General features: G+C 39.6%; 9 protein-coding genes across 36 annotated transcripts in view; 2 read left to right on the top strand and 7 right to left on the bottom strand.

Annotated features, from left to right (window-relative positions):
- Positions 1-351: 351 nt before the first annotated feature.
- LOC112287843 (auxin-repressed 12.5 kDa protein) lies at positions 352-2,734 on the bottom strand. Its single transcript, XM_024531363.3, has 4 exons — positions 2,231-2,734; positions 1,767-1,985; positions 1,488-1,611; positions 352-1,285 (listed from the first exon to the last, which is right to left on the bottom strand). Exons 1-4 carry the CDS (start codon positions 2,346-2,348, stop codon positions 1,258-1,260), a joined length of 489 nt encoding a protein of 162 aa, XP_024387131.1. The 5' UTR covers positions 2,349-2,734; the 3' UTR covers positions 352-1,257.
- Positions 2,735-18,115: 15,381 nt separating this feature from the next.
- On the bottom strand, positions 18,116-22,111 carry LOC112287896 (uncharacterized). The gene is made up of 11 exons (XM_090253919.1): positions 21,984-22,111; positions 21,688-21,812; positions 21,365-21,512; positions 20,984-21,126; positions 20,697-20,787; positions 20,326-20,402; positions 19,800-19,937; positions 19,281-19,562; positions 19,016-19,166; positions 18,580-18,755; positions 18,116-18,343 (listed from the first exon to the last, which is right to left on the bottom strand). Exons 2-11 carry the CDS (start codon positions 21,739-21,741, stop codon positions 18,245-18,247), a joined length of 1,359 nt encoding a protein of 452 aa, XP_090110045.1. The 5' UTR covers positions 21,742-21,812; positions 21,984-22,111; the 3' UTR covers positions 18,116-18,244.
- Positions 22,112-22,476: 365 nt separating this feature from the next.
- LOC112287897 (uncharacterized) lies at positions 22,477-24,282 on the bottom strand. Its single transcript, XM_024531501.3, has one exon. It carries the CDS (start codon positions 23,858-23,860, stop codon positions 22,868-22,870), a length of 993 nt encoding a protein of 330 aa, XP_024387269.1. The 5' UTR covers positions 23,861-24,282; the 3' UTR covers positions 22,477-22,867.
- Positions 24,283-25,059: 777 nt separating this feature from the next.
- Positions 25,060-29,405, bottom strand: LOC112287895 (putative membrane protein At1g75140). Of its 4 annotated transcripts, none has more exons than XM_090253918.1 (4): positions 29,296-29,405; positions 25,913-28,170; positions 25,505-25,568; positions 25,060-25,372 (listed from the first exon to the last, which is right to left on the bottom strand). In XM_090253918.1, the coding sequence occupies exon 2, from the start codon at positions 27,951-27,953 to the stop codon at positions 25,926-25,928; it is 2,028 nt and encodes a 675-aa protein (XP_090110044.1). In that variant the 5' UTR covers positions 27,954-28,170; positions 29,296-29,405; the 3' UTR covers positions 25,060-25,372; positions 25,505-25,568; positions 25,913-25,925. The 4 variants fall into 4 exon arrangements, with proteins under 4 accessions (XP_090110044.1, XP_090110042.1, XP_090110043.1 ...); XM_090253916.1 differs by having other exon boundaries at positions 29,028-29,382; XM_090253917.1 differs by lacking the exon at positions 29,296-29,405 and adding an exon at positions 28,408-28,997.
- Positions 29,406-47,086: 17,681 nt separating this feature from the next.
- LOC112287830 (uncharacterized) lies at positions 47,087-48,431 on the top strand. Of its 2 annotated transcripts, none has more exons than XM_024531328.3 (3): positions 47,087-47,612; positions 47,749-47,863; positions 48,068-48,431. In XM_024531328.3, exons 1-3 carry the CDS (start codon positions 47,215-47,217, stop codon positions 48,155-48,157), a joined length of 603 nt encoding a protein of 200 aa, XP_024387096.1. In that variant the 5' UTR covers positions 47,087-47,214; the 3' UTR covers positions 48,158-48,431. The 2 variants fall into 2 exon arrangements, with proteins under 2 accessions (XP_024387096.1, XP_024387095.1); XM_024531327.3 differs by having other exon boundaries at positions 47,091-47,612; positions 47,981-48,431.
- On the bottom strand, positions 48,422-51,403 carry LOC112287827 (uncharacterized). Of its 3 annotated transcripts, none has more exons than XM_024531323.3 (2): positions 50,801-51,403; positions 48,422-50,655 (listed from the first exon to the last, which is right to left on the bottom strand). In XM_024531323.3, exon 2 carries the CDS (start codon positions 50,263-50,265, stop codon positions 48,673-48,675), a length of 1,593 nt encoding a protein of 530 aa, XP_024387091.1. In that variant the 5' UTR covers positions 50,266-50,655; positions 50,801-51,403; the 3' UTR covers positions 48,422-48,672. The 3 variants fall into 3 exon arrangements, with proteins under 3 accessions (XP_024387091.1, XP_090110040.1, XP_090110041.1); XM_090253914.1 differs by having other exon boundaries at positions 50,869-51,403; XM_090253915.1 differs by having other exon boundaries at positions 50,942-51,403.
- Positions 51,404-57,187: 5,784 nt separating this feature from the next.
- LOC112287829 (uncharacterized) lies at positions 57,188-58,876 on the bottom strand. The gene is made up of 2 exons (XM_024531326.3): positions 58,532-58,876; positions 57,188-58,241 (listed from the first exon to the last, which is right to left on the bottom strand). The coding sequence occupies exons 1-2, from the start codon at positions 58,580-58,582 to the stop codon at positions 57,567-57,569; spliced, it is 726 nt and encodes a 241-aa protein (XP_024387094.1). The 5' UTR covers positions 58,583-58,876; the 3' UTR covers positions 57,188-57,566.
- Positions 58,877-59,265: 389 nt separating this feature from the next.
- LOC112287828 (uncharacterized) lies at positions 59,266-62,806 on the top strand. 2 transcript variants are annotated; one of them, XM_024531325.3, is made up of 5 exons: positions 59,282-61,171; positions 61,308-61,677; positions 61,845-61,957; positions 62,115-62,211; positions 62,381-62,806. In XM_024531325.3, exons 1-5 carry the CDS (start codon positions 60,380-60,382, stop codon positions 62,491-62,493), a joined length of 1,485 nt encoding a protein of 494 aa, XP_024387093.1. In that variant the 5' UTR covers positions 59,282-60,379; the 3' UTR covers positions 62,494-62,806. The 2 variants fall into 2 exon arrangements, 1 of the variants encoding a protein (XP_024387093.1); XR_002971419.3 differs by lacking the exon at positions 61,845-61,957 and having other exon boundaries at positions 59,266-61,171.
- Positions 62,767-69,329, bottom strand: part of LOC112287823 (exocyst complex component 5) — an 8,585-nt gene continuing 2,022 nt past the window's right edge. For 3 of the 21 annotated variants that reach the window (XM_073537020.2, XM_024531288.3, XM_090253897.1), the window contains 23 exons: positions 69,031-69,225; positions 68,666-68,740; positions 68,356-68,457; positions 68,145-68,195; positions 67,811-67,916; positions 67,547-67,660; positions 67,342-67,433; positions 67,042-67,210; positions 66,853-66,929; positions 66,561-66,659; positions 66,266-66,356; positions 65,864-65,991; positions 65,307-65,507; positions 65,086-65,145; positions 64,850-64,978; positions 64,607-64,699; positions 64,337-64,483; positions 64,101-64,192; positions 63,888-63,972; positions 63,710-63,768; positions 63,455-63,553; positions 63,258-63,344; positions 62,767-63,163 (listed from right to left, as the gene is read on the bottom strand). In XM_073537020.2, coding sequence (XP_073393121.1) covers positions 63,094-63,163; positions 63,258-63,344; positions 63,455-63,553; positions 63,710-63,768; positions 63,888-63,972; positions 64,101-64,192; positions 64,337-64,483; positions 64,607-64,699; positions 64,850-64,978; positions 65,086-65,145; positions 65,307-65,507; positions 65,864-65,991; positions 66,266-66,356; positions 66,561-66,659; positions 66,853-66,929; positions 67,042-67,210; positions 67,342-67,433; positions 67,547-67,660; positions 67,811-67,916; positions 68,145-68,195; positions 68,356-68,457; positions 68,666-68,740; positions 69,031-69,225 — 2,421 coding nt within the window. In that variant the 3' untranslated portion in view covers positions 62,767-63,093. Of the gene's footprint in view, positions 63,164-63,257; positions 63,345-63,452; positions 63,769-63,887; positions 63,973-64,100; positions 64,193-64,336; positions 64,484-64,606; positions 64,700-64,849; positions 64,979-65,085; positions 65,146-65,306; positions 65,508-65,863; positions 65,992-66,265; positions 66,357-66,560; positions 66,660-66,852; positions 66,930-67,041; positions 67,211-67,341; positions 67,434-67,546; positions 67,680-67,810; positions 67,917-68,140; positions 68,196-68,355; positions 68,458-68,665; positions 68,741-69,030; positions 69,226-69,329 lie in introns of those variants that run through there. The other 18 variants (XM_090253898.1, XM_090253901.1, XM_090253900.1 and 15 more) reach the window with 18 other exon arrangements.

Raw genomic sequence — 69,329 nt, 5'->3', positions numbered from 1 at the left:
ATATATGTGACGATGCAGCACGATATGCTCTACACAATAACCGACATCCCCGTCTGCCGACAATATATGGCTTCCACGCCCAGACTAGAAATTGTATCAGTAGTGGTACTTTGTGTGCAATAAAAACATTTTACAAACAGAGATGCTCGAGAAATATTCTATTTCATTGGAAATGAAGAAATACTTCGGAAGTATGTAAGAGGGTTCTTGGATTCAAACAAAATCTTTATTCGGGACCCAACAATCATGTACTATGCTTTCAACAGTATTAGAACGATGCGTCAAACGCGCAGACATGCGAATATAAAGACAAACACTCAGAGAGTACACTGCAAACCATAGATTCCAGTATTACATGGTAACGAACACAAATCGTATATTTATAAACCTACATACAAGATCCTGGCCCCTCTTCAATCACCACCTTCAGTCAAAGCTGGGCCAATATAGATCGTTCTCTGCGACGTCAGCTGCAAACTGTATTACTTTGGAAAAGCCTTCTACAAATAAATATACAAAAAGCGTCGCGATGCCTATCTCCTGCAAAAACAAGTTGGACTGCAGAAGTCGCAGCCAACGTTCAGCACTGAAGGACCTCGTCCAGCACTGTACAGTGCATACTCCCAAACCCTCAACACACACCCCTGGCTCAGGCTGCTGCAGGCTGTAAACTGCATCAGCATCTTCGCTGTATAATCCATGCACATGAACCATGGATCTGAATGTCCATCTCTACTCTACATTTTTCATCATCATCTAAAGTTTCACGTTCCTCTGTCCCAAAAGACGACATAGAACGGATGTCAAGATCCCAGCAGGATCTGGAAGCCATAGTCATCTAGATTTACTCTATACATCCTTGTAAGTTTGGAACAGTCGTCAAAATATGTAATACGCTATTGCTAATTCTCTGTGACTGCTTGCATTAGAGAATTCACGGGTGAAGGACAGGCCCATTTCTTTTAGCACCATTGTCCCAACAAGCGTCGAGTACGAAGCTTGCACCTCGCTCCTGTTAATGCAAACGTCATGTTTACATTCTACTTCCCAGCTCACAGCCGACGACGCTGATCACAAACCTTCACTGTAGAAATACCAGTCCTAAGTACACAGTTTAACATTTCCTCCGACACATCCCAAGTATGACTACTACCCGAACTCAGAAAGTCATAAAAAGCGACTTTCATGAATGACAAGGTAGGAGTGGAAGCCAATTAATCCTGCACCAGGGCCAACCTGCCGCAAATCGATAGATCCCTAGCGATCGAGAGCAGAAATCACCACCCTGCACACGTTGAACACGTCTTCCATCAGAAAAATGGACATTGTTACTGGGACAGCGGAGATCTATGTACACGCGTCGTAAGCAACAACGTACTGTCCTTGCTTAGGATACTTCTCACTGAACGTTGCATAAATCTAAACACGAGGACAACAAAAAAATAAAATAAATAAATAAATAAATTGTATGAATATTTAACACTTACCAGTCATACACTGTGGGTGAGGTTGGAGGGGGAACGTGCTCGTGCTTGCCGGAGCAGCTTCGTGACATCTCCCTGGCGTCCGGATGAAAGACGCTACGCCACCTTCGATCCTTGTCCCTAGACACTGCACAACAAAGAGAATTCGAATGAGCGGAGGATGCACCTCTAAAAACAAGATGCAATGTAGGTGATCAAGCGCCCGTGATGAACATCATATCGCGTATGGATGCACATAACCAAGGACATGAACAACATTCAAACACGTGCTAGAGATATTACTTCTTGGAGAAGGCGAGGCCAGAGAAGGCGAAGCAGGTGGACTGGAGAACTCCCCATAGCTTCCTAGGGAATTCGCAGCAGAGTCGGTATCCAATGGACGAAGCATAGGTGGCTTCTTGATTGAAATGCTTTGAGTCACATGACGGGCCTCAGCCTGAGAACGCTGAAATTCAGCGCTCCTCCGCCGATCCATTATCCGCTGCGCGTAATCATCGTTTTCTGTTGCACCACATGGAACATGTCATCACATTAACCTCCACAAACTCCAAAATCGTCGATTCAGACCACTTGGAGGCAAAATTAAGCCTAACCATACGTCAACCACTGCCGTCACCGCCACCATTCCCAGATCTCTAGAGTACACCAAGCTGAATACCAAAAGCCATGTTCAAAGCCTGTCGGTTAGGCCAGTAACAATGTTTAAGAAACCAACTAGATGTGAGAGTGGCAGATATAAGACATACCATCTTGAAACACATCTGACAAGCCCGCAGCCAACCGCTCCTTGCGCAGCTTCTTCAACCCCTGGTCTGGTTGAGGTCCAGCAACGACATCGTCCCAGAGTTTGTCCAAGAGCCCCATTGTGGAAATTAGAACGAAAGGCGACCAAGACTTCTCTCTCCACTCAAGAGATGCCTTCTGCACACCTTAAAGCTCAATATGGTCGTGATTTAAGCGGCTTCAAACACCACTTCAAAGACGTGAGACTCTCACAACAAGTGAGTAATCTTGAGATTTTGAACTGCTTCACAAACTCTCCTACTTCGCTAATTAATTCACACACCGACGAGATCTTCAACACGATCTGCAATCAAAACTGAACCAAAATTGGACAAAACTTCGTTGCTTCAAAGACTTCCTGGAGGTGTAGACGCGGAGAGGAGGGGGGGAAATCCGCGAAACGAGTGCGGTACGGCGTCACACGGCGTCACAGCAGCTTCAGAGACAGGCTGGATGACTCTCTGCGAGAAGCTGTGGAAAAGGTTCAGAGTCTGAGGGGACGATCCCTTCTTAAACTCTATCCGCGGCAAGATCATACGTCTATATGTACAGAAGAATCGTCTTATGATAGCCGATGTACGCTACATCCTAGACAGGTATCTGAGCCGGGGTATCAACCCCTTGCCGGATAAATTTCCCCGGTATCGTCTGGTGACGGCGCTATCTGAGCACGTATGCAGGAGGCATTACCTTGGACCCACCAGATATTATGTCTTGATGGTGTTCTGCCCTCTACTCTGTTGGAGATGCAAGGACACCATAGAGAATTAAACCCCCTCATTCCTCTCTCATTTTATTTAAATATTTTCCCCTTCAACCCACTGCAAGAAAAATCCATGTAGTCCAATATGAGTAAACCACAAGATCGGTATTGTGAACAATGCTGGGGCCACAGTATGACTAATAATATTTAGTGTGCGATGTGGTTTGTCGCCCATCCCTGGTGGATAAACCCAAAAATTGTCAGAGAATGAGGTTTCCAGCACTCAATCTCTGACCAGTCAAGTATGCCGTCTAAAACGGATGCCTTTGCTGTGGCGACAGAACAGATGGATGAAACCCACGAGCAGGAATCCATGCACAGAAGAAGAAGAAAAAGGGTAAAAAGAGGAAGACCAAATCGTGTCTAAATCCACCAGTTCCGTGTTCCCCCACCACACTGTTAGAGTCACAGACTTTGTCAGGGTCCAAGGTGGCACCATCCCTAATGTATTCTAAATTCATATAATATTTTATCTATTTGTATTTTGTGACCTTAGATGTCTTCAAGCATATATTTTTTGCATGGCATTTATTATATCTCTCTAGTATGCAAAAAGTCATATTTTACATTTGTACCAAGGAGTTAGATATCATGCATGAATTGTTGTATTGGTTTTCATTATCCTGTGTGTGTATATATGTAAACAATTGCTTTCTTCACAATATTTTAATGCACATAATTGCCTCAACTGTTATCTGAAAACCCTAAAAAAATTACAATGTTTAGTTATTACTGAGTTTGAATCAACTAGTACAACTTCTCCCCTGACTGAGACCAGTGCAACCCATTGGTTGGTCATGAAGGAAACATTCATTCTTTCTTAATATGTGTATATGCACACATTACAATCTATAATAATGAAAAAAACAGGGTTGATTCAACATTGGCCATGGAAAAAGCCCAAACTTAGCTTCATCCTAAGTTTGGCATGTGAGGGCCAGAGTACCAACATGTGGGTTTAGTCTGACGAAGCTCTGACAGCCCTGTGAACACAGTGTTCATGAAGTCTTCCTTGGTACCTGACAAAGGCTGAGTTTTTTAAATTTGGACAAAGCTGTGGGCCTCATACTCCCATTTGCAAGTAGCTCTTCTTCATTCGCATGCTTTGCCTAGCTTGGGTTTTGACCATTCACATGCATGAACTTGTTTACAGTCAAACCTCAGGACGTTTTTTTTTCTTCTCAGAGTCCACGTGGATCAACAATTCTGTCCACAATGAGGGTCCCAAACCCTAAAAACCTACTCGTTTGGCACTACCAGTTTGTTCCTGAGAAAGCAAGAGGATATTCAAAAGGAAGATTGTATTTTATTCTACAGTGATTATCTTTACTCTTTTGGAATAATTATAATACAAATTTAGAGGTATATTTGTGTGAAAGTGTGCATGCATGTGTGGATGGTGGAGGGTACGGGGTCCAGTAGCACCAATAACATGAACTGATTTCGAATGATGTGAACAGCAGAACAGATTAAGGTTTCTTGTTGAGCCTTGATAAAGATGTTTAATGTCTCTTCTTTTGCAATCATTTGTCAAGTTCAAATGTTGTGTGACTTATCTAAAAACAAGAGATTAATGTATTCTTTCACTGACTCATGACTTTAACATTCTTTACATTTGTCCTATTTAAGGATACCTAAACATGGATGAGAATAGTAAATATGCGTCTTTTGGAGATCAGATGAGATGAAAGAAGGATTAGATTATGGATTAACCATTGGGGTTACTAATTTAAATTGAATTGAGTGTAACAACTGAAACAGCTCTGCTGATTCCCATTTTAGTAACTTTTTCAGGTTTGGTCCTAACCAGATTCTATGTATGCCCATACACCTAACATGAACCTCTTGTCTCATTGTGATCTCTCCATGAGCCAAAATGCCACTTTTATATAATGCTAAACTCAATTTAGACAATTCTTGTGTTGGTGGTTACCCATATATGAACCACCCTCCTAAGACGTAGGAGAGAGGAGACATTCTTTATCATCCATAGTGTTTTGAAAAGCATGCACAACAGTGGTTTGAAAACATGAAAATGAGGTCCCAATCACTGTAAAGAAGTTTCGTTTTTGCAAAGCCATGAATGAATGAAAAAAAACATTGTGAATGTGAACTCTCTACGTTATTTTTATCTATTGTACATGCATTTTGGGAAACATTTTGCAGGCTGTGGCAGTCACATCTGATGAAATTTTGGAGTCTTCAGGGTTCATTTCCACTCAGAATGTGTGTGATTAGTTTGAATGAGAACTAAACGGATAAAAGCAAGTGAAAAAAGAACACGTTACATCGATGAGGTCACATTTACAATGGAGGAAGTTCACTATCATCCGTGCAGAAAGAAAGACGGAACCGATTCCGGGATGCCGGCCGTGCCTCGGATACCGGGACAGGATGGAGAGTCCACACGACATTGACAGAACGCCACAGACCCCAGCTGCAGATTCCACATTAAAATCTGCTTGGGTCTCGCGTTCTTCAATGCAAGAATTTGGGCTCCTCTGCATCATTTGTCCACGTGGAGGGTGGTGGACAGTAGGGCAGAGGTATTTTCGAAGCATGTGACCGCCAATGGTACGGAAAACATACAAACAAAGACCTTCATCAAAGAAATTCATCAAAGAAACACAAATTTGATCCCCGAGAAGTCAAAACCAATGTGAAAGAATTAAATAAAGACAACCAAATTTACTCTTGTATCTCCACAAAGATGTGATGCTATCTCTCATACTATTTGTTGAAATGCAAATAGAAAACATCTCAGGCCCATGTAGTTGGCGATTCCAACTTGAATATAGTCCCATAATTCATATTTGCACGAAAAATCACAAATGCTCTACAATTTTCTCGGCTGTTGGATCTAATTGTGAGGATTAGGTCATGTCATTTCTCTGTGAATTGACCATTTGAGATACACTTAGTCACCTCTAAAGCCCAAATCACAAATGAAGCAGAATTAGTATCTGAAAGCGTAGCTATTCATTGGATAAAACAACCAAAATCAGAATCACCTTGTTTCAAATCAAACGCTGATTTCGGATTAGCGCAGTTCTCAGCTAATATTAGAGTAACATAGGAATTTGGAATAATCAGAAGGTTCGAATAGTTACAGTGAAGCTGCTGTCAAGCCACTAGCAACAGAAGCCAAATTCAAAAGTAAATTTATCCACAAATCAAGATGTTTCTAGAATTAGGTTTTGGCCTTGAAGGCGCGACTCACGATGCACGCACCCTTTTATTTGGGGTCGAATTAAGGCAGAGAAGTGAGAATTTTAAGGGATGGGTAGCCGGGCAGACGGGCAGCCCTCTACGTCGAACAGTAGGGTGCTGCCCCTAAAAGGCCATGGCCATGTGCCCCTCTGTAAAGGGCGGTAGATAAAAAATAAAAATAAAAAAAAGAAAAAAAGGCAGAAAAGTTGAACTGGGTTGATAATATCTCTTGCGACTATCAAATCGAGGCTCGCCAATTGGACTGTCCAGCTCAGCATCGTGCCCATTAGGATTATGAGTATGTTTGAATGCATTGGATGTCTTAATACGTTCAAATTGGGCCATGACCTCTGAAGTGACTCATGTGGACAAAACTTGCAGTCTGATTTATTTTCATGTTCTAACCGACTTTTGAGAACATTCTCATACTTTCAATAGTTTCTGGTATGAAAGAAGAAAAGTAAATAAAAAGATAAAGAGCAAGGGTTTTGTTGGAATTAGAAACAATGTGGGTACTCACAAGTATTTTCATATCCAAGGGTAAGAAAAAGAGCAAGGGTTTTTTTTCATGTGTAATTGATAAAAACTAACATTATAAATAATTGAAGAAGAGATCAGTATATAATCACTAGATTGTCATAAATTTGTCATTTGACAAGTTTTTACGATTTCATCCACCAGCTTTTACTAATTATTATAATTACTCTTTTGTATGCATATGTATGTGTATGTATATGTCAGTAGTAGCTTAAATTATTATAGTCTGTTCCTATTATAATCTGTATTTTCTAGGTACATGATTATCTAAATCTGAACACACAAACGATTCAAATTGAAGTGTTTATTTATTTATTTAAAATAAAATATTAGGCTTCACAAAGATATCTTAGTATTAAATATTCAACAATAAATTTATGGTTTGTTAATTTTTATGAACAAAATTAATACCTGAGATGTAAAATTTCTTCTAAACAAAGTGTATTTTTAACATTGACTTTTGACAAGGATAGTAGGTTCTAGTATGAAATTTTACTTTCTTATAATTATTACTTCTTATATTATTATTGTATTTTAAAATTGGTTAATATTTGTATGCAATGCTTTTTCAACAATATGATGTTGATAAATCATATTAATGATAAGTAGCAATATCTAATGGCCAACAACAACTCAAAAGTGCTGTGGCCTTATTGGCCATTTGTATTGCCTGCTACATGTCCTCATACAATCTTTACTGATTTTTATTCCATTGTTGTATGCTTCTTCCAATGTGATACTTCCATCTTAATTGAGGGTCCCATATTTTATATCAAAAGACGTATTACAATCAGGTTCCAAATCTTCATTCTCGACTTTTACTTTACTTTAAAAACAAAGGATCTGAAGTCATTTTCCTGCAATCAATCTTTATAAATATATATGACGTTACTCAAAATGTGGATTTAAAGGTCTACTGCTTACATTGGTATCTAACGCCAAATTCGAAGATTCAAAGTTTGCTTGTAGATCGAGGGCCAAGGTCATGAAATATCGAGGGCTAGTGACCCCCGAGATCCAGCTGTACAAAGCAGGGGTCAATTGCTCTCGTGGCATTGCCACGAGGATAGGGACGTGCCACATCATATGAGGCATTGCTGACGAGGCAGACCCATGCCTCTCATGATGGGAGTGGCCCCGCCACTGAGATTTGCTCCGTTGTACAGATCATTTCATCGGGACCGCACGAACGCACGGTCGAGATGGCAAGACAGAGAGACCCTTGTCCGACCTGGAAAATGAATGGATGTGGAAGGATGGAACAGATTTATGGTGCCTCGTTGGATGATATGTACCATTCGTCCACCATTCGCTTGCCTACTGTTTTTCGTGGATGAAGCGATGGATGAATCGATGGATGAATCGATGGATGTACATATCACTACAAAGGACATTTAGGTGAGAGAAAAATATATCTTGGGCTTTGGAAATTGATGTTCTTCGATTCATATTTTATGGGTTTTCCATATCATGATACATTCCACAAATTGTGTTGGTTGCCATTCCACTAGTTTATTATTTCTAATATGGGAATTGATTGAGATTCTAGTGGATTCAAGGCATGGTTTTTCAATTGACAAGGAGCTAGAGATCAAGTTCAATTCCCGAATTTAAGAAGACTATCTTTATTATTGTTTGTAGAAAGCAATAGAAGCAACATTTTATCTTTGGTTTTCTTCACCAATTAAAAAAGAAAATTTGATTTTTTTCAAACAAAAGCCAAAGATTTTGTTTTGTTTCAAAACCAATCTGTCAAAAAGAAATAGATCAATAAGATATATATATATATATATATATATATATATATATTACTCAACAAAAAAAATTATTTATTTTTGACAATTGCAATAAACATGTGCTAAAACAAAAGCTTTTTATTGTTTGTAAAAACATAGATCATTATCTAACATTCAGAGAAATTTACTACTCTAAATTTTCTTTGAGAGTGTAATGAGGATATGCCCAACTATTCCACAAGTATAAAATATTATTTTATTTATTTATTTATTTATATGGAAGTGGCTTCACAGACCACATGAAAATATTTTTTATTTTTATTTATTTATTTATTTTTTGTAGGGATTTGTTAACATGCATGTATTAGATAAAATGGAAGTTTTAAGTGGAAGTTAATAATTGCATTTGACATGTGACCTGGATTCTAAATAGATTGAACTTCTTATTATTTTTGCTTCAACGCTAAACTCATGAACTTGCAAAATGTACCTTTCATATTTTGACTGAGAAAAAAACAAAAGAAAGTGTTGAGAATATTTAGAAAGACACAAGAGTAATAGTAAGTCATACACACACACAAGAGTAGTAGTAAGTCATATACACAAGAGGGTATCTAAGGAGAAAGAACTTCTTACATAAAATTCTATTGATCTGGTTGTGTCTCGTATAGAAGAAGAGAAAAGGGGAGAGGATAAACAATACTTCTCCACTAGACTCTAAATATTGTAGCTATGGTATTTACTGTAGTCTATAGTAAATATTATGGAGAGCGACAACTACATTTAATGATCTCAACATTCTTCCTTGCTCATCATAATATTTACATAATATAAAATTTGTATAGAATTATGATCTATACTTTTTTGTGATCTTATAAGATCAACAATTGCTGCCTCATTAAAACCTTATCTAAGAAAATCTTATTGTATTTAAGAACAAAACCATAGATGAAGGAAAAAGAGTACAACATCATTTTCTTTAATTATTTTAAGAGCTCATTAACTTTCTTATTCAAGAAAAGGAAGTTGCCACATATCAATGCCATAAGTAAATCAACGATGGTTGCACAATGGGAGAGCTTTGGTAAAGAGATCAACAAGGTTATTTATAGATTCAATTTTCTTAATTATAAGTGCTTAATCAGTAATCAAATCATGGGTATAACTAAAATAATTTGGATCAATATGCTTTGTCTTGTCACCTTTAATGAAACCAACTTGCATCTGTGCAATACAAGCACTATTATCTTCATGCAAGATAGTTAGAGAATCATCATATGAAAATCCATAGGTTGTTTGAATGAATTTATCAATTGATCGCAACCAAATACATTCTCGAGATGCTTCATGTAAGGCAATAATTTCTGCATGGTTGGATGAAGTTGCAGTTATTGTTGATTTCATTGATTTCCATGATATTGCAGCTCCATGTCTTAAAAATACATATCCTGTTTGAGATTTAGTTGTTGCACTATCAGATTTATATCCTGCATCACAATATCCAAGCAATTTTGAATTTGCGGATTGTATGTAGTATAATCTCAAGTCTTCAGTACCTTTTAAATAATATAATAAGTGTTTGATGCCATTTCAATGTTATAGTGTTGGATGTATACTATATCTTGTAAGAACACTAACTGCAAATATAGTGTCTGGTCTTGTAGATGTAGCTAAATACAGAAGTGCTCCAACGGCTCTGAGGTATGGATATTGATCTCCCAATATTTCTTCTTCTTTCTCACATGGATAGTATGGATCATGACCATCACAACCACGTCCAACCATTGGTGTAGACAATGGATAAGCATTAGTCATATTAAATCTTCGTAAGATTCGTCTAATATACGTTAGTTGGTAGAGAAAAATGCTACCATCTGTTAGATGCATAATTTGAAGACCAATGCAGGAAGTTATTTTTTTTAGTATTTTCATCTCAAATTCACGTTGTCGTATTACGTGTTGTCTTGTTCGGGAATATACTAGGTATCTGGCTGTGGAAGGTATAGTTGTTTTTGCAAATAACAAAGAAACCCTAATAGATTTTATCCATGTATGAAGAATATAATTGAAATATCAATTTCCAAGTATTTAAAAACACTCCTCATAGTCATTTTAACCATACAATATTCCAATTGCTTTATTTCTTTTATAATTAAGTTGTTTTTGTTTTTCTTAACAAGCCCTAACCCTAACCAGTGAGCTTTGACAAGCTGTAACTTTTGATCCAACCGTCTACTTAGTGTGAAATTTTGCACCCAAATACCAGTATAAGCCTTCTATATGCTCCGAAAATTTCAGCCCAACCCAACTTACAGATTGCAAGAAAACGCCCAAAAACCGCACTGATGACACTCGGCCGCAACCTTGAAATTTGATGTAGAACTCCAGAAGTGATTTCTCCTTTGTCAACCATTAACTCCAGCTCAAAATTGAATAGCCGCTTGATCTCCAAATCTTCTATTACCAAGCCAAAAATTACATCGATCCAATTGGTAGATCTTCAGATATCACAGAAATCCTATCCAACTCTAGACTGCCAACTTCCGACAACCCTTTGTACTAAAACCCAGATATCTCTTGATTGCATCGTTAGATTAACACAAATTTTTGTATACACTTAGCACACCCAACTATCCAGACAATACCAAATTTTGACCCATGGATGCTACACGACTTGCACAAACCAATTGAGAATACAAACCATCAATGTTTTATATAAAATCCGAAACACCAAAATAAACACTGACTTTGAGCAGCGATTGCTCTCCCCTCACAAACCCTAATGAAACCAAACTAGTGACCTTGAAAAGAACTTGAAGCTAGCTCTTCGATCCAAAAACCCTGATCTGAAAAAAAACCCCCTTCATTTTTTAACCTTCCTCCCATTTAACCCTAATTCTCCCCTCTTTCAAACCCTAGCCTCTGAATTTCTTCAATCTTCCGTCTTGGATCCGGAATTGGCTCCTTCCGTCTTGGATCCGAAATTAGCTCCTTCCGTCTTGGATCCGGAATTGGCTCTCGCCGTCAGAGCTTTCTCCTCTATTTTTACCTTTAAGAGATCCTTTTACCGAAAACAACGTTCCCTGAAATGGCACAGAGAACAGGACAGCCTGAAACAGAATCAAAACCCCGTAATCGGGACCACATTAAGTCGCCCGACCAATTCAGGTCTCATATTTCATAAGAGTCCAGTAGTAAGACCCGGATGTTCTCGTAATTGGATCAAATTGGTCCTTCACGTCAGATTGGCTGAGGTCCGTACTAAGACCTGGATTTTTTCGTAATTAGACTGCATTGGATTGCCTAACCAATTCAGGTCTCATATTGGGTAAGAGGACCCGGATTAGATTCTTGAAATTGGATCCAATTGGCTCTTCGAACCAGGCTCATGAGTCGTGTGAATTGGTCTTTTCCCTTCCTGCTGACTCCCGTTATTGGAATCGAACGGAGCATTTCAGTATGCCCCGGCTGACTGTAACGGGGTGACTGAACCTAGCCTCTCAGTATTTGCACTGGAATTGGTCGTTGCTCCCAATATTCGAGGTAACTGAACATTAATAAAAGTCCTCTTTCTTTATATTTTCACAGTATACTCGTGTTACAACACGACAACGTATAAGTAGGTTAATAGCTGTAACACATGTAGATGTAGTGCCCACTAGGTTAAGATCATCAACATATATAACAATGATCACAAAACCAGTTTTATCTCGTTTGATAAACCAACAAGGGATTAGTGGATCACTTATAAAATTATTTGTAATTAAATAATCTCAAAGACATTGATACCACATGCATTTGGATTATTTTAAATCATGTAAGGCATTATATAATTTAATACTACGATATTATCTTAGAGGGGGTCTATTTGGAATTCCTGTTTTTAAGCCAGGTGGAACTTTCATATAAATATTTGCATCGAGAGAAACATATAAATATGTAGTTACTACATCCAACAAATGCATCTCAAGGGTGGCATGAACTGTCATTCCAATAATATATCAAAATGTAATTGAATCCATGACTGAAGAATATGCCGATTCATAATCAATGCCAAATCATTGAGTAAATCCTTGAGCACTAAGACGAGCTTTATAGCAAGTTATTTGGCCTTGAGCATCTTTCTTGCATATTAATACCATCTTATATCCCTCAAGGTAAGATGTAAGAGTGTCTACAATTAGACCAAAGACTTTCCTCTTATGCAAAGAGACATACTCTTTCTCAATAGTAGTTTTCTATTTTGACGAATTAGAATAATACATTGCTTCCTAGATGGTTTGAGGTTCAAGATCGTCTCTCTTGCAAGAAAGGGCTTTTATAATCATATATGCAAATGATTCATCTACTGTAATAGATGGTCTGTCCCAAATATCATTTGTAACACAATACATAATAGATAATTCTTTACTCAACTTGTTCTTATTCCTTCCAATTCCAAGATTATTTTTTATAGGAATTGAAGGTACATTATGCATGGATATATCATCATGAATTCGTAGTCCCGAAGATGAGTGGTAATTTCTTGAGAAATAATACTAGGATTAGTCAATTTTATAGCTTTTTTTTTATGTGGTTGGTTATCAAGTCCACAAGTTCTTATAATTGTTGTTGTTATAACTTGAGGTATTATAGTCAATGGCACTGCAATCTGAATAGGTGTATTTTGAGCCTCATTAATAAGAACTCTTGTAATTCTAGATGCATCATTGAAGCCACCAAGTATTTCATCTGTGATCCGTTTTAGATACAAAATCTTAGCAACTTCAGTTTCTGCCAAAGATGTCATAGGATTGGGATTCATTGTAAATATTTTTGGTGCTTCAAATATGAGTACTTTATTTCTTTGTTGATTGAATACTCCTCCTTGAAGAGATGGGAATACATTTTCTTCAAAACGGTAATTTTGCAAACGTGTACGTAATAATGTGCTAGTTGATGGATCAATAATACGAATAATGCTTGGTGAATCAAAACCAACATATATGCGTTCTAGTTGATGAGCTCCAATGGTACGTCATTGAGGTTCTGGTACTGGAATCCATGCACGGCAACCAAATACTTGTAAGTGAGATACATTTGGAACACGATCCAAAATGAGCTCATGTGGTGAATCAATTTCAAAAAAAGAAGGGCGGAGGTATATTAATGCTGCAGCATGTAAAACTGCATGACTCCACACAGATGTAGGTAAATTTGCGTGAAGGAGGAGTGGCCGGGTTATGAATTGTATATGCTTTATAAATAACTCTACAAGTTCATTTTTAGCATGTTCATATGGAACACAATATATCAACTCAATTCCTATTGCAGTACAATATTCTTCAAAAGACTTTGATGCAAATTCTTTTACATTATCTATATACAATGTTTTTATAGGATAATCAGGAAAATGTGCCTAAAAATGAATAAGCATAGATATAAGATTGGCAAACACCATGTTTCGAGTTAATAATAAAGAAACATGTGATTGTTTACTTGATGCATCAACAAAGACAAAAAATAAAAAAATAGTCTTGATATTGGATTAATAGGACTACAAATATCACCATGCAATCTTTCAAGCATTGGTGGTAATTCTTGTGGAAGTTTCCAAATTGAAGGCCAAGTAATCATTTTACCTTGCACGCATGCATGATATAATTCCATAGAGTCTACATCTATAGGCTTTAAATTGTGCCCAGTTATACATAAAATAATCTTTCTAAATAATGTGGATCTTGGATGTTCCAATCGTCCATGCCAGAGAGAAACACAACTCTCTGTGATAGATGATGCAAAATTAAATATAATGGGAGGCTGAATCACAATTTGGTATGAACCATTTTCTATAGCAACAGCTTTTTCAACAACTTTATGGTTCTTTGCAAGAATCAAAACCTCTTTTCTATTTAAAATGGCAGTCGAGAGGTGATAACCATTAATACGCACATCTCGGTAGCTGATGAGACTCCAAAGTGCTGAGGGTGCAAACATTGCATGTTTACATTTTATGATGGAATCCGCAGGTAATTTTACCATCGCTGTGCCCTCTTAGAAACAAAATGCAGTTGTTCGAGCCATGGACATCATATTTTTAGTTTGCCAAGTTGAAGATTTTTCAATAAAAAATCATCTATCTTGCAAGATAGTATGTGTTGTTGCAGAATCAATGAGCACATCATTTGATTCATCACTAGAGGTTTTGTCATTCATATAAGCCTCTAAGACATTCATACCAATTGAATCCATCGATGCATCCATGGTATGAACTTCACAAGCCTCAGCTTATAGTTTCTTATTTTCTTAGAACATTTTAATAAAATATTCTAAAGTATGGCACACATATGCTAAATGTCCAATCATTCCACACTTATGGCAAGAACAGATCTCTGTTTTTTTTTTTTTTTTTTTTTTTTTTTTTTCTACTATAGTTAATAGTAGAACATTTATTCTTTCCATCTAAATAGAAATAGTCATGACTATGACTACCCTGATACTTATAAGCTTGTTTTCGATGTTTATACAATTTTTTCTTAGATTTTGAAATATTAAGTGCATGAAATTCTGGAACTATAGTTCCAATAGGACGAACTTCCGCATTGCGTAAGAGTAGTTCATTTTGCTTCTCCACAAGAAGTAGATAGGACATGAGATCAAAATGACTCTGAAATTTCATGTTCCTATATTGTTGTACAAGCACAGCAGATACAAGAGGAAATGTACAGAGAGTTTTTTCAATCATTTCTTCTTTAGAGATGCTTTGTCCACATAATCGTAATTGTGAGACAATACTATAAATTTCACTATTGAAAGCATTTAAATTTGGAAAATCCAAGACTTGTAAATGTGTCTAATTATGACGTGCATGTGGAAGGAAAATGGTCTTTTGATGATCAAACTTGGATTTAAGATTCTTTCAAAGTTCTGTAGGATCTTCCATTTCCAAATATTGATGTTGTAATGTAGGTACAAGATGACAATGAAGGAGAAGAAGTACATTCCAAGAAATAGTAGGAAGAATAGAAATACTTATTGTATGAGATTCTTCAAATATAATGGCATCCGAGAGTTGTTCTGCAAATAAATTTGTTTTTGCCATTTTTGCCCATAATAGATAATTGTTTTCATCCACAGTCAGTGGTGGAAATAAAAGAGCTTGAAAAAAGTTGGAATGCATTGGTAATAATTGGAACCATAATAGAAGTAGTTGAAGATGTTGAAGCATTCATTATAAATAAATATACAAAGAAAATATAAAATCAAGTAGAAAAGTTGAGTAAAACGTACCTTAAAATATAAAGTCAAATAAAATGTTAAACTTAAATTAAAAAACAAAAATATTATTATTATTATTATTATTATTATTTATTTTTTTTATAGAGAAATTATGGATTAAGGCAACAGAACAATAGTAGGATGACGGCAGCAGGCAGCAGTAGGCGGCAGGGTAGCAATGGCAGCGTCAACGGTGGTAGGATGGGCGACAGGGTGGTGGCAGCAGTAGGTTTGGTGGTAACTCGGTGGCTGTTTGGCGGCAAGCGCGGGATGCAGCAAGAGCAAGGTGAAGCTCGGTTGGATCAAATATTCTAAATAAGTATTCTAAGTAAGCAGGATAGAGAGTAGAACAATTGCTCTAAGCAAGCAAATGTGTGAGGGGCCAGCAAGAAGAGCAACAAGATCATGAGGCAGACATTGAGGAAGTGTAGCAAGAATAGTCAAGACTAGAAGAAAAAATAATTGTGATAGTATGTAGAAGAGAATCGTGTTGATAACGAGTTGAGAATGTTTAGAAAGACACAAGAGTAATAATAAGTCATACACACACACACAAGAGTAGTAGTAAGTCATATACACACACAAGAGTAGTAGTAAGTTATACATACAAGAGGGTTTTTAAGGAGAGAGAGTTTCACACATAAAATTCTATTGATTTGGTTGTGTCTCATATACAAGAAGTGAAAAGGGGAGAGGATAAACAATACTTCTCGACTAGACTCTAAATATTATAGCTATAGTATTTATTGTAGTCTACAGTAAATATTATGGAGAGCGCTGGCTACATTTAATGATCTGAACCGAGAGCATGGGTTTTGTGGGTGCATGTCACTTGCAATAATTGTGCAGGAAAATAAGTAACACTTTATTAATAAATTAGTTTAGAACTACAATCACAAGAAAATTTTGGTCAAAACACTCTCAAGTGTGTTTTAAATTGTACAAATATCAAAATATTTACTTAAAGATCCATTTAGAATTCAGGGCACGTGACAAATGCATTTTAAGATTCTTTTAGAAGGCAAGCTGAAATGATTTTATGGACCTTCTTAAGATCCATTCAGAATCCAGGCCACATATCAAAAGGATAAAAGCTTTAGATTGAAGAAAAACTTGATTTCATGTAGAATTTTAATGTTGCAATATTTCAAAATATAGGTCCAAAGTTCAAATTTGTGGTGTTGGTATTGAACTTTTTTTGATAATGAAAATACCTACAGATTTAATATCTAAGCACAAAGGACTCTCATGAGTTTATTATTTAAAATAAGCCACAACTTAAAGTTTTTACAGCACAAACTTGTTGTTTAATGAATAAGACCTTTCTAGTGGATATAAATAGCCCATTCCCCATGATCCAGTTCATAAAGCATATCATGAACACATTCATTTCAAATCAAATTTTTGGTTCATCTTTAACAAGAATTGAGTTAAGAGACTGTTCAAGTCATAGATTAGATCATAATCACAACTTTTCTGGAATCTGGACATTACAAATTTCACACTTGTCCAGTCATTGGGACAATGACTTCAAGGGATCTATTGGTGAGAGGCAGCTTTTTAGTAACTAAAGTTTGATTATAAAAAGAGGGTGGAATGCACTTTCTTTTCAAATTCTGCGAAGTGGACAATGATATACTCTTGCCCACATGACACCATTTTGTCACCACCATCAGGGTTGGTGGAAGGTGATGATGCACACCTACTGTTTAATCACAGCAAACCAAAGTGAAAATTCACCTACTGCAGTTTGAAGGAGACACTCTGAAGTTCATGGTTGCCAACAAGACATGGAAGCCATGGATTGCTGTGGAGTGAGAAAGACAATGTTTTTCGATGATAATATGACTGGCCCTTTTTGTCCTCTTTTCACATCACCACTCTCAAATTAACCTATCATTTATGCTTCTGACATGGACATTGAAAGGCTGCTTTTTCAAACCTCTGTAGAAAAGCACATACAGAACTACATCCATCACATCTGGTTCTGGACAGTAGTATGTTGGGTCAACACCAACTGGTCCCCCTTTTGGAGAGGTACTAATTTGCACTGCTAGATGCATGTACCAAAGTTGGTGCTGAATATTTGGGCAGACAGAATGGACCTAGAGAACTGGCACTTGTTTGATCATCCAAGCAGGAATTATGGCTTCAGAACAATCATCCACTTGTTACCTGTGAATTAATATGCACTATGGCAGTGATATACTAAATGCAGAGGAAGCTGTGCTGGCCATCCAGTGAAAGATTTGGTAAGAATGGATAGGATGCTACCATGTATGCAGCTTGAAGCCCATTCCAATTATTAGACGTCTTAATCTATGCATACTAATTGGAGGAAATCGTATTTTTGAAGAAATCAGTGCCTCACTCCATCGTACATACACGAATATTATTTCTGACTGAAAAGCCAGTGAAATACACAACAAAAAACTTTCCCATATTTGATGATAAACCTCTGAAAATTATTGCTTTCATGTATGTTGCACAAGGTTTGGTATCGGCCCCAGTTGGTGCTCCAGTAACGTACAGATTTTCAAAAGTTCCTCATCTTGCTGTCGTCGACCTACAACCTGCACGGCACAACCCAACGCCAGTTACCAAGTCATCTAATCGGAAAACTTTATAGAAAGAAACTCTCAAATGCAGTACAGCAGAATTTGATCAGGAGGGTTTGTGTCGCATGAGGTAACCCTAAGGCACCTACATCCAAAAACCATACGTACTGAAGGCTAAATAAATGATAGAATCCAGCCTATACATGTTGCGAGTGTCGCTGACAACCATACGAGGAGCCCGAAATGGGTACCTGAATGCCGAGGGGCTTGCCATCTATGACACCAAGAGGCATGGTTACAACTGGGTTGCCTGTAACCGAAAATGGTGTAACGTAACCTGTAAGGGCTCTCCAGTAGGGAACTTCCTTTCCGTTAACAAGGTAAGGACGGTGATCGAAGTTATGCTCATGCGGTAAAATGGCACAAACTGCAACAAGTTTTACACTCTGTTTAGCAGAAAGCATCTTTAGCTGATCTCCGTGTTATCTGTACATTGATCCACTTGATTTTTCCTCCCACACACTCAGTCTACAGAATAAGGTATTCCACTTATGGTCAGTTATCCTGGGCTTCTGTTCCTCTTCTAATATTTACATAAAAATGGAACACAAACTGGTGGAATGCATACATTTAGTTTGATGGTATCCGCGTACAAGAAATCGGCAGTTGTTGAACAAGGGGTGTCACCTGGAGTAATAAGAGCAGCAAATCTGGTCTCTGAAAAGAATGCATCGACGATGTCTTCTTCTTCCCTCTGTGTGTTTGTTGCCTCGTCGAATGTTTGCTTTAGCTTGCTAGTCATTTTCTTATCTCCAAAGTTCAAACCTTCAGTGAATGCCTGCAGCAAGTTATGGTGCCACATCAACACTACTTACGAATTCTAGAGAGGAGCTTTGCTGAGATACTAACCAACATGCAGAGCAGGTGTCCAGCACGAAGGCCTAAACCTTACTCGCAACGCTTTGTTGAGTCGAACCATGCCTAATGAGGGTCCCGACGTTAAACATGCAACCAATCTGGGTACGTTGTCAGAAATTTGAGTAGATTCAAGCAGCCTAGGAATGGCCTCCATAGCATTTCTTATTCTGTCATCAAGAGGAACACCGGAGAAAGATGTCCACACACCAACAGTGTTAGAATCTGTTGATGAGGTGAGTCTTTTATCCTGCAGTTCTTCGCCTTGTATCAATGGAAAGACAGCATCCATTACAAACTTCAGATCAGTAACCGTTTTCTGCGCACGCACATACACACACATTTAGACACTACCTTTGAATCCAGATTTCACGTCCTAACTTCTGGCGGCTAGCCTCTCTAAATGACATTAAAATAATATATATATATATATATATATACATATATATATATATACTAGATGCAAAGTTTGCTGGTCTTAAAAGTGTCGTCAATATCTTTATAACAAATCATAATCCAAGGCGTTGCTCCAATATCGTAGTGTGAGCGCACTTACTGCTAAGATACCTGTGACCAGCACTCCACCAGTAAGGCTTTTCACATGACCCGGAAAAGGAGGAATTATGCCATCATCTTCTTCATACCCCATCCTTCCTCTTGATGCTCGTAACGAGCTCACACCACAGAAAGCTGCCTACACAGATTGACCTAGACATGAGCTCGGCGTAAAATTACAAAGTCTGCATTACAACATGAAAATAGAAAAACAACAATTTCCAAGCTGTGAAACCTAGACTTGCTAAGCAAGCACCTCATTGCTTCATCCCTGTTTGCCACCCTAATAACCTGAAATGGTTCAAGTTGCAGGTATTGACCTGAAGAAACGAACTCAACAAGAATAAGTTTTCAAGGTGATTGATATCATATGAATAATTTAAAGCACAGTTTTCAAACTTCCTAATTAATCAGCCTTAAAAGCAGGTAGAAGTGGTAATTTATCTTTTAACATTCAAGACGTCAAAATTCACGTAGCCCTATTCATGCTTGTTAAACCAACTTGCAAAGAAACTGGTAACACTCACAGGAATACGTAAGGACCCAGCCCAGTCAGATCCAGTGGCAAATGCTGCCATTCCTGCCGCTACAGCAGCTGCAGAGCCTGCACGAATGCCAACAACATTACACTTGTTTGAGATAACTTGAAGCATTTGTGTAGTGATTTTACTCACTGCGGAATATGAGCTGCCCTAAACCACTTTAAGCTTGAACAAGGTAACTGTACTGAAATTTCTAAATTTAACTCCTGTATGTTTTGTTTCAACATATTTTAAATAATAGACCTTAGGCTCAAAATCAAAAAGTGAAATTACGTGCAGCGCTGTTTAGAACGTAAGAACTCTTGAACCGTAATATCAAGCACAAAGTTCAACAAGTGACAGAGGTTCATGACAACCTCCTGAGCTGCCCCCAGCTGAGAGCTCTAGGTTATGTGGGTTGCAAGTTCGCCCATAGACTTCGTTAAATGTTTGTACATCTTGCCCAAGCTGCATCCACCGAGGCCTCACATTACTATTAACATATGTGCCACAGTACACACCTGGGTATAGGTGTGTAACCAGGTGTGTACATTTGTATGATTTCATGAGATCGAAAACTTCAAGTTTAAGACAGTGAACTGGTGGCATCCACAGAACCCAAAGATTATGCACATGCAACACTAGCTGATGGGATGATACTCACGTATGGAATATTCGTCTTGCCGATTGGAATTGCGCCCAGTTGCCTGAGTATTGCCACATGCTTGCTATCCTTGTCTGCTGGAGGATTTCCCACGAACTCAAGACCCCCACAAACCGTATGAAAGCCTTCGACATCAACGTTATCTGCTCAACATGGCCAAATACTTCGGTGACTCCACAGTTCAGAAACAGAAGCCAGTTACTTGCACAGAAAAAAAAAATCGTTTAGAAGAATGTGCATTCACGTGGCGAATATATTATTGACACTCATGTGATGAAGAGGAGTCCTCAGGAATCATTTGTTTAGAAGCGTCACTAAAGAAATTTTCCTTTTGTTTGTAACACAAGCTGAGGAGAAGAAACGAATGGAACGGATCAGCACCTTTCACTAGAAACGGGAGGCCTTCAAGAGATCTGGGACTGGTTTGGTTATCAGGAAATGGAACTTCAGGAACACATGCACTTGATTCTACAACAGCATTGATCTCGCCGTCAAATTGCCATATGCGTGACATGTAATGCTCCACCAGCTGCCATCACTCATCAGTCAGCCATCGCACCCAAACCAATCGCAAGATTTTTTTTTGAAGAATAGACATGTGCATCCCCATCATAGACCCGTGATCAGCCTACTAAATCTCGAAACGAAAGAGGTGAAATCCAAATTGCAATGGAGCAGCAAGGATTATATAGAGGCGTGCTCACCCCTGGAAAAGCAATTTGTTCTGCCAAGGGACGCTTGTGCACCATGGTCGCCATCTCCAAGCCTGCAGCACTGCCTCGCAACCTTCGGAACCCCAAACCCTCACGAATCTGAAATTTTCGCAAAACTGCAACACGCGGTGGAAAGTTATCAGAATTCTCGAGATGGACAGAAAAGTAGAAAATCCTTGCGGCATAACGTCACCAAAACCCAACTGTCGAACCCAACCATAGCACATACACGTAAACTCTATATTCCAGTTCCGCAGAAATTCCAATTAAAGGCGCAATTCACTCACTTCAATTTCTCCACAACTTAAATGCGCCGCTCGAATTTCTAGCAGCTAAGAGGAGCATCTATACAAATTGTATTACTATCTACAGGGATAAGCCCAAGATGCCGAGTGTTGTAATCGACGCAAAAAACTCAACTTCCGCAGAAGATTTCCGGGTATACGTGAATCAGGGTATCAATCGCGAGCTGGCGAGCTTCTGCATGATGAAAGGAAGGGAGAGGTATGGCTGGGGACGTTGAAACGAGCCTTTATCCTCGAGACGTTATTTGGTCTCAGAATCATGTCTAATGCAGCAGAATTGGCGATGTTTGGCTTGGAGTATTTTGTGGTTAGTTTAGATGTTTTGCAAACAGATTACAAGTAAATTACTCGAATGTAATCTGTCATGATCATTGCGAATTAGGGTTGGATCAACTCCGAAGTTATTCACTTGCTCTACTTCAGAACATTCAAAGCCAATGTGGAATCATAATGCGCAGCATGTAGGAGACCAAGGTGTTACAAAGGACAGAGCATGATCAGTGCAGGCCTGTTGAGTAATTCGAAACTATGTGAGTACAAAGTTGACAGAAAATTGACAACCTCATGTTCAACGAACGCTACTCGTAATCCTGTGCCGCACGGTCAAGTTGCCTGAGAGTGTATTATGTGATAGACTTTCGCAGTGAGAATGTCGCCGCAGCAGCTGTTGATTCACCGTCGAAAACTCTTGCATCTCCAAAATTTTCCGATCCTATTGCAAGCACTAATCTTAAGCCGTTATGGAGCGGCTTCGGTCATGGCTTGCACACGGAACTACGATGCAACACGGAGTCGAGAGCTCAAGCATGTGACGGAGATGGCAAACAGGCCATTAATGCACTTTAAAGGATGCGGCCTAAAAACCCCTAATCTGTATAATCCTCAGCAAAGCCCAAATCCTCGGGTTGCAAGGGCTCAGACACGAGCTCTCTTTCCATTTTGTCAGATACAGAGACAGCAGATTTCTTGGTCTGAATTTGCCTGCGACGAATGTAGCTTCCCAAACAGCCATTGATGATCCTCGGTGCGGCAAGGTCGCAAAACCTCTTGGCCAGCTCCACAGCTTCGTTGACCACAACCCGAGGCGGCACGTCCGTGGCCTCGATCTCGGCAAGCGCCATCTGCAGAACACAAATTTGCAGGAGAGCAGCCTTTGGCTGTACTTTCCATTTCAATGGAATGATCTCCATCAAAATGGCTTCCTGCTGCAGCCACCTATAAGCGGTTTCCTTCACCAGAGTGCGAGCTAGCCTGAGGGCGAAGCTATTATACACCAAAGGAGGAGGCGCAGTGAGCACGGATGCTTCCAAGGAAGCTTCTGCGTCCAGAGCTTCTTCAAGCGCCATAGCCGTAGCTTCATCTTCCACCACGACATTTTCCCCTACGTCAGGCCGGTGCTCGTACCCCTCCAGCAGCGTCTTATCAAACGAATTCGCAACCACTCGCTGCTTCACCCTGTCTTCGAACACTTTGAGAGGGTGAACTCCCGACACGAAAGCTGCGTACAACACAGACAACGCGAGCTCTCGCGCGGCGCGGGGAGTACGTAGTCTGCCAAACTTATCGAGCTTGGCGTCGAGATTGCTAGGGGGTTTCGGTGTGAAGGGCTTCTTCGTCCTCGTGAAGACCTTTCTTGGTTTTGAAGAGGAACGGAGTTGCTCCTCCCCTCCTGGTCGACTTACCGCCATCTGAAATACAACCGAGACCCCTCGCTTACATGGAGAACATGGCTGGAGATCGCCTTGCGTCGTCCTCAACCGCTCCGAGAGAAATGCGCTTCTGAATTCCACAGCTGCTTTCGTTCCCACGCTTACAAACGCAGCATGGCTGTGCTGGCGCATCGCCACGGCCGCTTCCATCCCGAACAACCTCTAAAACGACCACTAAATCTTCCCACAGCTCATAAGCAGCTCCTTCTCAACACTATCGCTCTGTAATCACTTCCAAATTCACAACGATGACCGCAAACCTAAACCTCCGAAAGCCTCAAAAAACTCACAAACACAGCAATACCCCCCCAGAATTCCAGAACCGGTTAAACCCAGCAATCCTCGGTGAAGTGTAATGGAATTGTTCGCAATGCCTGCTGAGCCAAATCAGAGGATGAAGCCTGCAAAACCCGGAATCCTGGATAATTGGTGCAGGCAGCAGAAATTCTACAGAGGCACGTCTCTGCAGCATCAGGGAGCAAATGGTTGCTGGGTTTGATGCTAAAACCCTGACAAAACCTCGGAACATTTGCAGTTTGAGGCGCAATTCATCGTCGTGTTGGGGGGGTTGATTGATTGCTGCAAAGGGGCTCATCCACACGAGAGCTTCAAGGATAAGGTAACCGAATTTCGATGAATGAATCAACGCAGGTTCTGGCTTGCGTCTTGCCAGTTGGATGAAGAAATCTCTTATAAAACACGACACCATACAACACAGAATATAGACCCAAGGAACGACTATTTAGTCATGAATTTTGTGACCAGTGAATAGACCTCAGGACAACGTTATGATAAGTCATCAAAAATGTGTTTCAACAGGGCAAAGATTGTTCCATAAACAGATTATTTAATCTAATTCAAGTCGCTTCGAAAACAGCTCGGCAGTCCCTTTGCTCTTCCATACCCTTCCAAAACCTATTTTTCGTGATATTGCAATATGGAGGGTAGCTTGATCAAATTCATGAATCTAAATACTCTTATTTGATGGTTTCATCCACGTTCCTGCAATCTATCCAAGATAGTCAACAATTTTTTATGGTTGATTACATTGCAACCCAGCGAGGGCCGGTGCTTTATTGCGACCGATGAAGGATGAGAGGAGTCCAACAAAATGGAGGATTGCAATGTCCTCTTCTTTTACTATTGAGTCCAAGCCATTCAAACGTAGTACCTCCAACTCAGAACCAGTAGAAGTCGGATCCTGTGGATCTTAGTGACCATCGGTTGGAATGTTTCAATTTGACAACTTACGGCATTAATGCAGAACTGAAGAAGCAACAGGTTGAGGATATTGATGAAAAGTGATTTCACTGAAAATGCATAACTGAGTACCCATTAGAGTAATTGCATCAATAAACAACTCCATCAAATTGAGAGTCTCATCCAATTCTATTGAAGCAGCAACAATCGAATCAATAAACGCAACGTTTCAAAAGAAGGGACATCTTCGAGTATCACAAACAATTACTTCACTTGGATTTGTTTTGATATCGAATTGATCCAACTACTAAGGATGACAAATTTCATTTCATACTCCAGCAGCTGAAACATGAGTTACAACCAGACTAAGAATCAGCATAGCTTGCTCTTGGCTGGCTATGGTCCAATTGAAGTGCTTTGAAGACGATTGGTTAAGCTTGCATCTGGCTATGGCATCATCACCTGCTCAAGACAATTCACCGATCGATATTAGGTCAACATACTACATACATAAACCAGGATAACAAATACATGACAAAAAAAACACAGATCAGAGCTGGGACAAAAATAGATTCTCAGCCGAAGCCTTGGTACCTTTTAAGCCATTAGGCAGCACAAAGGCCTGCACGTCTGATGATTAAAAGTCCACCTGTCGTAACTGTGATCCGACAGAGTGTCAAAAACTCCATCAGTTGTCATCAAATAATCTCTTCCAAGACTCTCCAAGCGCCAAGATTTTTGAGCTTGAATTCAAGACCTATTCCTTATAAAAATGTATTTTCATGCTCTTCATGCCATAGCACTTAACGTCACTTTAGATAACATTCTTATAACGAAGCAAAAAGACAGACTGTTGAAGAATCTCCACAAGGATTGCGAGATTGATGAACTGAAGGAAGAATTCATATAACAAATCAATAGTGTTCTGGGCTTTTACCAGGGTTTAAGCCCATAACATGAGGATACAATTCAAGGAAATACACAATGGTTCAAGGTACTGACATCATTGTGTTTATCAATGTCGTAAATCACCAACAGTCTGATTCGCAAAAAGAGGCTCCCTCCGTGTGGAATAACTAGGATCTGCCGCGGTTGACCGATAGTTCATAGAGCTTTGTCCATAAGCCACAGGCTTGGTGCTGTAGCTGCGCGAAGGCGATTCGTAGCGGTTTCGTGATTTAAGGCTGCCAGCACCATCAAGATTTTCTCGATACCCAAATCCAGATGCAGTAGAATTGGGTGCAATTTGCATCACAAGCTTACTGCTATCTGTAGGCGCTGGATCACGTTTACGACTGAGCAATTGCCAGGCTAATAAGAGGAGGATAACAGAAACAAAAATGGGACTGCTCCAAAATTTGGCATTAAAATCTGGGAGTTTATGCACTGGTAAAGTGGATCGATAGATACCAACATAGCCACCACCAAAGCCAACGACAATGAGCTTGTCACGATTGCAAGCCATCATGGGCAACTTCCCTGCAGCAATAGGCGTGGGAAGAAAGGAAAGGGATATATCATCCAAGGAGGCACTGAAGAGGGGTCGATGGCCAGCCCCACCCCGAATATTGGCATAGCTGAAACCAAGCTGGAGAGTTGTGTTATAAACAAACACACTCTTTGGAGTGGCAACCACCAAGTAGCCTGTAATACCATGTAGTGAGACAGGGCCTTCTACGTCTAATTTTCTCTTGGTAGTTCTGGCATGACATTCAAAGTGAAGCGTGTCTCCGGAAAGGATGACATATACAAGATCGCCCTTTTCTTTAAAACCATATGCCCGAGATCGTCCAGCGGCATCGAATGCATAAGCAACCACAGTAGAGCCATTCAGTCCATCGCAGGGGCAGGTCCGCACAGTCATAGTCCGCAGATCAAGAGAACCACCACCAGTTTTCGTGAGGAATAACAATCGCTGAGTATTGGGTGTTTGCAAAAATGCCAGCGGACGACTTAAGGAATCAGCAACTCCAAACAGAGTTCCATTTTCTCGAAACATTTCCATCTTGCCGTTGGAGTCTGCCACCAGCACATATCGCATCTTACCCACTCTGTACATCTCCAGATGTGTTATCAGCTTGCTTTTGCTCTCAACTCCTCCAAGAACCTCCTCTGTTACCAGAAGTTCAGCTCCCGTTTCAAACATAGCTTTCAGATCATAATTCCCAGTATCCTGGGAGGAAGGAGGAACAAACGAGTGCACATATTCTAAAACTAACTGGTGAACCTCCTCACTAGACGGGGAACCTCTCTGCATTATTTCCCAAATGCGGTGCACAAGCACGGCACCATCCGCATGGCCAGTCACCAGCCATGTTTCATTTTTGCGCAAAGTGAAGGAAAGCATGGCAGTCACCGGGGCTTGAGACAGAGTGGCATAGTCCACAAGTAAGTCACCCTGTATGAAAAAAATAAAAATTCGTCCTGCTGAATCCCCTACTGCCACATAGCGGCTCATACCATCGTCACCTTCATGAGGAAGTACGTGCAGGCATGAAACATCGATATCGACCTTGACAGCGGAAACAAACTGGAAATGCTCCGCCCAGGCTGGCTTGTAACGGGCAATTGTCATTCCTCCCCCAGGCCCAGACCCCCCTGTTTGTGACTGTGATTGCCTGATTGCTGAGACATCAGAGACCAGATTTCTGGGCTTTCCCAAGCCCAAAGCTGCAGCGTCTTCTATCCGTGAACTTTGGGGATTCTCATTCGAATGATCAGGTTTCATATTTACCAGTTTTGCATCGAGGCTAAATTTTGACTTACGACTAATCTCTGCACCGACACTGTGGTGCCTGTGTGAAGAAACCGCTACTGGAGGAGTTTGAGAAAGTAGTTTCTGAAAAGATTGATCCAACTTGGTGATGAGATTGCTAAGCTTTTCTATCTGATTGGACTGTTCTGTTAGCAACCGTTTCATTTCGGATATCATCGATTGGTCATCACCAGCATCACCATCAACAACGTCACGAGGAATACGAAGGGTAACATCACGTGATGAAAATACTGGATTTACTGGTACATCTACCTTTTCAGGACACATATCTGTCCCTAAACCCGCCTCCCAGTCCTCGTCGGGAAGGCTGTTGGCACTTTATACTTGGCCAAATGTTGGAAAAAGGAATATAAAGAATATGAAGCATAGCCGAGGCAAACCAACCCCTGCTCCGTGCCCCCGCATTCTCAAAAATTTGTATGCCCTAATTATGCATGAGACGATTATTTTTTGTAAAGCTCACTGTCCTCTTGTCACGCTCCAGCTGCACAGTAGAACCAAAATTCCTCGTCAAAAAATTTATCAGAAAAAAAAAACCGTGAAAATTCTTTGTTCCACAACAACAAGCATCAAATCTGCAAGTTATCAGATACATATCGTGTACACTCGAGCGATATCTTCGCTAACGCAAAACCCTTGCAATTCAAGTGCTGAGCCACCTCTGGCACGATAGCAATACGATATCCTTCAGACTTTTATCAAAATAGCTTCAAAATCTTACAATAGCGCTTCTTATAACACGTGATTTCTTTGAATCCCAAAATACGACCGATACAGAGCAGAAAAGCGATGCTCATCTCTTTAGATAGCAAGCTGATTGGGTACGGCAAGCCGAACACACACAAAGAATTCAAGCTGGAAACCACGAGATGAGGGATCCCTTAAACCTCATTTCCATCATCAGATGCCGCGCCCGTGCAGCATGTGACACGATCCAGGCTACTAAAATCGCGCTTAACAAGCAGAATCCCACCCGAAAAAAAAAAAAAAAAAAAAAAAAACGCAACGAACTGGATTAACTCTCATCACACTGATTGCTGATTCGTGTCGATACAATCCACCCCAACCAAACCCATTGCAAGTTGGCACAAAACACCGAAAGTTTTGTACCACGCGTGAGGCGACAAAACCTATTAAAAAAATAAAAACTAAAAAATATTCCCGGGGGCACAAAAACCAATCAACCGACAGCCAAGCTCGGTGGATTACTCAACAATCTCAAAACCTTCAACTAAAGCACTATCTCAACAGTATACAATGCCGCTCGAACCCATCAACACAACAAGCCTCTCGTCGCTGATTTCTGAAGCTCCCCTCGAAGGCATGTGACAAGAGACGTGCACTGTAACTCCAAGCTCCAAGTTCCAACACACGTAAAGAGGCCAGCATCACGGGCAAGGTCTCCGATACGAAATCGCCCGGATCCAGGAAAAAAATATCCTCATCTCATCTTGTCTCCGATCCACACGACAGAAACCTCGCTGATTCCTCAACTGCAGTAGCAACATGCCCTGTCTAAAATCTCTGTTTATCTCAGTCCCTTTACGCCACGCTCTGTCTCTCCCCACAACTCAAACACATCTTTCAGGTGCAGTTCTTCATCAAACACCTTGCCATGAAAAAGGATAGGCAGTTGGTGTCGGAGTAAGAGGGCGTGATCCGAACGTGGGGCAATTGCGGTTGAATGACAGATGGAGGTGAGGGTCTGGCGCAAAAGACAAAAAGGTCACCTAAAACCTCGCTATTCCACTATTCGCGCGTTCGCTCGTCCTTCAAGCACGCTGCGCAACGCAGGGGCATGGATATCCGGTTACTGTGGATGGATGGGTACAGAGCTTGAAGTGGGCGATGGATGACCGAGACACTTGCATGATCTGGAGCCAATTCTGACCGAAGCTCCTATCTCATCACAATCTGAACCTCAATAAAAACTAGTTCACAACTTTTCCCAGGTAGAGAACCAAATCATTCAAAAAGATGGAAGCTACCCTGGACGTTTGGGTGACCAGAATCAGCAGCGGTGGCTTAGGCTCTCCGACGAAACACCCACTTCGTCGAACAAGCGGCATTCATCTTCTTCTCAGAGAGTTGGGTTAAACTCTTGCTGGTTTGGGAGGCTGGATTTGATGAGGTAAATGTGCATGAGATGTGCGTCAAGTGTCAGGTTGAATTATTGTTACGGTGTCTTGGTGAAGATATCATTCCAAGTGAAAGCTCAAGGGATTGTCCCTGGAGCTGTCCATCTCGAACATGCAGTTTCTTCTCCACTAAGCATTTGCTGTATCGATGTGGGCTTCTGGCTCTCTCAGGACGGCAATATCATGGTCGATTGTTTGGTTTTGAGAGACACTGTGATTTGGGTCATTGGAAATGTTGAACTTTACCACCCTTCAGGTACTCTCGGGGCTAAGCATCGCCCTGAAGATGACGCGATTGGTCAGGATTATTGAAGACAACCTCGGAACTTGAGACTGGAAAAAATCCACAAAACCATCCATTCTCTCTGGCACAATAGCCACTCTTCAAACCTTTGAGGTTTCTTCAGTAGCCTCTGATAGCCGCCACTATGCACAAAGGAAAAGGTTGGGCACTCTGCAGAAAAAACTCGAAGCCAGAAACGCAATCAGCATTTCGCACACAAAACCTAATAAGCTCAGGTTGCGACATCCAGCTAGTAGATCTCCACCGGATTTTTCTATGCGCAACCCAGTCAATCCAGCCAAGACACTTAACCTCGTGGCACCAGAACATGGTTGGTGGGGGAGCATCCCGACAGATGCCATGCTGTGTCATGGAAATACCTCTGCCGTGATCCCCAATCGAAGTGGGCAATGCGTGGGAGATCTTGGCAGAGCTTGCGACGTGAGACCTGGCATTTCGGCAAACCTTGGCCTATTTGCTTCTGCCATGGTTGCATTGTGTGCTTCCAGAGCTCCACCCAGGTCCGGGGTACTGTTGCAGATACACGGAGGCTCTTGTTGATGTTAGGATTGAATGAAGTGTTGGATTAACTACACTGATATCCGTAATTAGTGCTTACTACAATATTTGCAAAATGTGGAAATAAAACAATCACTGAGTCAAGTTACTCCCTTGGATCTTTTGTTCAGTTGAAACTCAATTGCTAGATCTTTTTGTGGTTGCATTTCACATAACAATATCTTCACTTATCAATATCTACACTGATATCTAAATAATGTGATACACAATAATTATGGGAATTAGTGTAGTTTTCTTAGTCTCTGAACTACTTGTTAGTTCCAAGGATAGTAATGATTAGTCTTTCCACTTCAGAGTCACTCTCCCACTTGTATCAGTGTGTTATTGTATTAACATATTATTTAATGATTATTTATTGTTTTATTCCTACTTGAGTGTGTTTTCTATTATGGTATCAAAGCATGATTGAAATTTTATTTACATCCTGCTTTGTTAATTTTTTAAAATTATGAATGTGCAAATGAAGGTGTATTTTTTTTAGTTGAAAATTAGGATAAAAGAGTTTGAAAGAGAACTAGTTGATCTAAAAACTAAAGAAAGAAAATTCTAGATTTATCATCATTAATAAGAACATAATATAAGTTACAAATTTCTTACATCTAAATTGATACTATTTTTAGTATTTTTAAAATTCTCAAGACTTCTCTTCTACTTGTTTTGAGTGATATTAGACATCTTCTTTCCTATATCATTATTATAGCAAAGCTTGTTGAAATCAAGAGTACAATAATACAAATGTAAGAGCAAATATACAATATAAGCTTTATAAGCTTTATAAGCTTGAAATATTTGGAATACCTCTAATTTATGCTTTAAGAAATATGTTGATGTAAATTTTGAATAATCATGAATATATATGACAAAAAAAAAACAAAGCATTTAATAGATTTAATTTGTATAAAATCACATACATTAGTGTAAATTAACTCAAGTGGTTTTGAAATACATATAGTTTTATCTTTGTAAAAAGAAACTATTTTTTATTTTTTAACTAAATAACTTTTGCATAAAAAAGATGTGATATATTTATTGGAATATTCATGTCAAACATACTCATTTCTTTCAATATATGTTGATTGACATGTCTTAAATAATGATGCCATATAATTTTTAGCTAAGGTATGTTTGATAAAATTACAAATATCAAAATAGTTGTAAAACTTCTTATATATTTGAAATTTTATTATTTTTTAATTTAATATTCATTTTTTCTTTGTAAATGACTTTATGCTCTATACCAACTTCTTTTTATATATTTAAGGGGAGATTTTAAATTTAATATGATGTAAATCACTCCTTGATTGGTATCATATAACATATTGCTTCAATGTCCAATACTAAATAAATAAATTTTTAGATTCATCTTTATTAGTAATTATAAATAAATAAGAATTATCTTATTTTGTCAAATTAGAATTAGAATTTCTACTTAAAATAATATTAGCTTAAGATTTGTATGTATATTATTTTATACATTTTTATTTTTTAAGAATAATAAGTCATGATAATGAAAATTTATCAATAATTCTTTAATAATTTGTACTACAAGTGTTTCTTCACGTATAGCTAACTGAAATAATTTCTTTTATGTTATGACTTGTATTGCAAGATTAGTTTGTTTATATGTGGATGCTAACTTATATTGTAGTTCTTAGAAGTTTTAAGAGATTTTTTCAAATTGGCTTGTTTATCACCACAATTTAATATAATATATGCTATTGCTTTAGTATCTTTAATTTTTATAGATTTTATAATGCAACACTTGCAAGGCCATAATTAGATTTGTGGCATTCACAATAGCAAAAAGATTATTTAAAATAAGAAAAATTTCTATTTTAACACTTCATAATTTGTAATTAAGAGATGATAATTTTTCTACCAAATATATCATTTAACTTGAATTTAAAGAAGCCATAATTAATTAATTAATTTGTTTCAGAAAAAGAATCAATATATATATATATATATATATGATATAAATATTTTTTTGTTTCTAATTATTAAATTATTTATAACATGAAAATCATATTTGATGCTATAATATCATGTGAAAAGATGACAAAGAAGAAAGATAGAGAGTTATATTCAATTATTGTAAAGATTTTTTTTGTTAATTCTCATAGTGTATATTACAAAGATTGATGTTAAGCTAATCTAATATGTAAAGGGACATTAAATCATGAAAAATGTTTGATTGGCTCTAGTAGTTACTAAATCGACCCATCCATCTTAGCCACCATTATACTCCTATCTTTGTTTCCATTTGTAGCTCTTATCTCCCCTCCTCCTTTCTTCTCCTATCATTTTTTATATTGAACACTATTTTTCTCTAGCTTATTAAAAAAAGGATAGATCCCTTGTACCAAACCTGGTCTAGCACCTTCATCTTTAATGCAATTTATATTTTGGTTATTATCTCCAATACGCTTGTCTTTTGGCCTATTTTGTATCTTATGATATTTTCTTGGTTTTTTTGGGATTTTTTTTTAATATAATTTTTTAAGATGAACTTCTAATTAAATAAATAAATTATTTCTAATACATGTATATATATATATATATATATATATATATTTTCTTAATTACAATTATATATACAAATAAAAATACATGCATTTAAAAAACAAAGAATCTAAAAGTTTGTATTTATATACATACACAAATGATTTTACGTGAGAAATAAAATAAAAAATAAAAATGGTAGAAGTTGAGACAACTTAAAACAACCATCTTTAATTAAAAGTTAAAATTCTTCTTATATAAGAATGTTTTTAGTCATGTGGTTACTTATGTCTATGTTGGTTGATGTCACGGCCATAATCATGTAAGCTAATAATTACATATAGAAATAGGTAGAAGTAATTAAAAGTAGATAAAAGTAAGTTAATTGTATAATATTTAATATAGAAGCTTCCTAGAAACTTCCTAGACGCTGCTTTGACTTCATAGGTGTCTTTAATTGACTTTTTGGATTAGAAACGTGGTCAACAAGTTGGCCATGTGCCACACATGTTGTTAGCTTGAAGATCAAACTAACTATGTGGCCCACACGTAGAAAAACTTGCCTTGTAAGTCAAGGCATGTGTCCTACAAAGTCAACACATATTGGAGGTCCTATAGAACGTCGCTACGTAGTCCCTAGTTAGATAGTATATATAGAGACAAGAGTGAAGGCTTCTTCACTCTTGTCAACTCCTTTCTTGCTTCTAGTCCAGGTTCAAGAGTCTTTAGTTTCTTGTCTTGTGGCAATAGCCATTCCAGTTTCCTTTTAATATACCTACTTGTTTATATTTTGACTTATTATATCGAGATAGCCTTTTGGTGTATATTTTTCCTCATCGAGTCTTTGTCCTTGACAGATTGACAAGAATACACTTACAATATCAGAGCTTTGTTTTTTCTTGAGTAAGAGTGGATTACCCCTTTCTCTTGACAAGACATAAGCGTATTAGAAGTTTGCGGATTACCCACTTCTAAACTGATATTGTTCTTAGTATCTTCTTTGTTATCAAGTCTTTCTTTTCTTTTGTCTTGAGCAATATCAAACAAATTTTTCTTCTTAGTGTCATTATGGCAGAGCTTGTTGAAATGAAGAGTGCAATGGCACAAATGCAAGAGCAAATGAGGGAGTTAATGCTTGCGATGCATCAACTCAATTCACCAACACAGGAAAGAACAAGAATAGCAGAAAGTGGAGATATAGAGATGATCGGAGCTGCTTCAACATCTACAACAAATCACGTTCCTTCTCCAATTGTACAACACCCTATAAGCACTAGAGAACCAAGAATTGCCTTACCTGAGAAATTTGATGGTACGAGATCAAAGTTTCGAGGGTTCATCAATCAAGTACAATTGGCAATTGAACTTCAACCGCAAAGCTATCCAACTCCAGGATCACAAGTCAGGTTTATTGGCACTCTACTTTCTGGTTCTGCATTATCGTGGTTTTCGTCTTTTCTTGAACAACAAAATCCAATATTGGACAATTTGGAAGCTTTTTTGGCGGAGTTTCGATCTATGTATGGTGAACACGATGCAACTCGTGTTGCAACAAATAAGATCCGAATTTTGCGACAAGGAAATTGCTCAGTAACAGTATATGCTTCACAATTTCGACAACTTGCAATTGACATCAAGTGGGATGATGCTGCACTCATCAGTCAATTTCTTTATGGATTGCAATACGAAGTAAAGAAATTGATGCTCAACTTACGTGATCCTCAAACTTTGAGTCAAGCAATCGATTTTGTGGTAAAATGTGATAATCGACTTTTTGAATTTCGATCTGAGAATCATTCACGGGAACCTCAATGTTATTACTCAATGGCAACATCAACATCTTTGTCAAACGTACATTCGGAAGTAGAAGACATGCAAATTGACGCGGTACGTTTTAAACCTCTAACTGAGCAAGAAAAGATTCGTCGTCGTCAAGAAAGATTATGTTTATATTGCGGAGAACCTAAGCACACTGCTCAACATTGTCCTAAGAAACGACGCAACTATAAAATGAGGGGTACGACGGTCAAAGAAGACAACATGTCGAAAAGCGGATTCGTCCAGCTACAATAGGGACCGTGCAGCTGGAACCTTGTACAATTCCTAATGAAGGTCCTATCCTCTCCTCAGAACCCTCTCCTTGTTTTATAATAGACTTATATTTAGGACCTAAGAATTACAAAGCCTCTGCTTTATTAGATTCGGGAGCCTCAGCATGTTTTTTAGATGAACAATTTGTTAAAAGTCGTAAAATACCCTATGTACAGAAACCTAAACCAGTACATGTAGAAGTCATAGATGGTCGTCCCTTGTCTTCTGGAGATGTCACTCATGAAACTCATCCTATAAAAGTAACAATAGACGGTCATGATAGCTACATAGCTTTTAACATAATTAAATCCCCGTCCAATCCAGTTATTTTAGGTTTATCCTGGCTAGAAAAATATAACCCTCGAATAGATTGGAATTCGCGTAAACTTGACTTTTCCAAAAGCGTTATTAATAGTTCTACGAACCAAGTAAAAAATTATAAGTCTAGTACAGTAAAATCCGTACTGATAGGTGCAAAAGCATTTATACACGCAGCAAAAGAAGGATCAACTTTTGCTATTTATGCTGCACCTATTTCTGAAAACGTAAAGACTTCAAGTGGCATTCCAAGTCAATATCAGGAGTATCAAGACGTTTTTGAGAAAAAGAATGCAGATATTCTTCCTGAGCATCGTCCATATGATTGTTCAATCGACCTCAAGGAAGGAACTCAGCCACCATTTGGACCAATTTACAGTTTATCGCAAGATGAGATGGCTGAACTCAAGACATATATTGACGAGAATTTAGCGAAGAATTTCATACGCCATTCAAAATCTCCAGTAGGAGCTCCAATTCTATTCGTAAAGAAAAAAGATGGATCTTTACGAATGTGTGTTGATTATCGAGGACTCAACAAGATCACAATCAAGAACAGGTATCCATTACCTTTGATATCAGGACTCCTTGACCAGTTGAATCAAGCTAAGATCTATACAAAAATAGATCTAAGAGGAGCATATAATCTAGTACGGATCAAAGAAGGAGATGAATGGAAGACTGCGTTTCGAACCAGGTATGGACATTTCGAATATAATGTCATGCCCTTTGGACTCACGAATGCACCAGCTGCTTTTCAACATCTCATGAATGATGTATTTCGTGAATTCTTAGACAATTTTGTCGTCTGCTATCTAGACGATATCCTGATCTATTCCAAGAACGTCGAAGAACATGAAATACATGTTCGTCAAGTATTACAAAAACTCAGAGATGCAGGATTGTACGCCAAGATAGAAAAGTGTGTATTTCACACTACTCAAGTTGACTTTTTAGGATACATCATTTCAAATGATGGTCTTATGATGGATTCTAAGAAAGTCCAAACAATCGTGGATTGGAAGATTCCAAGGACAGTAAGAGATGTTCAATGTTTCTTGGGATTTGCCAATTACTATCGGATCTTCATCAAAGATTTCTCACGAGTTGCAGCTCCACTTACACGCTTGACTAGTAAAGATAAATTTCAATGGAATCAAGAAGCGGAAGCAGCATTTGAAGCCTTGAAGACATCGTTTGTCTCTGTACCAGTCTTATATCGTGTTGACTTTTCCAAGGCATTTTTTATGGAAACAGATGCATCAGATTTTGCCTTGGGTGCAGTTTTATCACAAATGGGAACAAATGACAAACTCCATCCGATAGCTTTTCATTCAAGAAAATTCTCAGCAGCCGAGATCAATTATGAGATCCACGATAAAGAACTTCTTGCGATCGTGGATTCCTTTCAAGAATGGCGTCATTATCTAGAAGGCGCTTCTAGTCCAGTCACTGTGTATACAGATCACAAGAACCTCGAGTATTTCATGTCAGCACGCGTGTTGAATCGTCGTTAAGCTCGTTAGAGTATGTCTTTGTCAAGATTCGAGTTCATTATCACTTATCGGCCAGGAAAACAACAAGGTTTATCCGATGCCCTATCTAGACGTTCTTATTTTGCACCAAAAGAAGGAGATGCAGCTTTTGAGCAACAAAGAACGGTCCTCTTGAAACCGGAGCAATTTCATCTCCGAGCAATGAAATCAACATTGACTGTTGATTCAACTTTTCTCAAGCAAATCCAATCCAGTATGTCCTCAGACCCTCTTGTTTATGATATCGAGAATAATTCTTCCAAGTCTCATGATCCTTCTAAGTTTGAGTTCAAGAATAATCTATTATATTTTGAAGGACGCCTATATGTTCCAGAAGGAGAAGCACGTTTACGTGTTCTTCAAGCACGTCATGACTTTCCAGCAGCAGGGCACTTTGGATATAATAAGACTTTGGAACTCATATCAAGAGATTTTTGGTGGCCACAAATGTGGAAGTCAGTCAAAGACTTTGTACAATCATGTGATATTTGTTCAAGATCAAAAATTCCTCGACATCGACCTTACGGACTTCTTCAGCCATTACCTATACCAGAACAACCATGGTCTTCTGTTTCTATGGATTTCATCACAGATCTTCCAAGCTCAAGATCTTATGATTCTATATTTGTGATAGTAGATCGTTTCACCAAGATGGCACATTTTGTGCCATGTACAAAATCTATCACAGGTGAAGAAATAGCTAAGCTTTTCATTGATAATATCTATCGCTATCATGGATTACCTAAAGATATCATATCGGATAGGGGAACTCAATTTGTGTCAAGATTTTGGAGGACCCTTTTCAAGATTTTAAAAGTGGACATAAAACTATCTTCGGCTTTTCATCCTCAAACTGATAGACAAACAGAGCGCGTAAATCAAGTCTTGGAGCAATATTTAAGGTGTACTATCAACTACCAACAAGATGATTGGACAACCCTTCTGCCATTGGCAGAGTTTGCTTATAATAATACGGTACATTCTTCCACGCAACAAACACCTTTCTTTGCCAATTATGGCTATCATCCACGACTTGATACTTTTGATTTTTCAAAAGTTGATAATCCTGCAGCAGAAGATATGGCAAATCGGTTGTCAGAGTTACATGCAATAATGAAGACACAATTGAAGGAAGCTCAAGAACGACAAAAGATAAATGCAGATCTATATCGTAAGGAGCAACCACAGATCAACGTCGGTGATAAGGTATGGCTACTTCGTCGCAATATCAAGACTACTCGACCTTGTGACAAGTTGGACTATCGTAGGCTTGGCCCCTTTTCTGTTTCTGAACAGATCAACCCAGTTGCATATCGGTTACATTTACCAGAGTCAATGAAGATCCATCCTGTATTCCACGTATCTCTTCTTGAACCATATAAGACAGTGGATATACAAGGAAGAAGACAAATGCCACCGCCTCCTATAGAAGTAGATAATAATGAAGAATTTGAGGTGGAAGAGATATTAGACTCAAGGCGGCACCGAAATAAGCTGGAATAACTTGTTCATTAGCACGGATATGATATTAGTGAACGCACATGGGAGCCATCCAGGAATCTAGCAAATGCATCAACTAAAGTCAAAGTTTTTCATCAACGACATCCATCAAAACCAAGATGAGAATCTCTCTTATAAAAGAGACAAGATTGAGGCAAGATAACATTCAATTTCCTATCCTTGTTTGTAACTTCTTTGCATTTGTGACGCTAATTAGATGGAGAGCCAACAACCAGCGGATTCAACTCAAGAACCTTCGTTTGCTGACCTGCCGGACGAGACATTACGATTGTCACAACCTTCAAGACGACGCAATCGAGATGAAGATCTTCAAGAACGACATGTTCTTCCTCGAACAGATGGTGAGATACAACGCGTTTGGTATCACGATTTGGGAAGGGACTCCCAATGTTTGGTGTCACGGACATACATATAATTACCTATATGAATAGATAAAAGTATGTAAAAGTAGATAAAAGTAGGTTAATTATGTAATATCTTCTAGAGAAGCTTCTTAGAAGCTTCATAGACGCTGCTTTGACTTTATAGGAGTCTATAGTTGACTTTTAGGTTAGAAACTTGGTCAACAAGTTAGCCATGTGCCACACATGTTGGAAGCTTAAAGAACAAGCTAACTACGTGGTCCATCCATAGAAAACTTGCCTTGCAAGCAAAGGCATGTGGCCTAGAAAGTCAACATATATTGGAGGTCTTATAGAACATCGCCACGTGGCTTCTAGTTAGATAGTATATATAGAGGCAAGAGTGAAGCCCTCTTCACTCTTGTCAACTCCTTTCTTGCTTCTAGTCTAGTTTCAAGGGTCTCTAGTTTTCTTGTATTTTGGCAATAGCCATTCCAGTTTCTTTCTTAATATACATATTTCTATTTTGTCCTATTTCTTTTTGAGAAAAGTCTCACTTACTCTTTAGCTTTCATCGAGTTCTTATCCTTGACAGATTGACAAGAGTACACTTACAATATCAGAGCTTTGTCTTTTCTTGATTAAGAGTGGATTACCCCTTTTTCTTGATAAGACATAAGCGCATTAGAAGTTGCGGATTACCCTCTTTTAAACTGATATTGTTCTTAGTATTTTCTTTGTTATCAATTCCTCTCTTCTATTTGTTTTGAGCGTTATTAGACATCTTCTCTTTTCTAAGTGCTACTATGGCAGAGCTTGTTGAAATGAAGAGTGCAATGGCACAGATGCAAGAACCATTGAGGGAGTTAATGCTTGCGATGCATCAACTCAATTTACCACCACAAGGAGCAACAAGAATGGTAGGAAGTGAAGATATAGAGATGATTGGGGCTGCTTCAACATCTGCACCAAACCATGTCCCTTCTCCCAGAATGGAACACCCTTCGAGTGTTAGAGAACCGAGAGTTGCCTTGCCCGAGAAGTTTGATGGTACCAGATTCAAGTTTCGAGGATTCATCAATCAGGTCCAACTAGTGATTGAACTTCAACCCCAGAGCTATCCAACTCTAGGGTCACAAGTTAGATTCATTGGTACACTTCTTTCAAGTTCAGCATTGTCATGGTTTTCATCTTTTCTTGAACGACGAGATCCAATATTGGATAATCTGGAGGCTTTTTTGGCGGAGTTTCGATCCATGTTTGGAGAACATGATGCAATTCGTGTTGCAACCAACAAGATCCGTATTTTGCGACAAGGTAATCGATCAGTAACATTATATGCTTCGCAATTTCGACAACTTGCAACTGATATCAAGTGGGATGATGCCGCACTTGTGAGTCAATTTCTCTACGGATTACAATATGAGGTAAAGAAATTGATGCTTAATTTACCTGATCCTCAAACATTGAGTCAAGCAATTGACTTTGCTGTGAAGTGCGACAATCGACTTTTTGAATTTCGATCCGAGAGTTGCACAAGTGGGCCTCAATGTTACTACAATTCAATGGCAACACCGACGTCTCCTCAACACATACCTTCAGAAGTAGAGGATATGCAAATTGATGCGGTACGTTTCAAACCTCTTACTGAGCAAGAAAAGTCTCGTCGTCGACAAAAAGGATTGTGCTTATATTGTGGAGAACCTAAGCACACTGCTCAACATTGTCCAAAGAAGCGACGTAACTACAAAATGAGGAGTACGGCTGTCAAAGAAGACAGTATGTCGGAAAACGAATACGTCCAGCTACAATAGGGACCGTGCGGCTGGAATCTTGTACAACTTCTAATGAAGGTCCTATCCTCTCCTCAGAACCATCTCCTTGTTTTATAATAGATGTGCGTTTAGGACCTAATAATTACAAAGCCTCTGCCTTGGTAGATTCAGGAGCCTCATCTTGTTTTTTAGATGAAGAATTTGCTAGATGTCATAGAATATCATTAATACAAAAAGCTAAACCTGTACACGTAGAAGTCATAGATGGTCGTCCGTTGTCTTCTGGAGATGTAACTCACAAAACACTTCCTGTAGATGTAGTAATAAATGGTCATAGTAGTTGCGTAATTTTTAATATAATTAGATCTCCCTCTAATCCAGTAATTTTAGGCTTATCATGGTTAGAAAAGTATAATCCTCGAATAGATTGGATTTCTCGTAAACTTGATTTTCCTCAGAGCATTAGTAACAGTTCTATTAATCAAGTAAAAAAACCATGAATCTAATATAGTAAAACTCGCACTTATAGGTGCAAAAGCATTTATACACGCAGCAAAAGAAGGATAAACTTTTGCTATTTATGCTGCACCTATTTCTGAAAGCGTAAAGACTTCAAGTGGCATTCCAAGTCAATATCAGGATTATCAAGACGTTTTTGAGAAAAACAATGCAGATATTCTTCCTGAGCATCGCCCATACGATTGTTCAATCGATCTCAAGGAAGGAACTCAGCCACCATTTGGACCAATTTACAGTTTATCGCAAGATGAGTTGGCTGAACTCAAGACATATATTGACGAGAATTTAGCGAAGAATTTCATACGCCATTCAAAATCTCCAGTAGGAGCTCCAATTCTATTCGTAAAGAAAAAAGATGGATCTTTACGAATGTGTGTTGACTATCGAGGACTCAACAAGATCACAATCAAGAACAGGTATCCATTACCTTTGATATCAGGACTCCTTGACCAGTTAAATCAAGCTAAGATCTATACAAAAATAGATCTAAGAGGAGCATATAATCTAGTACGGATCAAAGAAGGAGATGAATGGAAGACTGCGTTTCGAACCAGGTACGGGCATTTTGAATATAATGTCATGCCTTTTGGACTCACGAATGCACCAGCTGCTTTTCAACATCTCATGAATGATGTATTTCGTGAATTCTTAGACAATTTTGTCGTCTGCTACCTAGACGATATCCTGATTTATTCTAAGAATGTTGAAGAACATGAAATACATGTTCGTCAAGTATTACAAAAACTCAGAGATGCAGGATTGTACGCCAAGATAGAAAAGTGTGTATTTCACACTACTCAAGTTGACTTTTTAGGATACATCATTTCAAATGATGGTCTTATGATGGATTCTAAGAAAGTCCAAACAATCGTGGATTGGAAGATTCCAAGGACAGTAAGAGATGTTCAATGTTTCTTGGGATTTGCCAATTACTATCGGATCTTCATCAAAGATTTCTCACGAGTTGCAGCTCCACTTACACGCTTGACTAGTAAAGATAAATTCCAATGGAATCAAGAAGCAGAAGCAACATTTGAAGCCTTGAAGACATCGTTTGTCTCTGTACCAGTCTTATATCGTGTTGACTTTTCCAAGGCATTTTTTATGGAAACAGACGCATCGGATTTTGCATTGGGTGCAGTTTTATCACAAATGGGAATAGATGACAAACTTCATCCGATAGCTTTTCATTCAAGAAAATTCTCAGCAGCCGAGATCAATTATGAGATCCATGATAAAGAACTTCTTGCAATCGTGGATTCCTCTCAAGAATGGCGTCATTATCTAAAAGGTGCTTCTAGTCCAGTCACTGTATATACAGATCACAAGAACCTCGAGTATTTCATGTCAGCACGCGTGTTGAATCGTCGTCAAGCTCGTTGGAGTATGTCTTTGTCAAGATTCGACTTCATTATCACTTATCGGCCAGGAAAACAACAAGGTTTGTCCGATGCCCTGTCTAGACGTTCTTATTTTGCACCAAAAGAAGGAGATGCAGCTTTTGAGCAACAAAGAACGGTCCTCTTGAAACCGGAGCAATTTCATCTCCGAGCAGTGAAATCAACATTGACTGTTGATTCAACTTTTCTCAAGCAAATCCAGTCCAGTATGTCCTCAGACCCTCTTGTTCATGATATCGAGAATAATTCTTCCAAGTCTCATGATTCTTCTAAGTTCGAGTTCAAGAATAATCTATTATATTTTGAAGGACGCCTATATGTTCCAGAAGGAAAAGCACGTTTGCGTGTTCTTCAAGCACGTCATGACTTTCCAGCAGCAGGGCACTTTGGATATAATAAGACTTTGGAACTCATATCAAGAGATTTTTGGTGGCCACAAATGTGGAAGTCAGTCAAAGACTTTGTACAATCATGTGATATTTGTTCAAGATCAAAAATTCCTCGACATCGACCTTACGGACTTCTTCAGCCATTACCTATACCAGAACAACCATGGTCTTCTGTTTCTATGGATTTCATCACAGATCTTCCAAGCTCAAGATCTTATGATTCTATATTTGTGATAGTAGATCGTTTCACCAAGATGGCACATTTTGTGCCATGTACAAAATCTATCACAGGTGAAGAAACAACTAAGCTTTTCATTGATAATATCTATCGCTATCATGGATTACCTAAAGATATCATATCGGATAGGGGAACTCAATTTGTGTCGAGATTCTGGAGGACTCTTTTCAAGATTTTAAAAGTGGACAGAAAACTATCTTCGGCTTTCCATCCTCAAACTGATGGACAAACAGAGCGCGTAAACCAAGTCTTGGAACAGTATTTAAGGTGTACCATCAACTACCAACAAGATGATTGGACAAACCTTCTGCCATTGGCAGAGTTTGCTTATAATAATACGGTACATTCCTCCACGCAACAAACACCTTTCTTTGCCAATTATGGCTATCATCCACGACTTGATACTTTTGATTTTTTAAAAGTTGATAATCCTGCAGCAGAAGATATGGCAAATCGGTTGTCAGAGTTACATGCAATAATGAAGGCGCAGTTGAAGAAAGCTCAAGAACGACAAAAGATAAATGCAGATGTATATCGTACGGAGCAACCACAACTCAACGTGGGTGATAAGGTATGGCTACTTCGTCGCAATATCAAGACCACTCGACCTTGTGACAAATTGGACTATCGTAGGCTTGGCCCCTTTTCTGTTTCTGAACAGATCAACCCAGTTGCATATCGGTTACATCTACCGGAGTCAATGAAGATCCATCCTGTATTCCACGTGTCTCTTCTTGAACCATATAAGACAGTGGATATACAAGGAAGAAGACAAATGCCACCGCCTCCTATAGAAGTAGATAATAATGAAGAATTTGAGGTGGAAGAGATATTAGACCCAAGGCGGCGCCGAAATAAGCTGGAATATCTTGTTCATTGGTGCGGATATGATATTAGTGAGCGCACATGGGAGCCATCCAGGAATCTAGCAAATGCATCAGCTAAAGTCAAAGTTTTTCATCAACGACATCCATCAAAACCAAGATGAAAACCTCTCTTATAAAAGAGACAAGATTGAGGCAAGATAACATTCAATTTCCTATCCTTATTTGTAACTTCTTTGCATTTTGTGACGCTAATTAGATGGAGAGCCAACAACCAGCGGATTCAACTCAAGAACCTTCGTTTGCTGACTTACCGGATGAGACATTGCGATTGTCACAACCTTCAAGACGACACAACCGAGATGAAGACCCTCAAGAACGACATGTTCTTCCTCGAATAGATGGTGAGATACAACGCGTTTGGTATCACGACCTTGGAAGAGATTCTCGATGTTTGGTGATATTATTGGAAATAGGAACGACTCCTGATGGTGTTTCAAATGTATTATTTGAAGGAAGTTATGAAGGCCTCAACAGTGATCAAATAACAGGGTGGTCTTCTCGCCCTGGAATGGGACACTATCGATGGCTAAGAGGACCCATCAACTATCTTCGAAGAGAACAAAGATCAGAGTATGTAGCAAATACAATTCGTCGCATATTAGATTTTCTCAATATATAATCACCGCTCCTCGTGGAACTCGTCCCTAGAAGGGGGGGTAATGTCACGGACATACATATAATTACCTATATGAATAGATAAAAGTATGTAAAAGTAAATAAAAGTAAGTTAATTATGTAATATCTTCTAGAGAAGCTTCTTAGAAGCTTCATAGACGCTGCTTTGACTTTATAGGAGTCTATAGTTGACTTTTAGGTTAGAAACTTGGTCAACAAGTTAGCCATGTGCCACACATGTTGGAAGCTTAAAGAACAAGCTAACTACGTGGTCCATCCATAGAAAACTTGCCTTGCAAGCAAAGGCATGTGGCCTAGAAAGTCAACATATATTGGAGGTCTTATAGAACATCGCCACGTGGCTTCTAGTTAGATAGTATATATAGAGGCAAGAGTGAAGCCCTCTTCACTCTTGTCAACTCCTTTCTTGCTTCTAGTCTAGTTTCAAGGGTCTCTAGTTTTCTTGTATTTTGGCAATAGCCATTCCAGTTTCTTTCTTAATATACATATTTCTATTTTGTCCTATTTCTTTTTGAGAAAAGTCTCACTTACTCTTTAGCTTTCATCGAGTTCTTGTCCTTGACATTTGGTGATTTTGCTAGAGGTAGGAACAACTCCTGATGGTGTTCCGAATATTCTATTCGAAGGAAGTTATGAAGGCCTCAATAATGATCAAATAACTGGGTGGTCTTCCCGCCCTGGTATGGGACACTACCGATGGTTGAGAGGCCCTATCAATCATCTTCGAAGAGAACAGAGATCAGAGTATGTGGCGAATACAATTCGTCGCATCATAGATTTCCTCAACATATGATGACCGCTCCTCGTGGAACTCGTCTCTAGAAGGGGGGGGTAATGTCACGGCCATAATCATGTAAGCTAATAATTACATATAGAAATAGGTAGAAGTAAGTAAAAGTAGATAAAAGTAAGTTAATTGTATAATATTTAATATAGAAGCTTCCTAGAAACTTCCTAGATGCTACTTTGACTTCATAGGTGTCTTTAATTGACTTTTTGGATTAGAAACGTGGTCAACAAGTTGGCCATGTGCCACACATGTTGTTAGCTTGAAGATCAAGCTAACTATGTGGCCCACACGTAGAAAAACTTGCCTTGTAAGTCAAGGCATGTGTCCTACAAAGTCAACACATATTGGAGGTCCTATAGAACGTCGCCACGTAGTCCCTAGTTAGATAGTATATATAGAGACAAGAGTGAAGGCTTCTTCATTCTTGTCAACTCCTTTCTTGCTTCTAGTCCAGGTTCAAGAGTCTTTAGTTTCTTGTCTTGTGGCAATAGCCATTCCAGTTTCCTTTTAATATACCTACTTGTTTATATTTTGACTTATTATATCGAGATAGCCTTTTGGTGTATATTTTTCCTCATCGAGTCTTTGTCCTTGACAGTTGATGCATACATAATTAATCAATTAGTCAAAGTAATATTTATTCAAGAAAAAATAAATTAATATTGAAAATATCATCTAAAAATGTATTGACAATAATCTCTTCTATATATTACTAAATTATTGAATATCCCTTGTTGTATAGCAAAAGATGTTATTTAGTATTATTATTGTTATTGGTATTATTTTTATTCAACTTTAAAACACATTTAAAACTTGTGGTTTTTTAATAGATCAATGAGAATTTAATCTCTATGTTACATAAACAACACCATGATTAGAACTTTTGACTAAATAATAATGAATTTATTTTATTTAATTAATTAAAAATTTTAAAAATTCTTTTTTAACTTCATTTATTACAAAAAAATAAATTATAATTATGATGTTGGGGTTTTATTCTATTTAAAAGGGAAATATTAAATTAACCCTAGTAGTGGTTAAATCTACCTACCCACCAAAACCATCATTGTACCTCATCCTCCATTCTCCTTCCTCAATTTTGACCCCCCTCCTCCCCCATTCCCGTTCCTAGCCCTCGTCCCAGGTCCCGACCCCATCCCCGTCCCCCATTCCTATTTGTGGATAGGGGACAGGAGCTGGGAACGGGAGACGGGGCAATCCCTTGGGACAGAGGACGGGGGTACAACGATGGTTTTCTCAGGTGGGTGATTTAACAACTGCCGGGGTTAATTTTACATTCCCTAAATCATAATGTAACTATCTACAAGGCTTCGATATCGACGATTACTTGGAAGGTAATAGTTGTATAGGAAATGATTACTCGGAAGTTGAGTCAAATCAATCGAGCAATGTCCATTCGTCATCATCTCCACAATTGAAATCGTTTTTTCTAAAATGTCATGTCATGTGGTTTGTGAATTGGCTGCTGCTCTTGTTCTTCTCGGCCCCTCCATCCTTTGCTCTAGGTGTAGAAGCTGCTGATTCATCTCCTGCGCATTGATGCTGTTCGCTTTTCCTTGCGCAAGATGGAAGGTCTTTCAGAATCTGCTCCCTTGGGTAGCTCTTCTGAGGATTTGCACGTGGGTTCTGAAGCTGGGATGATTACGGGGCCTGCAGGAGGTCAAGCTGTCCTGGCTATCGCGTCTGTAGAACTGGTAGACGAAGCCGTGGCTGTTTCAGGTGGGCAACAGCCAGAAAAACCTCACGAAATTGACATGCCGAACTCGCCGCCGAAATCCGACTCTGAGATGGTTAAGTTTTTGGAAACTGCTGAACGGAAGGAGACTAATGACCAGCTGCGGGATGAGGTGCTTGATGTGATGGACGAACCACCTCCGAGGCCTGCTAAGCGGCCTCGCCCAGCTCCCGAAAACGCAGAAGTGGACGGTATTGTCCAGGGGATTCGTAACATTCTTTTCAACCTGTGAGCTGCCTCCTCATCGGCTGAAGTTACTTCTGCCTGCTTCTATGCTTGTTATCTGCTGGGCTATCGGCTACTGTTATTGTTTCGATATTTTCTATCGCAGAATGCAACTTTGAAGTGGAAAATGAGCTTGCAGAAGGTATGAGGACAATGCGCGCGTGAGCGAGGAGGACGAGAAGACCATGCGCAGACTTCTTCAGCATCACCCGAAGAGCGAAGAGAAAATAGGTTGCGGCATTGATTACATCAAGGTAAGTACCTCGCCATGCGTGTTTTCCAACCAAGACATGAAAAATGAAGCAATACGTGATCAGAGTAGTCTGCAGTGGAAGGCAACTAACGTTTGTCATGCTCATGGTGTATCAAAGATAAACCGGCACTCCACTTTTAATAAAGTTCGCTGTTTCTGGATTGTCCGCACCGACGGCACTGAAACGGACTTCTCGTACCACAAGTGTGTCAAGGCGAAGATCGCCATCGAGTATCCTAACTTCGTCGATAGCTACGATGCCGTTCATAGAGGGAAGTCGATACACCAAGCTTGAACTCGGCAACTCGGCAAGAATATGAAGCAACTAAAGCTTTGAAATGTTGAGAACATTGTGCACATGCACATTCTGGGCATTTTGAAAACACATCATTATCGTCATTGCTTGGATTGTATGCTTTGGAGCAACTGTTCTGCAGTATTCAAGAACTTGAGTTGTCGAAATTCACTAGAACCGGAATTTTTGTGTCGAAATGATCCTACTTAAGAGTATCAATCCTGTTGTTCAAGGACATGGCGAGTAAATTTCAAACAGCCACAATTGTGCAGAATCTTCAGGACAAGCTCCACGCTAGTGAAGTTTGTTTCTATGTACTCAATCCGATGTGCCTACACAAATCAGTTATCTTCAACACCCTTTACGTGACTACACCCTACGCTCCTCCCACATTCTCAACAGAGATACACTGGTGCCGCTACAGCGCTGCCAGAGGAACCATCACAAATCTTTGCTACAAAACCTAATTTACAAACTCTCTGCACCACATGAAACGCCCCATCCGAAGCGCTCCACTAGATGAGGATTTCCTTACCCTTGAGGGAGATAGTCGCAAGCGGAGGGCAAAGCTCCGAGGCTCCGTCGTCGTCTTCCTGGTCCAGATTCAGCACAGGCAGCAGATCCTGGTTTCGGGATTCAACCGCAATGTCGAAAGGGGTACGCCCATCCAGTGCTCGAATGGTGCGATCCGCGCTGTAGTCCAGCAACAAGCACACCACATCTACGAAATTCATAGCCGAGGAGACATGCAAAGGCGTAGAGCCCTTTAAACACCTAGAGTTCACATCGGCGCCATGCTGAAGTAGCACGTCGACAGCGTCAATGTGGCCAGAAATTGCCGCGCAATGCAGGGCAGTGTATCCCTCCCGATCGCTTGCGTTAACTTCTGCTCCATGGTCAAGGAGCACTACCAGCACATCCGCATGACCTTTGAAAGCCGCTCTGTGGAGAGCAGTGAACCCGTGCTGATCGCAGCTGTTCACCAAAGCGCCTTGCAGCAAACACCGCTGGACGGCTTGAATGTTGCCTTCTCTCGCAGCCTTGTGAAGGAATTGGCCTAAAAGGAGGGGATCCAGCACGTATGTATGACCACTCTCCACTGCAAGCTCAAACGGCGTCTTCCCCTCGCAGTCCTTAATCTCTTTCTGCGCGCCCCAGTCAATTAGAAGCTCAATCACAGAGAGATGCCCCTGGAGCGCAGCGCAGTGCAATGGCGTCCGGCCATCAATGCTCTGCACATCCAGGTCGGCTCCATGCTGGAGCAGAATTAGCGCAGCTCTTGTGTGTCCTTCCGTTACCGCGGCGTGCAGTGGGGTACGGAAGTCCATGTCGGGAGCATTCTCGTTAGCCCCCGCTTTGAGAAGAATCCGTAGCACCCCAACTCGGCCGCGAGAAGCTGCGAGATGAAGAGCTGTCCATCCTCGGGGATGAGATGGAATTTCTTTATCTGCTTTGGCTCTCAACAACAGAGTTACGATCGCGGAGTGGCCTGCAAATGCCGCCTCTTGTAGTGGCGTCAACCCCGCGCCGCTGGGACCGTCCACCGCAGCGCCAGCTTCAAGCAATTCTTGCACGATATGAGGGTCTCCCCTTAATGCTGCGATGCTGAGCGCCGTGCGGCCTTGCTCGTCCTTGGAATTCACATTCGTGCCTCGCGAGAGAACGTCTTGGATTGATTCCCGAGAGCCTTTGGCTGCCGAGAGGCGCAGAATCTCCCCGCCGACGTAAATGACGCGGATCTTAACGTTGACGAAGACCTTGTATCGTTTTGTAGAGAACCAGTCGCTAAGAGTCGCCAGGGATATCTGGGGGAGCTCTTCCGGGGGGATCATCATGGTGGTGACCATGAACTTGTCACGAGAGACGGGGAAATCTTCGGGCACTTCATACTGGGGGTGCATTACGATGTCGAAGGTTGTGTGGCCGAGAGGTTTGAGGATGCCCATGTGCGGCTTCACGCCAAACTTCTTCGGACCTGTTGTCTGGACTTTGAAAGCAACGGGGGTGATAGCGACCAGGCTCTTGATTTGGACCTTGAATGTGACTCGTTTTCCGAGCGCAAAGGGGATCCTTACTTCGTCCACATCTAAGCATACAAGCCTGTCCATGGTGCAAGGGATTCCTTTTCTAAGCAATCAATCAGAAGGTCCTCTCCAGGGCTTCATACCCTAATTTCCACCCTAGAAAGCGCTCTGCGTGCTGCTTGCAAGACCTACCTAAGATGAAATGCACCAGCTCATCTTTATTGTGCGCGAGCTTCGGCTATCATCAAAAAATCGGGAGACGATCGACTGGACAATGATATTTCTGGTGGAGAGAATGATAATTCTGCTACTCGGTCACCTCGTATGACAATCACCTGTAGAGTGTCCATCACAGGTCTGCTCAATTCACTGCTCCATATTGTTGCGGTCTTCTTGTCACACTTGAACCTTAGTCGGCCTTCCACGTTGCAAACCTGGGCACATTCCTGAACGACGACCCTCTCGCCACCTTATCTGCATTAATTTCAAAATGGGAATTTCAATCAGAAGAGTGTTAAGGGATGGACGCAACAGTACGTAGCTCCGTTCGCCAGATTCGAAACAAATTGAACAGAAAATAGCTTCATCGGACTGGGCAGATCTATCTCTCCAAATTGACCTGAGAACTGCAGCGCTACTAAGTCTTCCTTAAACTCCACCGGAAGACAAATTGCAATCCTCTCTCACCAAGAAATCTGCCGATTCCTAATTTCCATCAAGGCTGCAGAACACAAGCAAAATTCACTACGACGGAGCTCGCCTGGATCAACGGCTCAACTGCGCGAAGGTGCTCAAAAGCCCCAGCGATCTAGGGATCAGAAGCTACAATGCAGAAGGGAAACATCATCGATTGATCAGCTACAAAATGAAACAACTACTTTGTGAACACGAGCATCTCTAGATCCGTAAAAATGCTGCTGAGCTTCCTTCAACGTGGAAGCTCGTCTCATCTCCGGAACGCAAAGCACGGAGCCACCCCAGATCTCTCCCCTGGCTTTCACCTCTATGACACAAACCTACGATGAGCTTCGAAAAACCCCACTTGATTTCATTCGCCCTGATCAAGTGTTTCTATCTCATCACAGAGGCCAATCCGTTGGTCGATCTCGGTGATCTGCAGTGAGGCTTGCTACATAACCACCTCGGCTAAGTATGGCACAGAAATCTCGCGACACACTTCCCACCAAGCGAGTCATCTGGTGAGTCCCATCACATACAGTAGACAAAAATTAGAACTCTTGTCGAGAGCTGCAATAAACTATTACTATTCTCGATCAAGTTAAATTTTATCACTTTTCACTCGGACTTTTCCTTGTCTCAGGAGATGGTAACTACTTTCATGATCTAATATTGGAATCTCGAGATCTTGGAATTGAAAACTATGCTTGTCTACAGTCTTTGGGAATGTGGCTGCCAACACAGGGATGGCAACGCAGAAGAATTCTTTCACATATATATATATATATATATAGATGTATATATTTCATATGTTGCACAAACTATGGGCATGTGATTGTAAGGACAGACTTTCAAGGCTCGCCAGTCTATCCTACTTTTGAGTAGACTTGGTATTTACACATTGCACAAAAAGCTCTCATTTCTATGAAAATGCACATACAGCGATTAGGTGTCCCAGGTCAAGCAATCTGCTCCATGAATTTTCGTTTTTGAAATATGTACTGAGGCGGAGATATGCATTGACAGAGTGTAATCCAGAGATTATTTTATTTTATTTTTTTCTCCGACCATCATTTAGGAGTTGACCATCCTTTGAGATATTGGCTCCTTGCTGAAACATTCTTTATTATTTACATGTGAATTTTGCTGATCTGGCTGACAGGAGTTTGTCAAGTTGAATCGGAAACCTCTGGGACCCCAACAACGCAAAAAAAACTGCTTCAACTTTGAAAAAGAGGATTCTAAATCCATGATTTCAATCAATTATATATTTCACGAGATGGTGGCAACGAATTTGATAGAAGTACCATCAATGTGGAACTTTTCAACAACCTTTGACTTCGATCCAACTCTCTCACCCAAAACTGAGCATATGCTCTTGAGAAAATTGAAACCATGGTGACCCGTTCTTGGGTATCTTTGCAGTTGAGCTAATTCTAAGTGTTCACACACACAAGAGATGATGTGCAGTTCACAGAAGAATTTATTCTTGGGTTATTTTTGGAGCTAGAAATTGAATGCCGATGGTCTCGCCATGTATTCAGATGTGGCACAGGTAATTAATCTGCATAGAAAGCGCGACAGAACTACAAATGAAAGCCAGATAAGAGACCAAAAATCGATGCACACATGCGTCATTCAGGGGCGTCCTGGCAAGCCAACTAAAAATTTCGAAACGGCGCTCTCTAGGTGTCAGAAATCGCCCTTACAGAATACAAAGGGTTCTAAACTCCCCGCTGCAAATTTAGTCAGCGTTTGTGAATAGTTAAATTGCGAAAGACACGAACGAATGATCGGATCCCAGTTTTGTACACCAGACGTAACTACTACCCGACATTGTCACAAGATCATGAAGAAGCACATCGCCATGACCGATTTGGGTAAGATGTCGACTCTTTTCGCACCACGATGAACGCCGTTTAAAGAAGGAAAAGTGTAGTGGCTCGGTGTTTTCAAGGCGTTTTTTGCTATCTGAACTGGAGGATCTTGAATAGAGAATGTCTAGAGTCAACCGTCTGATTGATCTCCAGCTGGGAATCATGTTCTCTCTCTCATTCACTCACTCTCACACACACATACAAACACATACCCGCACACAGTCACCGAGAGCACCCACATGATTGCAACACCCAAGACTCGGTCCCGAATGAAATTATTCTTCTCCTACCTCTTCGCAATTCCTCGAGTCAAGCACCTCCACAAACACCAAGACAGAAAAACGCAGCTGTTACACATCGGGCTAGTCTCACATCAGGTCCGCCTACACGTAGGGTCTGTCTGCACACGCTCACCGGATCTATCACCACAGAAAGCAATGACAACCACCACATGCCATTATGATGTGGAGGTAAACCACGCAGTCTCCAGAGTGGCTCCGTGTTCTCGAGATCCAGGCTTTTGAGCTTCGCCTTCAAGTTTTGGTCTGCAAGTTTTGCGCGTGAGCTGTTCCTCACTGCCTCGAAGAAGCTTGAGCCTGGTTGAAACGCGAGATCTAGCAACTAGTCTGCATGACCCACGCAGCCCATCACCAGTTATATTGCACTATATCGGAGTCAGAAACTCACTCCTCCAAACTGGGTTCTAACCTGGAGCTTGGTTTCACTGATTCGGAGTTTGTTTTATTCAGACTCTTTTTTGCATTTTCTTTTCAATCCTCTGGTTAGTGCACATGGATCCAACTTGAAGCCCCGCAGTCTAGACTTCTGCAACGCAGGATGAGCTTGCTAATGTCGGCACAGCTCCGTGGCCACCACAATGCGAATGATTTCCTGAGTCTTTTTGCTTTGGACTATTTCTTTTGTGATACTATGTGCATTTTAAACATTTACTCTCGTTGTTGATTCTGCTATTTTAGAGAATTACCGGTGAGTCTGATGAAGAGACAACTTCTATGCCACATGTTGTCAGTCATGCAAAAACATGTTGTGCAATATGTAAATATTTATATATATATATTTTTAAAAAATTCAATCGAAAACTTCTGTGTTCTGTCCAGAAGCGCGGTTTGTAATGTTCATAGAAGGAGAAAAATGAAGACTTAGAAGCAAATTTAATACTTAGAAATGTCTTTAAAATAGACAATGTTAGTTCTAAGAATTAAAAACTTAATATTTTATTATACAAAATATACATTGCGGTGTTTTTGATGTTCTATTGTTTTGCACCTTAGTATTTTGATTTTAGTAAATAAAATAAATAATTTATCAATTATTTATAAAGATATTATAAATATATAAAGATAAATTTATTCTTCAAACATATAATATTAAAAATTTATCAGGAATTTTAAAATTCCTATAATTTTTTCTTTTCATTTCTTCTTCAGATCTTATTAATAAAATATAATTCTAAAATTATTGATTAGGTTATTTTTCACAGTATAATAAAAGTTTCAAAATAATAATTTATTTTCAATTTCATTAATATATCAACTTCTATTTTTAACTTTGAATTATGAATATATATATATATATATATATATTTATAACCATAAATTTATAATCACAGCTAAGTATTTTGAGGTATCAACATCTTTTAATGTTTCTGAAGTATTGTTTTATTGTACCTAATGCAAGCAAAATATTTTATCTTAAATTTTTATTTGTAGTTGTTTGAAGACTTCATTTATTTGCAAATGATAAATTATACGAATTATTCTACACTTAGGAGCACATGTTTAGAGTAATCATTAATAAAAGACAACAAAGAATGTACACAATGTTTTTAAGAATCATCAAGAATAAAGATGAAGACTCAAATTATAAGGATTGTTTGTTATCATTTTGCCTCAATATGTACCAACTCATCTTGCAAAGTTATGGAGCAAATTCAAGAAAAGTATTTGTAATGATTGAAGCCATTCATTGATTTACAAACATATGATTAATAACTTTACAAAATTTCAAATAGTTGTGTATAGTTTTTTTCTTTTTAAAAAAATTCTTCAAGGGTCTAACTTAATATTGAAAGATTTCTTACCTTGGTCTTTGTGGCTAAGAAATTGGAGTGAATATTGCAACAAGAAGTTAATTATTTAGCATATGATATGTAAAGAGCTTGTGTTAGAAGTTAATATATATTTTTTCAAAATTAATAAATAAAAAATATATTTTATTTGAAGATATTATTGATTCTACAATCAACAATTATATTAAGTTAATTTTTGAAAGATTATGCAAGAAATAGTAAAAAATTTATACATAATACAATTACAATTACAATAAAGATTTTAAGATTTGAAAGATAGTTTTATGTATTAGTAGAAGGTATATATTACGTTTAATATTTGAGACTTGATTAAATGTTCATTAAGTCAATTTTTGTACTATATCAAAGAAGAATGTAGATGTTGATATTTTATGGACTTCTATTATTATTTGAGATAAAATACCAATGCAAATTGGACATTTCAAGCTATATATATATATATATATATATATATTTGATACAATTATTTTATATTTTCATAGATATTATTTTTATAAATTCTTCTTTATTTTTATAAAAATAAAATAAGAAAATGTTAATGATGCTTCTATTCAATATTTAATAATTCAGCAACATATTCAAGTTCATAATTTTTTTAAAAATAGTTTTTTATGCTCAAATAAAGGACATTAATAAATTATAAATGATCTTTTAAAGACTATTTTTAAAATTCATACTTTAAACTTTAATTTTAATTTTATGTTTATTTACATAACAATGTAATTGTGAGTGATACAAATTAGACTTTCTTTAAATACAATTAATCCATCAAAAAACACAATAACTATGCTAAGTCATATAATTGTGGATTAAAGAATAGAATATTAATCATAGTAATTTTTGTCTAATTAAATGTTGAAAGGACATTCACTAAAAAATTAATAAATTTTTTAATGATTTTATAAATACAAAATAATAATATGTCATAGATACTTATATTACTTATGTTAATAGAAGTAATAGAAACATGTTAAGAAGTTTCAAAAAAGTTTTTTAGATGTGGATTATATATTGTGACTTTTAGAGCTATGCCATGTGATTAATGGAATTTATTCTACAAATTTTTTACTTTTAAAAAGTTACATTGGCACTAATCTACTACTTAATACTTTGACTACAAGCCTTGTGGTTCAAGGGAAACATCTATAAGACCTTTTTGGTACTTAGTATACATGGAGATAAGATCAAGGCCATCCTTTGTCTTTAGAATACCTTCCTTATATTCCAATCTTATTTCAAGACTCTTTAAGTTCTTATTAATTAACAACCATTCTAACTTCTTTCTATCTTATGTCTATATCTTAATTGTCTACTTTCTTTCAATGATACATGAATATATTATCTTCTCAAAGTTTTGTCTTAGATTCATATCTTTGACTTGATATTGATGATATCATTGTACAAATTCTTTAAGAGTTTTTCTTAGAGATATAAAAGTTTATTTAAGTGCAAATATATTTATAAAAGAAAATTGAGTATATAATTAAATGTCATATCCAACAAAATATCTCAACTTATTGAAGTTAAAAGAATATTTCCATCAAAATTAGAACTTAAGATTGATTGCTTCATAATGTCATTAAAAAATATTACTTCACAACATAGTCTTAATAATAGTTCATACATTATTCTTAAAAGACTTATTAATTGTGTTATTAAAGCAAGGCTACTAGAAAGAAATCATAAAAGACAATTGAATTTGCTTCTAAGAATTATTATTTCTATCAACAACAAACTTCTCTTTCAAATTCTAACAACAATTTTCTATACAACTTGCATGGGTAACAACCATTAATAAACCTTAAAAACAATCATTGTATCACATAAATATAGGCTTTTGAACTTCATTATTTATTCATAAGCAATTTTATGTAATTAAACCTTGATACACTCCTTTTAGTTTTATTAGAATTACTTATTCATCTAATAATTATAAAAAATTATTATTACTAATATAATGTATTCTAAAATCTCCTTAGCACATATATTCTATACATGTAAGTGTACTTTGTAACAGCAAAATATAATATAATATATATGCAGATCTTTTTCACTATTTGTTTTAAAAAGAATATTTGAGTGTATCTATATATTTTGAATAGACTTACTAGAATTTCAAAAACAAAATTTTGCACAGTAGGTTAAATGGAAAAAATTCACAGAACATTCTTGCATGAGGTATATCCATTTTTATTACAATATATTGTGCACTCAACTTTACAAGTTTCTATTGGTCTTATATATACACTTAAATACGTGAATGAATTGTCGTATTTTGTGAAATTTATTACTTTATGAAACATTCAAAACCTCTTTCAAACCCTTTTAGATTTTTGAGAAATAAATTAATATGTCATTATTATTACTTTCAACAAGACCGATACACCACATCAAACAGAGAAAATAAAAAACTACAAGAATATCCTAATCTTAACCCATGTCACATTCAACCACTTCCTGTCATTCACGAGAGGTAAAGAACCAGGAAGGCAGCCCTTCACTGTACAAATACCTACAAAATTGCATCATATTATAATATACAAACACAGCAGCATGAGACAGTGAAATATGCACAACATGAGATAGTGAGGGCAGAAGAACCGAGCTTCAGAATTTGCTGAAGTCGAGCATAGAATGGGCTCAACTGCTGAAAGATGTGGAAGCGAAAAGTGAGACAGATATGCAGGATTCATAGCAGCACCTGGAGATGGTGCAGATTCTCAGCTTCGGTGCTCTTTGGACAGCCTCTCCAGATCATAATGCATCCTCATCACAAGGGGCAGGTACACAGGCAGCAGGAAACCCAACAGATTGAACGTCCAGACGGCCATGTTCACAGTTGCAAGGCCTCGCCCGAACATGATCCATTGGAAGCTTGCAGAATCGCTTGGTGCTCGAGCGAACTCAAACTCCAGCCATGCTGAAAGGGTGACCAGCCTTCGGGAGTTGTACAGGATGGGTACGAGTGCACGAACAGGGAGAGACACCGCCGTCACCATACTCGCCACTGTCATTTCTGTTAGCACTTGGCAGACTAGGAGGAACAAGTGTGGAGCTGCTGATGTCATGGCCACTTGGTCGCCCTTCACAAAAGACCCCAGAATGTAAGCCGCAGGAAAGGGGATGGCTATGATGCCTGCAACCCCAACGTAGTACCCCAGCAAGCGGTTTTTAGGGAAAACACTTGGTGGACGTTCCTTGGTGGGAGATGGGTACACGAACTTCCCCATTGCAACGAAGTATGCAGAGGCGAAGACAGCGAATAGCACGTCCTTTAGGGGAACTAGCCCGCTCGCCACTAGTACGAGTACCAGGATGGTCATATTGGCCAGCATTATGTAGCTTGGGCGACGAGGTTGAGGGGGCTGCTTCAGTTGAGCCATAGCTGCCTGCGACTGGACACAGTGACAAGCTTCAGTGGGACGATCCAAACAGAAATCGAGAGCTTAGTAGAATTGACTTAATTGACATGGTTGCTGCAATTGCAGATCGCTTTGCAGATTTGACTAGCACAATGGTTGAGACAGTTGTGGCTTACTCGGCTAATTATGGCGTGCGTAGATTTGGTGATTCACGACACAGGACTCGTGTTTTTATAAATGTGATTCAGAAAGCAATTGCAGCAGGTGTGTGTCCTCACGATGATGATGAGGAAAAAAAACGCGAGAAAGTGGAGAAGGTTTACCTCAGAATTCGCGGTGATAGCTGAAGCTTTAGGCTCCGCTCTTGCATCCATACGAGGAATCGCTTCACCCGAATGCACGACCGTGCTTCTCTCCTCGACTTCAAATCAGCTATGACCTATTCAATTGACAAAAATCAACTCCAATCCTGCTGAATTTGTCAGCACCAGACGCAGCTATGGCTTTGCGGAACGCAAAAAGGAAATTCCAATGGCCTAGTCCACTCAGCTATTGAGCACCGACTGGATTTTCTAGTGCTTGCTCCTGCTCGACCTCAAATTGAATAATAAACCCATCAACACAATTGGTATCCAAGGGGCAGGGCTCCAATGCGTCTAACACAGGACACAAAAACCCCAGAGGGTCTAGTTGCGAGGTTGAGTAATTCAGGAATTGTCACGTTACTTCGTACAAACCCTAAAAGTAGAGGAATCGGGAGCATCTTCCACAAATCTTCTCCTCACCAAGAAAGGATTTTGATGCAGCTGAAGATTAACAACATGCATGGAAATGTGCTCCAGCTACAAGCATGAAAATGTTAGCCGGAAAGAGCTTTATTGGAAGAGACAGAAGAGTAATAGTGAAGTGTACGTGAAGGCAACAGTGGCATGAAGCTTATCTACCCAATCGCCCAATCGCAGTGTCTAACACATGCAGCAAATGGACGGCCAAGCGCACCGCAAAGTTACGTGTCCCGGTATCCAACTTTTCCAGAACAGTGTTCCTTGATCACCGAAACAGCAGGGTCTCAACATTCGCACCGCATCCTCATAGGCATCGGTCGGACCTCGGCCCATTTGAAATCACAGATCCTGCCTGCAGGGTATATAGTCCCCAGACCTGGAATCCGAGGTTTTCAGCCATCACAATTCTGTCCTGCAACGAGTTTCGGGACGTGGGTGTCCAAACCATGTTGGAAGTGCGCGCGCGCGGGACCTCAATAGAGTGGAGATACGAACGGGGCGATCCAAATTGTTTGAAGCAAGAAACTTGTATGCACACGGTGAGGGCAGCTGCTGTTAGTTCACCAGAAGCTGGGGGATAGCTCAGCTGGTTCAGCTGGCATGTTTCAAAGCAGTTACAATAATCCCTTCATCACTTACAACTGACATCTTCCCGCTAGCCGAAACCATCATCACTTACCGCAGCGCTTTCTTTCTTCGCAATGAACTTGGCATTGAATCCCTCCCTTCTTCACCTAATTGTTCGGGTTCACACTGTTTCTGTGCGATTTGGGTACACCGCTGCGTGGTCGTTATCCTGTTCTTGAAAGAGACTCTTTTTGATTCGCTCTTGATCGCGAGAATTCGACCGTGTTATGCCCGGTGTGCGTGTTGTCGATGTATCGAACAGTTGTGCATTGTATCGCTGCAGAAGTTTGGATGAGAGTCGGAATTTCGAGAGAGCAACGACGAGGATGTGTGAAATGTCGTGGGTAGTGAGGTAGTTTGTGTCATCACGACGTTTGAGACGACTTGGAAGGTAGTGCAGTGGTTTAAGATTTGAGATTAGGAGTGAATTTTCAAAGTTCTGCTCGCTCTGTCCGCGTCAGAGATGTGGCTGGTTCTTGCAGAGCAACTGGGAGTGGGAGGAATTCTACCAATTGCTTGCACATCATTAGTCGTTCGGGGATTGTAGTAGATGCTTGTGCTCGTGAATTGAGCTTATAGGAAATTTGAAATTTACTGGAAATTAGCTTCCAATTTTTCAGAAAAAAGTTTCGCACTTGACGATCGCGAGGATCAGAGTGTCGCTAGCTTGTCAAACTGTGGAGTCCAATACTAGGTTTTGAAACAACGGTGGAGGACTTCGTTGTGTGCAATTGTTGAAGGGCTCAACATCACTCCGCCATGGCAAAATACTCGCGACCCATGCGGATGCCATCCAACGAAGATCGCATTTACAAGATGCGCATGTACGAGAATAAGATAGCCGACAACATCCAGGCCGTCAAATCGTATAACCAACTGATGCGCGCAGCGGAGTTTGGAGAACAGCATATCAAGAAGAGGGAGGAGCGTGAGATTGAGTCGAGGGAAGAGGCCATTCGCCAGTGCAGAGAACAGAATCTTGAAATTCGGCGAGCAAAGTTGTCAGCCTTGTTGGAGGGGGAAGATCAGCTCTTGAATGACGAGTTAAAGACCAACTCTATGACACTCGCCGAACGGCGGGCCTGGCTAGAGGCGCGATCGCGAGCGCTCAAACAGAAGCAAAATACCGAGGCATGCCAGAGGGACCGGTACGCGCAGGAGATGATGGACAAAGCGTGGCGCGACAATGCGGATGACGTGCGTGTTCAAGATTCCAAGCTGGCAGTGCTCCGCGCCGTCGAAGGCCGGAAGCGGCAGCTTGAAGAAGCAGTTGCGCGGAAGATCATTGAGGAAGAGGAGAACAGAAAGCTGGAGGGAATTATGGAACGGGAGTTGAAGATTAAGGAGCAGGCGCTTTGGGCTGAAGTTGCGACCAAGGCAGCCAAGAGGGTGGAGGCCACGGACGTCTTGAACGAGCAAATGGAATTGTTGAGTAAACTCAGATCTGAGGAGCAAGCGGCCGTCAAGGCAGAAATGGCAGCCATGAATATGCGTTGGCAGCAGGAAGAAGAGGCGCTAAAGCGCACACAAGCAGAGAGGAAATGCTACCTGGTTACTTCCTCCTGTCCGGATTATTTTACAGCAACACTCCTGTTACAATTCGACTGGTCTCAAATGCAACTTGTGCATGGCATGAAATTCATATGTGAAATTGGGTTGTTGGCTTATTTGTCCGTTGCTTGTGTAGGATGCGAGAAACAAATCGATCCAAGCGACGAACCAGGGTCTGAGGTGCACGAGGAATGGAGAAAATGATGCAGACAAGAGATTCGAGGCGGAGTGTGCGGCGTTGACAGCTGCAAGAGAGGCGCAAGAAATTCTGCAGGAGAAGGAGCTCAAAGATGCGCAAAAGAGGGAAGCTAAACAATACGCAAACCATTTGAAAGCTGTGGCGGCCAGGCTATCTGCCGACGATTCCTTCCGAAACGCGCAATTTAAAGCCGAGGAGGATGCTGAATCGGCGAAACGAGAGGCCGGATGGAAGCGTGAGGAAGACCAGCGCCAGCGCCTGTGGAATCGGGTGCATGAAGAAAGACAGAATCAACTCAGAGAGAAAGGTATCCCGACGTTGAAGTAAACAAACACTTGGGTCTGCTGAAAACCTTGGTTTACATTGCCTACTTCGATTAGAGTTACATAGACTGAATACACTTTCTAACACGAATTGTCATGTACCGGCTCAACTTCTAACACGACAATATACACATTTTGTATTTCTCTTTAGACAAAGTGCGATTTGAAATCGAGGCGCAGAAGAGACTAGACCTGGAGAACAATGAGAGGATGGTAAAAATGGCCGCAGCTGAGAAAGAAAGACAACTCGCTGAACAGAGGAGGGTAGATCCTGAGACAATATTCACATCACCTCCAGCATAATCGGATCATTACCAGACTAATTAAGTATCGCACGCTTGTTATTCTTTTGTGGCATGTGACCGCATACTTGGATATGTCGTTTGTTTTGTAACCCACATTTTAACACTATTTCATACAGACAAAACAAGGTTTACTGGATTCGCTTGAGGACCAGCTCAGAAACAAGCAAGCACAGGAGATCAAAGCGAGAGAGCAAAAACGTGTTGAGTTTGAAGGTCCTTATCTGATCCCACAGATGTTGCAAAATTTTACGCTACTTCCTGCGAGAAATGTTTGTTCAGTGGATTGAACTGAAAATGACTGAAAATTCAGCTTTCTTTGTTACAATTTGGCCAAAGGTGAAGAGATTCGCGACATTTCATTGTATTTCTGTTAAACTTGCAGGTATTGTGGACCAAGAGAAGAAGTACCGGGAGAAGGTGAAATGTGAAAGTGCTGCCCTGCCATTCCCTGAGCTGAACTACAAACACAAGCTGGTAAAATGGATGGAAGATTAAGAATCGAGAGTTCTGGTTTAGGTTTCTTGCGGAGAGACTACCCACCGATGGATTGTGTAGGATTTATGCAGTCACAATGTGGTGTACAATCAGAAACTAGTATGTATGGTTCACATATGCCGAGCATTCATTCGACGGATTTTTGTTTGTGGGTGTTTTTGAAGAGTAAGGTAACAGAATTTAGTGCATCAACTTATCTATATTTAGACATAGTTTGAATTCTAGCCAAACATATAATTCATAACCTGATAAGACTTGTTACAACGGTCTTAAATTGTCAAGAAAATTTGCATGTCCGCATTATTTCATGTTACACGTTGACCAACGTCCTTTTTTCAGTTCATTTTGCGGACAACTTTTTTCATCAGGTTAAAACTGTATAGATGTATACTCTACCGGATAGATTGTCTTTGCATTAGTTCACTAACTATCACAAATTTTCCCCTCTGCAGATGCGACTGATTAGTTTTGAAATGATCCAATTCAAGCGTGTAATTTTTCCTTTTTACTACAGTGCTGGATTAGGAAAGAGTAGGCCTTAGAACCTGAAACAAATCTTAGATTTTCCTTCCAATTATTTGCTTCATATGACAGCATAGTTCACGTGTTCATGCTGCTGAGAATGTTAGCAACTTTGGCTTTCTTGTAATCATCTCGCAACTCTATTAATCTGCACAGGAAAAGCCATGAGCGATTGGTACATACTCAGCAACCATGGACGAAGTACTGCATTCGAGAAGGCTTTCGAAGATTAAGTTGAATACCCGAGTGCTTCCTCTCTCACATCCCGTAACATCCCCTCCATCAAGGTAGGCAAACTCTCGGGTGCTACGATGAAGACATTCACCATCCTGCCATGAGAGCACTCGAAATATACATCGAACTTTATCAGTTCGGTCGCTCCAAGATAGGTAATATTCAAGAAAAATTTTGTGAGACATTTAACGATTAAACAACTCACATCCCAAAAAGAACAAACTTCTCGTCAACTGCCGGTGTCATGAATCTTCGTGCAAAGGCAGCGTACTCAGATACATCACGCTTCAACCGCAGACCCCCACTGCAAAATGGTCACATTAATTGACAGACATGAAAGTCTTGTCTACAATCCACTAGTCAAGGTAAATTATACACAAGCTCCACCAATAGCAATAGGGGATTCAAAACTTAGACTGATATGTTACGCTTGTGTCCGCGAAGGTATCAATCATGTAACCTTGGATTGAAGGCAAATCGCTTCCAGTTCTGAATCAGCGATTTATACAGTCCATACCCCTGTAAGACAAGATTATTACTACAAATAATCAGAACTCCACGTGATACTTACGGGTAATTGACCAGGATCACCCCACGAGGTGTTCAAGTTTGCTGTGAATGAAGCTTAGGTGAATTACCAGTTGTATCAAGAAGGCTTCTCTGTTGAGCCCGTCTAAGGCTCCATTCGTTACTTCGGCCATGCGTGTCACAAAAGTTATTACACTGAGGTACATATTCATAATTTGAGTATCCAATACGTGAAGTTTTGCCATAAAAAACAATCTATATTTCAGAAGTCCTCTAACTATCAATTTATTGTAGTTTCTGTAATCAAGAGTAGAACGACAGACCTCGAACACGCAGTAGTAGGCTCAGGCGTCAAACTCTCGTCGAGCAGCTTGTAGTCTGTCGCTTTTTGCTCTGCGGCTAACAACCTTTCAACCTGACCCTCGATTTTGAGAACACGAATTTTACACCCGGCAACAGTATGAGCTTAACAAATTTTCGTAAAAAATGTCCGTGAGAGAAGGAGCTAAGGTGGTCGTGCTCAATTAGGATAAACTAGAGAAGGTAAGGACGTGAGAACCTCAGCAAGGACAGTGTCAAGTGAGCCCTGTAGTCCTCTTAAGGCTGCATTCTCAGCGTCAGCTATTGCTGATGCAATTGCATCACAACACGCAGCATGTGCTCCCTCTTGAGCCAGGAGGGATTGTGAAACTGATGCGTTGAAAAACTGCAACCCACATCAAATCAGTAAAGATTTTATTTACTCTTTCCATTGCAATATGAACTGTGATGGAACAATGTGCGCAGATCACCGATGCAAACATATGGGTATTTAAGGTTACGTATATACTCGCTGCAGCATGGTCATGTTGGTTGTTGCACTTTGAATGGCCGCCATGAAAGCACGGAAGCTACTTTCTCCTGCCGAAGATGCAGCTTCTGCCTGGCTTCCATTCACCGAGACAGGGATCATTTCCTCACAGATTTTCTGGTTCTAGTGATAACTGGTGAATGGAACGATTGACCGTGGGCCATGACTCAAGAAGGCCTGGTCTGTCAAGTAGGTATTACAGGAAGGATAGAGGCCACGTACTGCAACGGCCATAGCTGAAACGACCTTCCTGTTGGTGTTTGAGTTGAACATAAAACGTTCCCGGAGGGCTGCAGCTTCTTTCAATGCCTCAATAGCTCTCTCCAGACCTTCGGTAACATACTGGCTCACCTGCTTGATGAGCCATGAGAACATCCATCAGGAGATTTTCAATAAATGGGCCATGAAAAACGTCAATGATTCAGTACTCGCACTCACAGATTGGCAAGGAGAACAACCTGGTCAAGGAGGCAGGTAAATATGGCCTTCATATTCGTCGCGAGGATGCCAGGCGGCTCCTGATCGCCAATAAAAAAAAAAAAAAGGAAAAAAAAGAAAAAAATATCATTCTCATGGCAAAAACATATCATGACGGTTAATAATCGTTGCAATAAAATGGTCTTCCTGTTCAACCAATTCCTTCACCCAGATTACTTGGATAGGCTGATAAAATGCTTACCTTGAGAGTAAGCAGTTTGCAACGGGTTACAGCCTCTTCATTCCACTCCACAAATTCTTCCACCACTGACACTGAGATGGGAGCATAAGAATGCATGGCTGAGTTTCTCCTTTGCGGCGATACGGGTGAGAATGGATGTAGAATTGAATTTCTTCGCGACTGAGAAATGTCAGCTAGTGGACACGACTTGAGCTCCAATGTCTGCATCAGGAAGCTGATGAAAAGGATGTCGCAGAAGGGCTGACAACAATGATATTTATATGAAGGCAGAATGAACGCAAATACAACGGAAGTGAGCAGTGGGTGAAAGAAGCTCCAGTGTTAGATAAGGCAGGAATTGAGAGCAAGCTTCCATTGACATACTCTGATTCTTGAGTGTAAGTTCATTTCCAGGTTCGGTTCTACTTAGACTGTTGATGACATCATCTTTACATTGGAGGTAGTCCCACAATGGCAGCTTACAAGTTATGTTGACGTGATCCTTTGCCTTAACAAAGTCCTTCAGTTCAAAATATTAATTTTTGACTCATTCTGCCCAGGGTTCTATCAAAATTCACCTTTTGATATTTGAGCTTCCAAGAGAGAAGTAAAGTTTGGACCTTGGCTTTATGGAGCTGGTTTAGTGAAGTTAGCTCGAACTCAGCATAATCTTCTAAGTAGGATTTGAATAAAGATTCAACGCAGGCTGCACAATTAGAAACAACGTTTGCGGAGTTTACAGACATGTTACTGAACATGAGGGAATTGAATTCAGCTGATCGCAAAGACTCGTGAAGAACACCGAGGTTAAACGTAACTGAAAGCAGATCCGGAAATCTCGGTGACGTGCAAAAATGATCGGCAGAACTCATATTCTGACGTTTCCGCAGAATAGTATAGAATCAAGCTCTTGATAGACCCTTTACTGAGTGGGTAGGAATTAAGCTCTTATTTTGTTTTAAAGTGATGGAGTAACCAACCCTCCATATTTAGTTCCCCACAACCAATTGCTTGAAATTCGTTCGCCAGTTCCTTGGTCTTTCCATATGCTCCAGAAAGAATATTCAAGTACTACACAGGTTTCAATTTCTCTTAGGATAGCATTCCTGTATTGACTATTATCAAATTACAACTCAAAATATCTTCTACTGGATAAGGAAACCCCAGATCCTTAAGACATAGATGCACGAAATTATGTTCTAGAAGTTGATTTCTAAAGAAAGAAATACAGAGTCCTGCTAGAAGCGTGCATAGAATGGATTAGGAAAAACCTACAAGAAGTAAACCACCTTGTTCCATGGGTGGCGGACTTGAAAGTGATGGTTTTGAAACAATTTTCTCTATCAACAAGTTGACCCGCTGCTCCATTACTCTCTGTTTGCAGCTTTCTACTTTATTACTTCAAAACAACCCTTTACAAAATGTATTATCTAAATAAGGTGAAAAAATCGAATGTGAGTCAAGGATAAAGATTGAAAGCTGCATGCTTCCAAAAGATAGACTAATTTTTGCAAAACCAAAGTAAGAAATGTTGAGAACAAGCTGGATGAGATCACAAACTGCTTACTTGCACAAGAATGGACATGACTGCATCAGGTGATGGAAAGACAACAGCCACTGTCTTTGCCTCCGTCTGGACACTGTCTGTTAAATTGATTTTCTTTCAGCTCAACTTGTTCTACAATCACAATCTAAATCGTGTTTTTCATAGTCAAAGTCAAGGAATCGTTAAGACGAAATAGTTTTCGAATTATACCTGCGATTTCCTTGTAAACAGAAGCGAGACTATTCATGAGATCGTCCACTTGCGCAATGCCTTCCTCAGTTCCCAGAATAGCATGCGCATCTTTGCTCATTACTTCCAAGTCCATAAACATAGGTCTAGATGCAATATATCTTTGCATGACACTACCTCCTTTGTTAAACTGACGTAAATTTCCGCACAAGGCAATCAAATATAATATAGAATCAGTTCTTTGAGTAGGGTGATCATAACTTTTGCACAAATTAAACGTCATTCACTACACATTGTTATCACTGAATGTGAGCTTTTTACCTGGTTTAAGATAATAGCACAATTCCTCATGGTCCAAAGGTCTCCTTTTTGAGATGCTGCATCAAATTTCCCCAAGAGTCGATTTTCTAACTCTGCCAGCAGGCATGCACTAGAATTAATTTCCAGAAGCAGAATTTCAATGAAGTGGAATCAAGAATTGACAAACATCCAGATTTATTAACATGCATGTCGGCCAGATACTGACCGTTACAGTAAGCTTGCAAGTTTTTGGCTGCTACTTCCAAACCACCATTTCCATTCAAAGCAGTGTGAGCTGGTACTCCATGTACACCACTTATACTGTCCTCAGCAATTGCTCCTGAGGCGCAAAGTTTTTCCTAAAACATGATGAGCAAACATGCCAGTGATATCCAAAGTCGATGTCTTTCATTTATAACAGTGTAGCTCCATGCGACGAATCATAATAGTATTATTTTGGTGCAGTATTATTTCAAACAAGTTGACTCACGGAGTTTTTGAGCAACTGCTGCAGCCTCAGCAACTCGATCATCATCGAAAAACAAGGATGGCTCCTCTCCGACGTACCCTGAAGTTTCGTTGAAGTACATCATGAACTGCCGCAGCAAACACAATTTATTAATATCCTAGTGGTCAACTGACACTATTGCTGCATTAATGTATCTGCTGCGGCATGATGTACATGATGTAAAGCGCTTGAACACTCACAGGGCATAACTTGCAGACAAGACTTATACTTATAAGTACCAATCGAAAAATTATTACTCAATGTTAATTCTCACAGCACTTGTTTGTAATGACAAAATCATATGGTGAATACCTACTCTCACTAGATTGATGGTTTCGTTTGCAGTTTTCTTTTGAAAATCTGCATTCTACAGGCACGAATTAATGAGTACAAGTGTCAGTTACAGTGTGAGTTAGATGGTTTTTGAGTCTATTCGTCAATGCAATCTAGCAGGTATGATACTCCTGTAATGTTTAGGGTGTTCGGGTATAAATCTTGCACTAAGGTGAGCAGAGGGGGGTTGTTACCTTTAGTTGATCACCAATTTCAGCCGCAGTTTCACTTACACTTGCGACTCGAGAATCCAACCGATCGAAGTTCTCTGTCAAATCTTCTACTCCCTCCTGTAGCTGCACACAAAGAAGTACGTGATTTTCAGCATGCGACGCACTCTATCATAGCTGAAAGTAAAGAGTTAATAAAATTCAGTTTGAGTAGCTGAAATGATATTGTGATTTCAATGAATATGATGTAATTTGCGGAAAGCAGGGGTAAAATAACTAATAAAGTTCACAAGTAGCCCATTTATGTGAAGTAAATGAATAGAAATGCAGTCACCTCCTCAAAGCTCTCCTTATGCTTATTTTCATACGCTACAAAATCCATTCGGAGTTTGTCCAAAACAACATCAATCTGGTAGTCAAGCAAAAACAAACCAGACCCTCAGTTGCAAACAACACTTCGATGCATAGCTGTGATCTAAACCACTGGCCCTGTAAGTTCATTTACAATTACAGACGGTTCTACCCTCCACAGCTGTTCTAACTCTAAACGCTGTCTTTTGGAAGTTGTAGCACCAACGTGCAGAATTTGCTTTGGGACTCCGCGGTGTTGTTGCAAAAAAATTCGTCGCAATTCCTTCAAATTCAGCTGGCAAGCCGCATAGAACTGACAAAGTGAAGTCCCTTCCATAAACAACTCACCTTCAAACAGAGGTCACCAACTTCCTTCCGAGCACCCTCAAAGAGAGGGCGGAATTTGGGAGCCTCCGGAAACTGCAAAATTGATTCAATTGCAGTGTCACTACCACCAACTGCGGTATCATATTCTTCAATCTTAATAGGTGGTGAGATGCCTTCCACCAAGGAGTCAAAAAACTTGTCAAAAGAAAAGGTTTCCTGTGAAAACCAGCCACAAATCAAGTTTGCTTATGTTTCATAATTTGATCCGAGGTATGACCTAGCTGTTACATCTGTGGTAAATATCCTTGATCCATATAATA

This window comes from Physcomitrium patens, chromosome 10 (genome assembly GCF_059467195.1).
Source record: "Physcomitrium patens ecotype Gransden chromosome 10, ASM5946719v1, whole genome shotgun sequence".
Classification (NCBI taxonomy): domain Eukaryota; kingdom Viridiplantae; phylum Streptophyta; class Bryopsida; order Funariales; family Funariaceae; genus Physcomitrium; species Physcomitrium patens.
This window is presented reverse-complemented; position numbering and strand designations above follow the sequence as displayed.

Bases quoted from the DNA above. Each gene is read 5' to 3' on its own strand.
- LOC112287827 (XM_024531323.3), bottom strand. From the start codon at position 50,265: ATGGACAGGCTTGTATGCTTAGATGTGGACGAAGTAAGGATCCCCTTT.
- LOC112287828 (XM_024531325.3), top strand. From the start codon at position 60,380: ATGGCAAAATACTCGCGACCCATGCGGATGCCATCCAACGAAGATCGC. The intron at 61,172-61,307 runs GTTACTTCCTCC...TTGCTTGTGTAG, and splicing joins CAGAGAGGAAATGCTACCTG to GATGCGAGAAACAAATCGAT. The intron at 61,678-61,844 runs GTATCCCGACGT...ATTTCTCTTTAG, and splicing joins GAATCAACTCAGAGAGAAAG to ACAAAGTGCGATTTGAAATC.
- LOC112287895 (XM_090253918.1), bottom strand. From the start codon at position 27,953: ATGTGTCCTGAAAAGGTAGATGTACCAGTAAATCCAGTATTTTCATCA.
- LOC112287830 (XM_024531327.3), top strand. From the start codon at position 47,215: ATGGAAGGTCTTTCAGAATCTGCTCCCTTGGGTAGCTCTTCTGAGGAT. The intron at 47,613-47,748 runs GTGAGCTGCCTC...ATGAGCTTGCAG, and splicing joins CGTAACATTCTTTTCAACCT to AAGGTATGAGGACAATGCGC. The intron at 47,864-47,980 runs GTAAGTACCTCG...GGTGTATCAAAG, and splicing joins GCGGCATTGATTACATCAAG to ATAAACCGGCACTCCACTTT.
- LOC112287843 (XM_024531363.3), bottom strand. From the start codon at position 2,348: ATGGGGCTCTTGGACAAACTCTGGGACGATGTCGTTGCTGGACCTCAA. The intron at 1,986-2,230 runs GTATGTCTTATA...GTGGTGCAACAG, and splicing joins GTCAGATGTGTTTCAAGATG to AAAACGATGATTACGCGCAG. The intron at 1,286-1,487 runs GTAAGTGTTAAA...CAACGTGTGCAG, and splicing joins TCACCCACAGTGTATGACTG to GGTGGTGATTTCTGCTCTCG.
- LOC112287896 (XM_090253919.1), bottom strand. From the start codon at position 21,741: ATGGCGACCATGGTGCACAAGCGTCCCTTGGCAGAACAAATTGCTTTT. The intron at 21,127-21,364 runs GTGCTGATCCGT...CATGTTGAGCAG, and splicing joins CCTCCCGTTTCTAGTGAAAG to ATAACGTTGATGTCGAAGGC. The intron at 19,563-19,799 runs GTAAGTGCGCTC...GTGCGTGCGCAG, and splicing joins TGGTCACAGGTATCTTAGCA to AAAACGGTTACTGATCTGAA.
- LOC112287897 (XM_024531501.3), bottom strand. From the start codon at position 23,860: ATGGAAGCGGCCGTGGCGATGCGCCAGCACAGCCATGCTGCGTTTGTA.
- LOC112287829 (XM_024531326.3), bottom strand. From the start codon at position 58,582: ATGGATGCAAGAGCGGAGCCTAAAGCTTCAGCTATCACCGCGAATTCT. The intron at 58,242-58,531 runs GTAAACCTTCTC...CACTGTGTCCAG, and splicing joins CTATCACCGCGAATTCTGAG to TCGCAGGCAGCTATGGCTCA.